This window comes from Vulpes vulpes, chromosome 14, assembly GCF_048418805.1.
Source record: "Vulpes vulpes isolate BD-2025 chromosome 14, VulVul3, whole genome shotgun sequence".
NCBI classification, from domain to species: domain Eukaryota; kingdom Metazoa; phylum Chordata; class Mammalia; order Carnivora; family Canidae; genus Vulpes; species Vulpes vulpes.
In genome coordinates, this window is record NC_132793.1 from 10,441,998 (window position 1) to 10,509,095 (window position 67,098).

Here is a 67,098-nt window from a genome sequence, read left to right on the forward strand (position 1 = left end):
TCCCTCTCTATGTCTCTCAAGAATGAATAAAATCTTTAAAAAAAAAAAGATTTCACATTTATATCTGTCATTTCTCAGGAATATAGACCTGGATGCGACAATCAGCTGGAGAGCGGAGACCCTTTTGACAAGGCATGTATTCTTCAACTTACCACAGATACCGACCAAATCTTTTTTTTTTTTTTTTAAGATTTTATTTATTCATGAGAGACACACAGAGAGAGACAGAGACACAGACAGAGGGAGGAGCAGGCTCCATGCAGGGAGACGTGTGACTCCAGGATCATGCCTCAGGCTGAAGACAAGCGCTCCACTGCTGAGCCATCCAGGGATCCCCCCAAATCTTTCCTTTTAATTTTGTATATAGAGGTTAGGCAGACTACCTGTCATTTTAAGAAAATATTGTTTAGTAAGTAAACATAAAAACACCTACATTTTGTGCTATTATGAAATACTGGTATAAAATAGATTAAATCAAAATAGAAAAGGCAAACTGAAGGGGAGAGATGGGGAGCTGTTTGGTGGTGTAACGTTTCAGCCATGCAGGATAGGGGGTTCTGGGATGTGTTACACAGCATGTGCATGTGGTTGACAGTACGTACTGTACACTTGGAAGTTAATGAGAGGGTGAAAGCTGTGTGTTTTGCCACCATAAATAGAATCAATATTAATTGATGTTAATCACTGCATTAACCCAAGTGAAAAAAAACAGGACAAAATAACGCAGAAAAAGGACTTGATGAATTCAGCAAAAACTTACCAAACTATAAAAAGAAGGAAACTTCTTTAATATGATAAAGGGTAGCTACAGTAAAGTAACAAGTAATATTGGTCAAACAGTCAAAGTTTTTCACCTGAGATCATGAAGGAGATAAAAATGCTCACTATTCCACTTTAATTCAATACCGTATTTGGCATCCTTGGCCAGTAAGAAAGTAAAAGAACAAACTGGATAAGGAAAAAAGGACAAGGGAGAGCAGGAGGTTGGGGCTCAGGCTTGAAGATTCCAAAGCAAGCCAAATCACAGTAAGACAGAGTACAATCACTGCAAGAAAAAAAAATTTTTTTAAGCCAGCAATTTATGAGAAACTGACAGAATGCTAAGGTGGTTTCCTTTACCTTACTAGAAATGTCTTTGATATTAATTTGAAGTATTCAATAGAATGACCCTTTCCCATATAATTAAACTAATTTACATTTTTAGACATTTCTGTAGAATATATGTTATCATTTGAAGTAGAGAGAAGACCCAGTGTCTTAGTAAATAAACTGTCCTTAAGTATATGATCTGTGATCAATTCAGGAAGACTAAGTTTACTACAACTTGCCAAGCATAGACGATTTAACATATTTTTTGAGGGGCACCTGGGTGGCTTAATTGGTTAAGTGTCTGCCTTTGACTCAGGTTGTGATCCCGGGGTGCTGGGATCGAGTCCCACATCAGGCTCCCTGCTCCATGGGAATCCTACTTCTGCCTCTCTGTCTTTCATGGATAAACAAAATCTTTTAAAAAAAAAAGTATTTTTTGTTGGGAGAGGTGGAGAAAAAAAGCAGAACAGAGAAATGATCTGTCCAAACACAAAATCCTGTCACTTAACATTAAAATTCACATGTTCACAAAAACAAAAAAAATAAAAAATAAAATAAAATTCACATGTTCAAAACAGCTTCCAAATGCTGAAAACACAAGCCACTTCTCAGAAACTGTATTAAAACCCATTAATAACTACAACATTCAATACATTACAACAAAAAAGCCCCTTATAAAAAGGAGTCCATGTATTCAGTTATTGGACAATCCCAGTCTCTCTTCCACGCATTCCTGGAAAAAAAATACGAACAAATGTATCTTTTGGGTATCACAGGGCAATCAATCCACATCTTGCTCAGGTCAGGCTCTACCATCCACTTCAGTACTGAGGAAACGTTCCATCGATTTTGGCAGCCCAGGCCATGAGGCCACCCACAACATCCTGAACTGTTAAAGATTCTAACTCCTGGACTGCTGTCAAAGACTGCAGGATCTTCACGGCTTTCTGGGAGTCATTGCCCAGTTTGCAAATCACATAAACTGGGAAAGCTGCCCCTGCCTGTGCGCCCTGCTTCCCTTCCCGGATTGCTTCTCCTAAGAGTTTCAGGCTCTCCGCGTTCCTCCGCTCCAAGTGTTTCAAAGGAATGTGCAGGGCATGAGGCAAACGACAGATGTCCACCTCCACTTGAGGTCTGACGTCCAGCAGCAGGTGGGGTGAGCCTGAGTCCAGAAGTCGCTTATAGTCGGCGACCGAAACTCGCTCCTCTGGGCTCAGCAACTGCAGGGAGCGGCACTTATCGGTGGCCGAGGAGCCGCAGAAGGCTTCGTAGTCCTGCAGGGCAGTCACAGTGGGCCGCTCGCCGCAAGCCGCACAGTCAAGCCTGCGGCTCCGAAGCTGAATACAGCGAAATTGGCCCCTGAGGGCATCAAAGATTAACAGGCTGCGACTGTAAGACGGACCCAGACCTGCTGCGATCTTCAAAACTTCCAGCGCCTGCAGGCAGCCCAGGACCCCAGTTACGACACCGAGCACCCCGCCATCCGCGCAGTTGGTCACAGTCTCCGCTGGGGGTGGCTGGGGGAACACGCAGCGATAGCAAGGGCCGCCGTCGTAGTGGTACACCGTGATTTGGCCCTCGAAGCGCAGGGCGCTAGCGGACACGAGAGGCCGGCCGGCTAGCACACATGCGTCATTGACCAGATAGCGAGTGGGCACGTTGTCAGAACAGTCGGCCACCACGTCATAGCGGCGGACTAGGTCTAGCGCCGTGGCCGGCGTCAGCGCTTGAGCATAGGGCACGCACTCTACCGCGGAATTGAGGCGGCGCAGCGAGGCAGCGGCCGAAAAGGCCTTAGCCTGACCGGCCAGCGCCTCGCCGTGCAGCACCTGCCGGGCCAAGTTGCTCATTTCTACTACGTCGTAGTCCACAAGGCCAAGGCGGCCTACGCCGGCCGCGGCCAGGTACTGCGCCAGCGGGCAGCCGAGCCCACCGCAGCCCACGACGAGCACCGACGCGGCGGCCAGGCGCAGCTGTCCGTGCACTCCCAGCTCCGGGAGCACCAGCTGCCGGCTATAACGCAAAATCTCCTCCCGAGACAGAGCGGCCTTCGGCGGCAGGGGTGACACCGGAACCAGCCGCTCTGGCGCCTGCTCCGCCAAAAGAGCCGCCGCCAGTCTCTGCTTCAAGGAACTCAGCTCCTCCTCACGCCGGGCAACTTCTGCCTGCAGAGCGAGCACCTCCTCCCTGGAAGCCATGGCGCCACTCCCGGAAGCCGTCCTGAAAGGCATTTCCGGTTCCGGCTTGCCGTCTCCTAGCGACTGGAATAAACTAAAGCGTGGCCACGGAGTTTGGGGGGAAAGTGAGAAGTAGACATGAACCTCACGAAGAAACGCTCAGATTCAACATTAATGTTTCACGGTTCCTGAATATTTCCAATGGAACCACGAAGAGAGCTTTAGGAGAACTAGAACCCTTCCCCCTAAACACACACACATAGCCCGTCCCCCCCCCCCTTTCCGGATTTGGTACGGTCCGACCCGTCCCCTTCCCGCGCCGCGTTGACGTCATTCCGCTTCCGGCGACTCGCGCAGTTCCGCGATGGCCTCCGAGGAAGCGAGCGGTAGCCTTCGTAGGTCTCGGCGGGAGCCGGAGGGGCGCGCCCCGCGACAGGACAAGTATTCGGTGCTGTTGCCTACCTACAACGAGCGCGAGAACCTACCGCTCATCGTGTGGCTGCTGGTGAAAAGCTTCTCCGAGAGGTAGCGTGCCCGGCCTCCCTCCCCGAGGAGTGAGATGAGCTGGCTTCGCCGGCCCGGGTGTCGGCGGTTGGCTGCGCGAGGCGGCTCTGCGCGGCCTGCCTTCGGCTCTCGAGGGAAGCCCTGGAGAGGAGGCCACCCTTGGGGCGAGCAGACGCGGATGCTTCTGGGGTTGTCTCGGGGTCTCATGCCTGCCCTTGGGTGTTGTGAGACACCCCGTTTGTTGTACACTCCCGTCCCCCCTCCCCCTTCCCCCGTGTGCTTTCTCTTGTTTTCCTTTTTTTTTTTTTTTTTTTTTTGATCGGGTTGGGCACCCTTTGGTTTGCAGCGAGGTTGAAAGCTTGACCTCCCTCTTTTACTTCTAGGTGGTCAGGATGCGGCAGGAGCCGGGAGTCTAAATGAGCACGCTCACTCCCGCCCCCGTGCCGAGTGCTTATGTAAGCATGAGGTTTGATCTCTGTGGGTTAGGGAGCTGCTGCTGCTGCTGCTGCTGCTGCTGGGCTGGGCAACTTCGTTGGTCACTCGTGGATGTCTGATAACGGTCGTTAGAAACTGGAGCTTTTAGAGTTTGAATTTGAAAGCGTTATACGATATATTTTTTTAAAAAAAATTTTTTTTTTCCCCAGAAAAATCCTGGTATTGGTAGAGAAGTAACTTGTTTTAGGGTTGCACCAGCGGGATCATGGGTGGGACGGATGGATCTCTGAAGGCCTTTCCATTATCAACACGGACCAACTTAGGAAATTAACTTTTGAAAATGAGACCATATTCCACATGACTGTGTTGTAGTGTAACCGGGTCATCCCTGGACGCAGATTATTTCTAGGACTTTTTTGTTTTCCCCTTGTTGACGTTTGCTTTACAAATGAAAACAGGGGCTTTGTTCACACGGTATTTTCCAGCATTTAGATAAGGGCTCAACACATAGTGGGGGCTTACTTATTAGAAGAATGTTGCAACAAATAACACCCATACTTTTACTAGTGTACTGGGGATAAAGTCTTCAGGATAGAATTGCTGGGTCAACAGATGTGCTTAAAATTGACAGTTATTGGGATCCCTGGGTGGCTCAGCGGTTTAGCACTTGCCTTCCGCCCAGGGCGTGATCCTGAAGACCTGGGATCGAGTCCCACACCGGGCTCCCTGCATGGAGCCTGCTTCTCCCTCTGCCTGTGTCTCTGCCCCCCCTCCCCCCGCCCTGTGTCTCTCATGAATAAATAAGTAAAATCTTAAAAAAAAATTGACAGTTATTATGCAATTGCTTACCCCCCCCCCCCCCAAAAAAAGGTTGTACCGACTTAGGACTGTCATTGGAAGAGTGCCTGTTTCCCCACCAACCAGTCAACCTGAGCTTTAGTAAACTTAACGTTTTTGGAAATGCTACTCTCCAAACATTGCTGTTTTGACTATAATTATTTCATTGGCATAATTATCTCAATGTGCCTGGCTCCTCATAGTTTTTTTTTTTTTTATAATTCATACCTTTTCTCCTTTTTTAAATTATCTTTTTATTTTGGTTTCTATAAGCACTTTCCACAGAGAAATTGTCATATCGTCAATCTTGTTCAGTGTGTCTTCTGAGTCTCACATATTTTTTGCCTTAATCAGAGATGTTTAATGAAGGAAACGATTTTCATTTCAGATGAAGTCAAATTCCTTTAACTACCTTATCCTCAGGTGGTCTGGGCACCTTGAAGTGAGAGAAAGTATAATTTGCTAACAAATGACTTCATTTGTTTATGAAATTTAGCTCTTTCAACATATCAACTAGAGTCAACATCTTACATATTTCTGCTTGTAAAGCAATTGCCCAAAATAAAGCCCCTCGAGCAACTGAAGTCCTGGTATTTACTCTTAACCCATAGGCTGGGTTTGAGTTTAGCTTTCTTCCTAGTTTGTTAGGGCTTTTTTTTTTTTTTTTTTTTTTTTTTATTATTTATGTATTATAGTCACAGAGAGAGAGAGGCAGAGACACAGGCAGAGGGAGAAGCAGGCTCCATGCACCGGGAGCCCGATGTGGGACTCGATCCCGGGTCTCCAGGATCGCGCCCTGGGCCAAAGGCAGGCGCCAAACCGCTGCGCCACCCAGGGATCCCTGTTAGGGCTTTTTTAAAGCATTTAACTGTGGAATGTGTTTTCTGGTCAGTTTTCTTACATGTTTTTAGTATAGACCAAGAGGAAACAGTGTTGCAGGAGTTTTGCCGCGCTTCCTATAGTTTCCCCGTAAGTTTCCCAATACAGTAATAAAAAAAAAAATCTTCTAAAACAGGGTAGGGGAAAAAATAGTGATCACATGTACAACCAAGAATTGTGTTAGCTTGTTTTTAGAATAGAAACTATAACATAAAGTGAATGGAAAGCCCAGAGAGAGATGTTTATTTTGAAGCACATTGAAATCTTATGTAATTCTGTGTTTTTGTATTTAATAGTGTGAGATAATGGGTACAGCTATAATGGTGTAAAAGATTGACACCATTTTATTTTTTTAAGATTTTATTTATTTATTCGTGAAAGACAGAGAGAGGCTGAGACACAGGCAGAGGGGGAAGCAGGCTCCATGCAAGGAGCCTGATGCAGGAATCTGTCCTAAGACCCTGGGATTACGACCTGAGCCAAAGACAGATGCTCAACTGCTGAGCCACCCAGACATCCCTATGTCACCATTTTAAAGAGGTTTTTTTTTTAATGGGTGAAATGAAATCATATTTGTTCCTCATTATGTTATTTAAATCTATTTGGGATTAAGTTTAAGAGAATATTCACTTAGCTCAATCAACTTGAGATATCTTCTAAATGTACTTTTGAAATATTTTTTATAACTAAGATTTGATATTAAGGTTATACAATCCTATTTCTAAAGTTTGTAAGTAAAACTTTGTGATATCATATATATAATTGCTCTGATTTTTTAAACTAAAGAGTATATTTTCTGAGAATTTTTTTAATATCTCAGGACTTCATCATAGCATTTTTCAGCAACATGCTGAGTTTGGAGGTGAAATACTGAATGCTTGACATTTATTTCATTTGGTAATTGAAGTTTTCCTTAGTGATTACTCTGACAAATTCCCCTTATGCTCGTAAGAATAAAGAATTAGTAATTTAAAAATATTTTTTAATTTGAGAATGTTGTCTCCAAACAATACAAACTTTCACTTTTTTTAATTTTAGTGGAATCAATTATGAAATTATAATCATAGATGATGGAAGCCCAGATGGAACAAGGGACGTTGCTGAACAGCTGGAGAAGATCTATGGGTCAGACAAAATTGTAAGTCGTGAACATTTTTTTTATATCACTTGTGTTTGTCTAGGGGAAAGATGAGAAATGACAATGCTTAAATTCAATCTATTTTTTTTGGAAACTGAAACAATAGAAAGCATTTTATACACTTGGAATTCAGATGCATTTTCATTGTGCTTATTAAAGTTTTATATGCCTTTGGTTGTTGGGTCAGTAGTAATTTTACAGCAAAGTAGTCAACCTTTGTTTTTTTGTTTTTAAAGATTTTATTTATTTATTCATGAAAGACACACAGAGAGAGAGAGGCAGAGACACAGGCAGAGGGAGAAGCAGGCTCCATGCAGGAAGCCGGATGTGGGACTCGAGCCCGGTACTGTGGGATCACACCCTGAGCCAAAGGCAGACGCTCAACTGCTGAGCCACCCAGGTGCCCCAAGTCAACCTTTAAATAAACTTTTTATAACTTACTCTGCAGATAAGTTTCCTTGAAGGGCAAAATTAAAGCATGATACTGAATTGATAAGGAATGTTACTGAACTAGATTGCAATTAGTAATGCATGTCTTGATCTTTCTGGCTCCCTTTTTCGGAACTATAAAACCTTGTTAGCTGGGAAGGGTGATTGTTTTCATGTGGAATTTGGCATTCCTATTTTTCAGAGCACTTGCCATCTTTCTTTTTATCTGTAGAACAGTTTGACCAGAGTGGATTGACTTTCTAAGTCTTAAATTTTAGATTTTCCCACAGTACTTTAAAGGATGTTGTTTTTCTACTGGAGTAACTTAGATGTAGAATTCATTTTATAATGGCTTTATAATTTTTGTTTTTGATCACTGGTTTATTTTTATAATGGTTTGTATTTATAAGTGTTTGAATATACTTGTGAGGTCAGCTTTTAGATAATTCTTGGGCCAAAAGCATTCAATTAAGTCCAGATTTAATTAGAAAACACATTCTAGGCATTGGGTATTTTACACATAGAGTTTTTCAGTCTTGGCACTATTGACATTTGGGACCTAATTCTTTGCCTTGGATGGGGGGTAGGGGCTGTAATAGGACATTTATTTATTTTTTATTATTTTTTAAAAAGAGATTCATGAGAGAAAGAGAGAAAGGCAGAGACACAGGCCAAGGGAGAAGTAGGCTCCCTGTGAGGAGCCTGCTGTGGGACTCAATCAGGACCCCAGGATCACACTCTGAGCTGAAGGCAGACATTTAACCACTGAGCCACCCAGGCATCCCTGTAATTGACATTTAAATCATCCCTGGACTCTACCCACTAGATGCCATTAGCAGCCCTTCTCCCCAAGGTGGCAACCAAAATGTCTCTTGAGTAGCATCAAATGACCCCTTTTGGGCAAAATTGTCCCTTCCTCCCAAAAGAGAACCATCAGTATAGACATAAGCAAAAATCTCTTGGAGAACCTTTATTGATATTTGCATTTTAAGAAAAGGCAATTAAGCATTATAAAAAGCTTTCACTGGGTACACATGTTCTTACTTAATCCTGACAGTGAAATAATTTTTGTTCAGTTGGATGAGGTGGTGGTCAGTAGGAACAGTTTAAAGGAAAGATGTTGACTCTCATACACATGGTAAATCTCTTCTATGCTAGTTATTCTTTCCATATCACACATGGGTAACTCAAAGATCTATCACACCTCCAATTGTCTGAATATCTCCTGATGTACAGGAGGAGATTAAAAATTGACAGATTTTCAGCCTTCTAGTAGTAACAGGTTCATTTTTTGGTTAACAGTTCCCCAGTTTTTCTTTAGAGACTGTGAACCAATGGACTAAATCACATTTGTTATTATGTAGAATACTCTGAGTTATATGTTGTTATTTAATCTGGGAGCATCAACCTGACAGTATTTTGAATACTTTTGTCAGAGAAACTTCATTCAGCCTTGAGTTGTAATTGATTGGTTGATCTTAGGGTATGTCTACTAAATTGAGCTTTTTAAATTCTAAAACAATGTGGCCCTCAAAAAGTTCCATTTTTCCCATCAACCCCATAAAATTCAAAATAATGAGGAAAAAAATTGTATCAGGATTAGGATTTTCCTGTATTACCAGGGAAATCCCGTTCCTTCATTATTTTATTACTGACTTTTGAATCATTTAAACTAGAAAATTATTCCCCCCAACAATATCAAGCCATGCTGTGGATGGTGCTTACTTGCTTTTAGGTGATGTGTGTGTTTAGTTGGGAGAGGAGATGGAGAAAAATTATTGAAGATTTCTTAGAATATCAAAATATTCAGCATGGATGCTTTGTTCATTAGTCTTTCAAACTGGTTAAAATGAATATTTCAGAAAACAAAGTTGTTTTTTCCCTTTAACCTAAACTGAGATGAGAGTTTGTCACTTTCCAAGGTTACACAGCTAACCGTGAAGATGGGACCCTAGAAAAATTGAAGGTACATATCCTGTATTGTTAACCAGGGTTACTGGGCAGGAGGGTCTGAGATTAGGCTTCAGCCTTTCCTTGTTGAGCGCATCTGTTACATTTGATTTAGGTCATCTGTTTCAGCCTCCAACTTGAGATTAATTTAAGTCACCTATGTTATTTCATAGTTTAGTATTTTTACAAATTGTTATTTTAACAAAATATATGTTCATTAATTTAAAATGTCTAATACAACTGCGGGATTGAAAGATTGATTTCTGTTGTTTATCCCTAAGTACCAAAATATTATCTAACAGAAAGATCAGTACCTTAATGTACAAAAACAGCCTTTCTTAGCTGAAGATTTGTTTTTCTTTTCATTCTTCTTTATTTCAACTTTTTGAATTTGAGAGTGTGGTCCACTCAAATATTGTGTGATCCTAGGTTTTCTAAAGTGTCATCAAGATTTTTTATGACAAGAATTTTATACAAAATAATTTTTTTGTTAAACAAATTATAGCATCACATGAAGTATTTCATAAGCAGTTGTGGTAAGCATTCTTCAAAGTATGTCTTGTGCATACTTTCCGTGAGCTCACAATGGTTCTCCTTATGGTGCATTTCACTACTTTATGCCGTCCTCATTAACCTGAAGGGGTGGAAAAGGGAGGGGATGAAACTAAGGATTGGAAAGTAAAGCAGTGAAACAATGGGAACTTTTTATTGCATAATAAATGGAAAACTACATTCTTGTTATAAAATGAAAAAGTTACTGATAGAACTGAAGTTGCCTTTGATGAGCATTTTTGTGATCTACCTCCTAGCCCCTTCTCCAGGGGAGACCCCAGTCAGCAAGTTGGTGTGGGTTGCCTCAAACCTTTGTGCATGTATGTATGTGTGTCTCCATTTGTAGAACTAGGCAATGTAGTGTTTTTTGTTTTTAAATATAAATGCAATCTGCCTCTATCATTCTGTTGATTTTTAATTGTAGCTGAGAGATTTTTTTTTTTTTAATTTATTTATGATAGTCACACAGAGAGAGAGAGAGAGGCAGAGACACAGGCAGAGGGAGAAGCAGGCTCCATGCACCGGGAGCCCAACGTGGGATTTGATCCCGGGTCTCCAGGATTGCGCCCTGGGCCAAAGGCAGACGCCAAACCGCTGCGCCACCCAGGGATCCCAAGATTTTTTATCACTAAATTATCTCATTCTTTTAACTCTTCCATAATACTCTATCATATACAACATGATTTATATTTTATAAAAACTTGAGAGGCGGACACTTGACGGGATGAGCACTGGGTGTTTTTCTGTATGTTGGTAAATTGAACACCAATAAAAATTAATTTAAAAAAAAAAAAACTTGAGAAAAAATTTTTCTAGTAGGAAAAATCTAAGAAAAGGATTATAGAAAATCTAAGGTGAACTTTAATGGATTTGTTTTTTTCAAGGCAGATACCAGGTCAATATTTTGTCAGTAACTATCAATCAAAATCAAAACCTAACATAACTTTTTTTATTTTGTTCACTGAATGTCTAGTTTTCTATATAAGAGCTAATTGAGCAGGAGTGTATTTTATCTGCGTTCCTCCCCAAGACCTACAGGAGTTTGCATGAAGTTAAAAAAAAGAAATTAACTGGTTGAATTGAACAGAAAATACTTTGTTTAGAGATTTGCAGTCTGAGGTAGCCCTCTTATACCCTGGCATACGCAGAAGGGGACAAGATAGGCTCGGGAGTGAGTTTGTTTGAGCCCCGTACCTCAGAAACTTAGAGTCAAAATCTTAGCATTCTACTTTTTCATAAATTTCCAGACAAAAGAAAAAAGCTAAACAAGTAAGTCAAGATTTATATATGAAGCAAAATAATAATAATAATAATAATAATAATAATAATAATAGAGTAAGTGATTGACAAACAGTAAGAAAAGAAAAATTTTAGTTTTCTTTTTGGGCATTTAATTCTTAAAGTCATGTCATTGAGCCAGTAGAGAATGTAATGAGGTCTCCAAGCATAAAGTCAGGATAAGTTGATGCAGTGATGGCAGCCATTTAAAATCATAATAGGAATTCAAAGAAATAAGTGTGCATACTCTTGCATCCAGTGATTCCGCTTTTATCATGCCAATTACAGAAATAACAGGATTTCTGCAAAAGGATATATGTACAAGTATCTTTATTATAGCAATATTTGTTTTTGTTTTTGTTTTTTTTAATTTATTTATTCATGAGAGACACACACAGAGAGAGAGAGAGAGAGAGAGAGAGAGGCAGAGACACAGGCAGAGGGAGAAGCAGGCTCCATGCAGGAAGCCCGACGTGGGACTCCATCCCGGGTCTCCAGGATCAGGCCCTGGGCTGAAGGCGGTGCTAAACCACTGAGCCACCCGGGCTGCCCTATAGCAATATTTGTAATAGCAAATACCTGGAACCAACCTGACTACCATTAAATAATGACCATATATTGTCTGCCTTGTAACCTTAAGCCAAAGAAAAAAGAAATCAACATAAATAAATAAAATCACAACAGGAATTGAGAAAACAAACGTAGCTATCAAGTACTCCAAGAAGTTATAGGATAAATGAGTTAACGGGATGCCTGGGTGGCTCAGTGGTTGAGTGTCGGCCTTTGGCTCGGGGCGTGATCCCGGGGTTCCAGAATGAGTCCCACATCAGGCTCCCTGCATGAAGCCTGCTTCTCCCTCTGCCTCTCTCATGAATAAATAAATAAAATCTAAAAGAAAAAAAAAAGAACAAATGAGTTAAATCCTTGGTTTTCTTGGGGGAAAGAATCAACAGATATTCAAAATGATAAATCAAGTAATAGACATAACATTGTTTATATACTATTTTCTGGTGGATAGCTCCAGAAAAAATGTTCAGCATATGACCTGCAGGATTAAAGTGAAAGAATGTTGTTTTTCCAAGCTGTTAAACTATTTGATTTGTTACTAAACATTTTTTTGCTTTGGCAAAAAATGTTAAGCATACTTGGCTGTAAGGTCTAATAAATGCACCTATATTTTAATTTAAAGGAATAAACACCTATAATAAAGTTTTTTTTGTTGTTTTCTTGGGTTTTTTTGTTTTAGTATTTGTGTTAAAATGCCATTTCTTATTCTTGCAGCTTCTGAGACCACGGGAGAAAAAGTTAGGCCTAGGTAAGTAGAACCTCTTACCCCTCATACCTGCTCCTTGCCTTGGTAAGATTTTCCAGTGTGTATTTTCCTAATTTGGAACAAGGCCAAAATACAGTGACCTCCTGTGATGGTTTTTAATGATCTTAATGACATCTAAATAGTTTCACTGGAGTTGCCTGTATCAGTCAAGGTCCACTTGGGAAAACGGAAACCACTGTCAGTCTTTCAGTACAGGGAATTTAATACGAAGAATCTGGTTACATAGGTGAAGGAATGCTGAGAAGCCAAATGGAACAGTGAGGCTACTCACTAGTAATAGCCAGAGGTTGCTTCCATCCTAAGAATGGAGCAACAGTTGGAAGAGATGGTGTTTTTGGAGCCCAGGAACCTAGGCTGTTTAGAAGGGGGTACAATGATGAAGTGGGGGATCCCTGGCAGGAGCTAGAGCCATGGAGGATATCCAGTCATTGCTGGGAGGCAGGGTAAGGAGCATGGGGGCACATTTACACTTTTCCTTTTCTCTCTCCTAGAAACTATCCCCTCCTGCCTCCCAAAACTATCCAGTTGAGCCAATTGAAGAGACCACCTGGGAACTGTATTTCCATCAATGTAGAGCAGATTAGGGAAGGGCCAGAGAAGGTATCTGAGTGCAGATGTTTTGAACCAGCACACCACTTTAGCCATTAATCTTTGAAAATTTCTTTATAAGTTGCAAAAAGTTATTCTTTATTTTTAAAAACTTTTCTAGTTTTTAAACAGGGTTATAGAAAGTCTCAGATGAACTAAGTCATTCTGAGATGAATATGTCAGTGCCTTGATTTCTGTTGTTGGTTACAGTTACTTATGTTGAGAAGTGGTATAATTTCACTGAAAAATTGGAAGCACAGTTCTTAAAAATTGAGTATTTGCTGTCTTGAAGACCATCAGTTCTCATGTATCATCAAGTGTTCTGAATATCTGAACCCAGAGGTTCTTTGAGATTGAAATTATCTGGGACCTGCCATGAAAGCAACCAAGAATTCCTGACCAGTCAGTGGAAATCCAAAAAGCTGTGATCCTCGCTTTTTCCAAAAGAAATTAGAAGAGTTCAGCCTTGTTATAAGATACTGTGGTGGTTTGGAACTAGAGAATGCAGGAAGCCCCAAATCCCCACTTATCCTTATCTGCCAGGTCCCTGGGGAACTTTTAGGCAAGGAGGTGGCTAAGTAATTGCAGGCTGCGCCTTTGACCCCAAATACCAGGCCAGGGCTCTAGTGACACTCAGTGGGTAGCTTTTGTGGAAATCGGCCAAGAGTGATGGGAAAAGCAGAAGCAGGGAAATACTTGTTGGCTGGGCATCCAAGCATCAGAAGGTGATGCTTGGGACTAAGGTGAGGTTGGAGATGAAAGAATGGAACAGAGAAGTGTATTTAATAGAGAATAAATAAAGATTTAATTATAGTTTAGTATCGCCTTTAAGGAACTAATGATGCTTTTCAGATGCTTAATTTCTTCCCTGTTCAGGTATATATTTAAGCATTTCTGACAGTTTTCTTTAATATATTCATTTTTAGGAACTGCGTATATTCACGGAATGAAACATGCCACAGGAAACTACGTAATTATTATGGATGCTGATCTCTCACATCATGTAAGTGGTATCTTTCTTTATTAGTTATTCATGATAGTCTAAGCCTGCTTTACTCATCTAATGTTTATTTTTTCTAAATTTCAGCCAAAATTTATTCCTGAATTCATTAGGTAGGTATTTTTAATATTTGAAAGAATTATAATTCAAATCATTTATGTTAATTTGGGACTTATTTTCATTTTTTACTAATTAAAAATGCACATGCTATTTTAAGTTTGCTGTCGGAAATGAAACCAACATGTAGATCTGAGGCTCATAACTAGAGATATGTGACTAAATGAAATATTTTCGGGATAGTCAATAGATAATTCCTTTATTATCTAATCTAAATTCTCCCAGACTACAGGAAAAGATGGCAGGTGACTTCCCTATTAAGGGAAATTTAGCCCTGTATCATAACGGTAAAACACCATGAACAAATAGGGTTTATTCCAAGAATGCCAGAATGGTTCATCATTAAGAATTCATCCATATAACTTATTTGTCACATTAACAAAGCAGTGTGGTTAAGTCTATAGATATTAAAAGGTAATTCAATAATTGTACTTGCCACTTCTAATAAAACCTTGAAAATAGAAATAAAAGGAAACCACCTCAATTTGATAAAGACAGCCCAGTCCTAACAGCCATCTTACTAAACGATGAAATGTTGAATCGTTAATAAACGCATCAAGGTAGACATACCAGCTGTCATTATATATTATGTAGACATTTTAAGTGATGTGAGAACAAGAATTTAGTGTAAACCTTAATAAAGCATACAAAATTGTATTTTGCAAGCAATATAGTTGTATTAGAAAATCCAAGACAACTTGAAACCACTCAGAATAAGAATTTAGAAACTGTTCTATATTGAACTAAATATACTAAAACAATTAGGTAATGTTACTCTCTTATTTCAATTACTTCAGCAAGATCTCATTAACAGATGGGAAGAAACTCATTCTTTTCCTTGCCCATTAAACCGCTATGTAATCTGGCCCTTGCCTCCCTTTCTGAGCTCATCATTGTGCTCTTCCCCTCCACTCGCTGCTTCAGGCATACTCCTTCCATTGCTGTGTCACACAGGGTGCTATGTTTTTTTGCCTTAAAATGCTCTTACCCTGGGATCCCTGGGTGGCTCAGAGGTTTTAGCGCCTGCCTTTGGCCCAGGGCATGATCCTGGGCTCCCGGGATTGAGTCCCGCGTCAGGCTCCCAGCGTGAAGCCTGCTTCTCCCTCTGCCTGTCTCTGCCTCTCTCTCTCTCTCTCTCTCTCTCTCTCTCTCTCTCTCTCTCTCTCCCTCTCCCTCCCCCCACCTCTATGTCTATCATGAACAAATAAATAAATCTTTTAAAAATAATAAATAAATAAAATACCCTTACCCTGCTCCTTAATAGCCAGCTACTTCTCATCCTTTGATCTCTGCATAAAGTCACCTCAGAGACATCTTCTCTGCCTGTATAATCTAATTCCCAAGAGCCCCTTTGACCTGAGAAGGAAATGGAACCAGGGGAATAGAAAATGTGTGGAAGATACAAAGAGGCCATATGTAGAAGAAAGACCAATGGCTAATAAACCTAAGGGAAGACACCCTGGGATGTTGTCAGGGAAACACGAAGCGAGATAACTGTGGCTGTATTTTATAACCTGTTAGTTTATCATAATTACAAACTTAAAGAGCAGCGCATCTAGCATAGATAAAATGGCAGGAAATGGACACACACAACTATTGCTGGAGGAAGCATGAGTTGCTACAACCTTTTTGGAAAGTAATTTCTGGTGATAACTGTTCAAAATATTTGGAACATTTGTTTCCACTTTGGGTTGTATAAGCACCAGGATAAATATTTGTAAGAATGTTGCCACACGCTATTCATTGTGGTTGTGGTATTGGGGGGTGAGGAGACCCACCATGAAAACAACCATACAAGTATATGGGTCCAGTGTTCTCTGGGATATTTTTACAGCTATTAGAAAGAATGTCTTTGTGGACCTATAGGATATCCATGATTCCATTATGTATATTGTTAACTGACAAAAGGTAGAAATGTACCTTTTGGGGTTCCAGTTTTGTTAAACATCCAGAATCCCTGGGGTTTATATGTGTCTTCATTTCTCTGGAAGGGGAAAGGTATGGCGAGTTACCAGGCTGTTTTAGCACTGTTTACTTAATGGGGCCAAGAACAGAATGGAGGGGGATTACGTTTTAGGATGGTTTCACATGGTGCAATCAGCAAATACGACTGTTTTTTAGTTTTAGGAATTAATAAAGGAAAACAGGTTTGAAAATCTTACTTTGAAAGATTTTTCGGTGATATAGTTCATCTGTTTTCTTGGCATTGTTTTTCTTGGCAAATCTTAAAAGTTCTTCTTGTGTAGCTCAAGAAAATAACTATTGAAAGGTCAATAGCTTTTTCTAATTGACAGCTAATTTATTTTTTTTCAACAGGAAGCAGAAGGAGGGTAATTTTGACATTGTCTCTGGAACTCGCTACAAAGGAAATGGAGGTGTATACGGCTGGGATTTGAAAAGAAAAATAATCAGGTATATACACATGCTGCGGTTTCTATAGTTTTTATTGTAACTATTGGAAATTCGTTTTTGATGGGCATTTGAATTACATTACCATGCTCCCTTGGGATTTCTGAGATCAGATAGTAAACTTCCAATATGGACTCCCAGATAGCTCCTTATGTACAATTTTCCCCATGATTCAAGTATTTTATATTGGATATTTTTCACTAAGGAAAAATCAGCATAAATCTTTGAACCTTTGTTAGAAATGGACTAATTAAGCAAAATTAATTTTACTGGATCTTCAGCTTTAAGTGAACCTATTTGTATTTTCAGACTAAATAAGTGGTCTTTTTTATATTTATGTGCACACATTGTGTGTGTGTGTGTGTGTATAATCATTTATAAATGAGACACTTTATGATTTCAACTTTCACTAAGCAGCATAAAGTAGGGAGGCTTCGAGGTTAGACCTGGATTAAAATCCTGACTGTCATTTAATTCCTGTGTCACCTAGCATAATATATTGTACCTTTTCTGGCTTTATTTCCCTCAACATAAAATGAAAATGGAAACAGAAAACAGTTTCAGTTTCTATTATTATATTACAAACTATGTTAAAGTTTAGTGACTTAAAACAAGTATTATTTCTCTCAAGTCTGTGGCTTGGCTAGTGGCTCTGCGGGTTTCACCTGGGCTCGTCCATGCAGCTTCTTCAGCTGGAGGGTCAGCTGAGCTGGAAGATTCAAAATGTCCTCATTCACATATCTAGTAGTTGGAGCTGGTTGTTGTCTGGGGCATCTCAGTTCTCTTGCACCTTCTGGAAAGCTAGACCAGCTTCTTTACATGGCATCCTAAGGGCAGCATCTAAGAGTACCAAGGCTGCAGCAGCAAGACCTCTTGAGTCTTAGGCTCCAGGGCTAACAGTATTATTGTTTTGGCCAAGGCAAGCCCATAATCAAGGGATGGGGAAAGGAGAATTGAAAGACCCACAAAGAATTTCTGACCATATTTAACCTATAGCACCTTTTTGTAGTTGTTGGGAAGATGAGATCTATTTTAGCCTATAGCCTATATATATATTAGACATAGGGATCTATGTCGCTTACTACCTAATATATGACAGCATACCTTTATATGTATTCTTACTAGTATTAGTGCTTTTTATTACTCTTTTCATTCTTATTGAAGATCCTGTTAATCTCAGTTCTGACTGTTTTAACTGTGGAACCTTGGGCAAGTCTTTTAAGACCTGTAAGAGTCTCAATCTTCAGTGAAATGAAGGGGTTGGATAAAACAGTGGTTTTTAATCCTGCTGAATATTGGAATCACATAGAGAGAAAGTCATACACGACTGTTCCTTGTCATTTTCCCATTCTCATGCACACACTGTAGACTGGATCTGTCCCATTTTCATTCACACACTGTGTGAATGGATCTCCATGGGTGGGGCAAAACAGTATTTTTCACAGGCTCTCTGTATGATTTTGTTTGTTGTGCAGCCAATGTTGAGGCCAACAAGTGAGTGATCTCTCAGGCCCTCTGAATTTGGTCATTGCAGCTCTTATTTAAAATTAGGGAGTCCCAGTCAGAGACCCTTTACAATTTTTAGTTGTATTGAGTAGCGTTTGTCATTAGTTGTTAATGTCTACTCTGACTTAGAGTATATACTCCTGAGAAAGATTATGTAATTGCTTGCCCACAAACTCATTTGTATAGACTAGAATTTGAATCCAAGCCTGTTTGACTCTTGCTGCATTTTAATGTTAAAAACCCCAATTTAAAAATACATTCACTTGATAGAGGTACAAATATATATGTATACGTACACCTATATACACATATGCTCACTTTCCTTTGACTAAACCCATTTTGAGGGGTAAGCTGTATCCTAGAATTATTGTTATTGGAAGCAACTTGAAAGGGAAAATGTTTTTGTTAGCCATTATCTCAGCTATATCCCTAACCATGTTATCTGTATAGAAATAATCTTAACTAGGGAGGCCATTGGTAGTTACCTAGGCTTTGGAGAGAAGCTCTTCTTTCCAGTCTGCCCCAGAAAACTTTTTTTTCTGAATTAGAGCTCACTAAAATACCTGTAATACGAAAGTCACTTTTTCCAAGAGTATTTCAGATCTTTTTGAAAGGTTAATAATAGCTATTAGTAATAGCTTGAAATTGATACTTAGTTGTGTTTGAAGTACATATGCTGTCATTGTTATAGACTGGATGTCTTCTAAAATGTATGTGTTAAAATACTTTACCTTCAAAGTGTTGGTATTTGAGGGTGGGGTCTTTGGGAAGTAATTAAATTTAGTGACCGTGGGGCACTCATAGTGGGATTATTGCCCTTTCAAGAAGAGACCAGAGAGCTTGGCTTCTGTTGCCCTCCTCCCCACTGTGAGCACATTGCGGGGAGGGCAGCCTCTGTAAGCCAGGAAGAGGGTTTTCACCAGAAACCAGGTCAGCTACACCTTCATCTTGGACTTCCTAGCCCTCAGGACTGAGAGAAAGAAATATCTGTTGTGTTAGCTACCCAGTCTCTAGTATTTTGTTATAGTGGCCCAAGTAGACTGAAACAGTCTCAGAATGAACCTTTGTTCAATTTCCAGAGAGTGCCAGAAACCAAAACCCTTTCGACTTACATACCTTCTTTTTTTTTAAAAAAGTGCCATTTTTATGCAGACTGACCTGTTGCCTGATTGAAACCCATGATCCTTTGTGCTTATTAGAATCTGAAAAGGAGACTCCAAATCCCTGATCCCTTTTGCTGTCTGAGAGATGTTCATAATTCTAAATGAGGACTGTTGGCAAACATTCAAGTTGAATTAAAAATCTGTTATCTTTCTTACCTAAAGCTTAAAAGAATGATTGTTTTATAGGTGCTCTCTAAAGTCCAAAGGATAAGAGTCCCTATTTTCTCAAAAATAAGAATATCAGATCTTTTACTGACTAAACTTTGTCTTCTATAAAATTGACATTTTTGTGAAATAGTGTTGCATGTATGAATTAGTGTAGCAGTTTTAGCACTTTGATCTTCAACGTGTTTCTCTTTGTTTCGAAAATTATTTCATAAAGAAAATCTAATTGTTTTATTTAAAACAGCCGCGGGGCCAATTTTTTAACTCAGATTTTGCTCAGACCAGGAGCATCTGATTTAACAGGAAGCTTCAGGTACAGTAAAAATTTGTGGTTTTATATTTTCTATTATTTCCAACTTCTTGCCTAAATTTCTTCATATACAATGGCTTATTTTTAGAAACGCTTTTCATTTCTACCCTATTTTTGTTTTGGAACACACAGAAAAAGGCAGACTGAAGTTCCTTAAAAGTTGCTAATGAGGACTGAGCATCTTCTTAAGGAAAAATGTACTTTCTAAAGAGCATCAAAGACAGGGCTTAGGTTAGTATGCTTGTTAACATTCACATTGGTGCTCAGCCCTTAGCAGGGGACCCAGGGAACCAAGGTGGCTACCCATTGCTTATTCAGAACATTGCTATCACTGGTAATATGCTCCAAACAACAGCACCTCTTCCAGCAATTTTCTGCAATTTCTATGAATATTTATAGCACTGTCCGCAGAGTTTAAAATGTTAATGTTTTGGGTGTTTTCAGTTACCTTGATCTCCAAATGTTTTTTGTTTTTTAAGATTTTATTTATTTATTCAGGAGAGACACAGAAAGGCAAATATGTAGGCTGAGGGAGAAGCAGGCTCCCTGTGGGGAGCCCGATGTGAGACTCAGTCCCAGGACCCTGGGATCACGACCTGAGCCAAAGGCAGACACTCAACCACTGAGCCACCCGGATACTCCTCTATATGTTTTTAATTTTAAAAAGAAATTCTTGTTTAATTGGAACAAAGCCTCCTTCCAGGTTGGGGGGAGGGTAATTTATCTCTGAAACTGTATGTTGCCTGTCCAAACTTCATGCATTAGTTGATAATTTATATTACTTGGCATTTGCTTTTTTCCATTAAGTAATGTTAATTCTTTTGTCCTTTGTTAAAATTGACTAGGTTAAGATAGGAACCTAGGGGGAATCCCTGGGTGGCTCAGTGGTTTAGCGCCTGCCCTTGGCCCAGGGCGTGATCCTGGAGTCTTGGGATTGAGTCCTGCGTCGGGCTCCCTGCATCGAGCCTGCTTCTCCCTCTGCCTGTGTCTCTGCCCCTCTCTCTCTCTCTCTCTCAAATAAATAAATTAAATAAATCTTAAAAAAAAAAAAAAAAGATAGGAACCTAGGCATTGCAGGATTGAGGCAATCCTGGGAGGATACAGCTGTTACCATTTGAGGTCACAGTTAGACACCTGTCATGGGCAGATGTGCCGCCCCACTTTAGATGGGCTGCAGGCCAAACATAGCCCATCAGATTTACAAAGAGAGAGCAGCTGGGAAGTCCTGTGGGTGAACCCAGTCACTTTCTTCAGGAGCTCCCTGTTATTAAGTCCCCTAAAGGGACTTTGTTTATCCCAGGTTAATTTATTGAGTAGATCTTGGGAAATAGAAACTGCTCAGACATTTATGTGGAAACACCTGTTAATTACTGGGTTTGCTCTTGTCATCTCCTTTATATTGTTGATTAATCATCATCTATCAACTCTATTGTTACAATATTTGAAACCGGTTTTCTTCAGTCAACTTTAAAAATAAATTTTAAAATTTAAAGCTAAAACCAGTGGGTGGTTCTGCTTCAAATTATTCACTTTACTGTATTTTTACAATTTCTGGTAGTATGGTAGAAAAAAAATTTCCTAAAAGATACTAAAAATTCATTTTCAAAATTATTCTAAATTATTTACTAAATATTTCATGACTGTTCCGGTTCAGGACAAATGTATCATAATCATAAGCCGTGACAGTTTTTCTATATACAAATGACTAATGAAAGTTTTAGGTTTATAAATAACCAGTGAACTTTCAAAAAGTCAAGATACCTATAAACAAGTATATATCTAGGTGTTCACGTATATTTTAATTTCTCACAGGTTATATCGAAAAGAAGTTCTACAGAAATTGATAGAAAAATGTGTTTCTAAAGGCTACGTCTTCCAGATGGAGATGATTGTTCGGGCAAGACAGTTGAATTATACTATTGGCGAGGTAGGCAAACTGATGGTAAATAGTATGTTGTATTCCTAATAAAGAAACAGGTTTAGACTTCTAGTAAAAAGTTTAACTTGCATGACTATTAAATATATGAAGTGTTCCAGTTGTTTAGAATATCCATGCACCAAAGGGTGAAAAGTCACTTTCAAATTAAGTACATTTGACCTACCGAGATTTAAAACATTAATAAGAAGGCACCATTCCCTTTTAAAGAACTAAAAGTTGCTGGTACCTTCTGCATCTTGCTTGCCCTTTCTTCTGACCACTCAGCATTGTGGGATGAATGTGTTTGCTCCTTTTCTTTTTCCCATAGCCAGGAGCCACTCAAATCATGAATCCATTTGCCATTTTCTATGAGTAAATGAAGAGGACAGGAATTATGGGGACAGGAAGTGGTCAGTAATATTTCCAGCTAGCTAGTGAGCTCTTAGGAAAGGCTCTCCTCCTTTAACCCTGATGCCTTACTCATAGCAAGAAAATAACTAGAATGTCATATGTCTCCTGTGGAAGTGTTAAGATTTGTAACTTAACACTAAAACATAGTGACAGATTTAATGGACTACTGAAAAAATTAAGTGAAAGGCCATTTTACTTTTGGAGTATAATTTTTTCTCAAAATACAGGTTAAAACTTTGTCAACAGCTTAATATTCAGGATCATTGCTTTTCATATGGGTGTAGATTTGGTTCATAAGACTTATTTTTAGGTAATGAAATGTTTAAAGATTTGGAGGTACAGTTTGCTGTAAGAATCATGTAATTCTGAACCAACTTGAAGGACTTACTATCATAAGACAAATCTTATTTGTATTGTATTGTCGTATGCATGCTGTGCTTTCTTGTATTTTTGAAGACTGACTTAACGTATATATATATATATTTTTTTTACTAGGTTCCAATATCATTTGTGGATCGAGTTTATGGTGAATCCAAGTTGGGAGGAAATGAAATAGTCTCTTTCTTGAAAGGATTATTGACTCTCTTTGCTACTACATAAAAGAAAGTTATTCATTATACTTATCATGTTGAGTTCATTTAAACATAAAAGAAGCCTGGTTGCTGATTTTTATAAAATGTACTCTTAGAGCATAAATCATAAGGTAAGGTAAATTTCATACGAATCTTTTTTTCTGAGGAAACTCCATTTTATATGTCAAATTAAATTAGAAAAGTGAGCAGTGTTTTCAATTTTCATTTACATTTTGCTGTATTATTAAGACTTGTAAATAAATGTATTGGGTTTTTCAGAAAATACTGAGCTTTCATTAGAGTATGTGAGCGCAGAATTTCTTACATGGTAAAGACTTTGAAGTATATTAAAAAACTGGATTCATAGCTCATTGTAATAGATACCAGAAGTAAGAAGAATGTTAATTATATTCATGAAATATATATGGCTGTTTCTGTATATATGAAGAAGTAGACCCCTCTGCCCTTTCTTTAAAAATGTATCTCAAATTTCTTAAACTAGATAAAACAATATGTTTAGGCCACAATTTCATCTGTCAAAGCAAGCTTATTTAAAATACATATTGTGAATTGGAAACTTGACATCCGTTGATTGCATAGCTACTTTTTTTTCTATCTTCAGCAGTACCTTCTATCAGTAGGAAAAAATATTGATGACATTGAGGCATCAGTAGTCTTGATGACTTCAATACTTAGCTGCTATAGTATTTTTAAACATCTTACTAAGCTTTAAGTGTTCCACCAGTGAGTGCACTGTTAAGTTGTTCATTAAAGCCAGCACACATGTTCTGTTTATCTACCTTCTCTAAGCTAAATGTTTCAAAAAAAAATTTTAACTGTAGCATAGCTTAGGGAACACATGGTATCTTTTAAATTTGTGGGAAGGCATACTTTGAGCAAATAAGCTTAAGAGCAGGTTGACGTTCCTTTGCAAGGAAGAGACATCTCTAAGTTATTTAATAAGCATATTTATTGAACAGTATTCCTAATTACATTTTCCTGGCTTAATTTGACTGCTAAAGAAATTTAAAGTCTGATTTTTCAATTGCATTTCTAACAGATCGTAATCAGAAATTAATATCAGACTATAAAACCTTTGGTGTCATTTTGAACATTACCTACTCCCATAGTTGAATCCATGGGACACATTCCAAAAGGGCCTCTACTATTCTATGTCCCTTTTACAAAGAGCTGTTTAGCTATCCAGCACACCAGGGGCCCACCTTCCTTGGGGAAGTGACATCTCTCATCATTAATAACTAGAAAATTCATCACTGTTTAATGTAGAATTAACCTAATGTAATAGAAATACAATACTCTTTTCTGTTGAGTGTTAAGATTCTCCTCTTTTTCATCTAAACCCAAAGATTTTATTGTCAAGTATATGGAGCAGAGATTAACTACCTCAGAGAACTCATTATAAATTATTGCCTTCTCAGACCTCACTAGAGTAGATAGCTATCTTATGCCTTTTTAATCTTTTAATCTTACTCCCATAGTCACAACACTGTCACTACTAGAATTTATAGTAAAGAAAGTATTTAAGCAGTGAAGACTTTTATCATGTAGAAGTTATTTAGAAAAGAATCTGGACTATTTAGATGCATTTCTGTAAGACATCTGATGATTTAAACACTAAAATCTCAAACATTTATATGTGAACCTAGCATCTCTTTTTACTTTGTAAATTAGTCCAAGGATAAAATCCAGATGTTTTCCCTTTGTATTATCACTGTATGAACTCTATACCTAAGGAAAACTAAACTTGAGATAAATGGTTTTGCTGATTTCATAGTAGATTTTGCCTGTCTTCTGTAACATGTAATTAGATTCTTCATCTTTGTTTCTCTAAATCAAATGCTTGTGCCACCCTCTCTCACACACACACACACACACCCCCCCTTTTTTTTTTTAACTTTTCCAGCTCTTGTTTTCCTTTGAAATACTGATTTGGCTTTTAAAGATTTATCTTATCACAATTTCAGAAACTAATGGAATTCTGTATTGGTTCAAATGGCTTGTTTAAACCTGCTAAGTGAAGTCTTAGACATTGAGCTATATGTAACCACAGTCTGTACTATTTTCAGTTTAGTCAGAATCTTTGAGATGTTAAGTACTGTTTGAAACTGTTTTAACTTGAAATTTAGAGAAACGGCCAAAGATCAGTGTATTTACAGAGCACACCTTAGGAAAACAGGCTTGGTTAATCCTTCATGATGGTGTTCCTTACTCTTCAGTATGTTTAGCCAATGACATACTCTTAGATACAGTCTACTCCAAAAGGTGGGTTCAAAGATGTTGAGACAGCGCGTTGGTTGGGATTGACCTAAATTTACACGAGCTGTCCATGTGCTGTCTTGTGACGTCCACATTGTGGTAACGCTAGAATGACTGTCCTTGGGACCACAGTTGAAGTGTAGTTTTTGAGCATCTTCTGGAGGCCCATCAGCAGCACCTTTCTCCTCTTCAGGCTTCACCGGCCCAGAGGCCCCAAACGCTAGGCTCCCATTTGTTTTCTTCAGGCCAAAGAGAAGAGCCCATCTTTGACTTGGAAGAGTCAGCCCCTGTCCACTAGGTAACCCACCCGCCGGGAAGGAACCGGGGCTCCGTGGGCTCGTGTCCCATCTCCAGTCGGTGTGTGAAGCACGAGGCCCTCACACCTCTTTTAAGGCAGGAGGCATCGCGCTCGAGCGGCCAGGTGCCCCTGCCCTTCCCGCTGCTGCCCGGCCCGGCCCGTGAGAGCGCAGGCCTCCCAGCACGTGGAGCCGCCGGGCTGCCCACACGCCCCCTCCCGCCAGATGTAGTCCAGGCCCAGCTGGGCCCGCGCAGGGATCCCCGGCACGGCCACCTGACTGAGTGCAGGGCGTGCTGCGGCCCGCTGCTGGTGCCTCCGCCGCCGGCGCTGCGGCCAGAGGAAGGCGCCCGCCGTGCACACGGGCCTGGAAGCGCACTGCGGCCATTATCCGCGGCGCCTCCTAGTGGGTCAATGGCAAATCCTCTTGGTTCTCGCGAGAGCTCCCCCTCAGTGGGGATTATATAATTTCCCTTAGGTGGGGGTGCTGGTGCCACCCTCCCTCCCAAAAAGTTAGGTGCAAGCCCAGGTGGGAGTGAGAGAGTGGTCCCTGGGGGACAAGGGGGGAAGGGGTGCTGTCCCCCCCTGCCCCCCCTACTTAGCTGGACAATGAGTCCTCTTATGCTAATGAGGTATTTACGTCACTTCCGCTCTTTCTCGGCCGCCATTTTGGCTAGGGCAGGTTCGGGGACTCGCTCCGAGGCGCTTGTATTGTCTGCTGAGGGGAGACGCGGGATCAGCCCCCTCCCCCGCCCGTTGCCGCCGCCGCCTCCGCCGGCCCGGTCTCCCCTCCGCCGCCCGCCGGGATCCATGAGCTGAACTCCCGCCCCCCCCCCCCGGCCGCCGCCATCTTGTGCCCCCTCCCCCTCCCGCGGGCAGCGCTAAGGGGGATTTTGGCGTCTCCTCAGACACAGCTCCCTCTCTCGGTCCCCGCTGCTGAGGAGCGAGAGGAGCGCGGCCGCCGCCGCCCGCCCGCCCGCGCCGGTGAAGCCGCCTCTCCCACACCCTCCGTCTCCTCCCTCCGCCCCTCCTTTGTCTGCACCGCTCGACGACGCTGCCGCCGCCGCCCGCGCGGGGACTGGAGGGAGCCGCTCGCGCCGCCGCCGCCGCCCGCCGCTCTGCTGCGCCCGCCGCGCCCCCCGGCAGCAGCCGCGGCCGCGGCGCGAGCCGGAGCCCGCCGAGCCAGCGCGCGACGAGGCCCCGGGCGCGCCCTCGCCGCCGCCGCCGCCGCCGCCACCGCCACCGCCGTGCCGCCGCCATCCGCCCGCCGCCGCCGCCGCCGCCGCCGCCCGGCCCCCGAGCACGCCGGCCCCGCGCGCGCCTCGAGGCCGAGTCAAGGTAAGCCCGCGGCCGCCGCGCGCCCACCCCGCGGCCCGGCCCCGCTCCCGCCCCCGGCCCCGGCCCGGCCCCGGCCCGGCCCCGCTCCCGCCGAGCCGGCCCCGCGGGCGCATTGTTGTGCCGACTGCCTGCGCTCCGGCCACACACGCTCCTCTGCACGCTCCGGTGCTGACGGAGCGCCCGCCCCGCCGCGGACCGCTACCCGGGCTCCGCTCCGGGGGCCAGGCGCCTCCTCCTGCAGCCCGACCCCCTCCCCGCCCCGCGAGCCCGCCGAGGCCGGCAGCCAGCCCGGCCCCGGAGCCTGTGCCGCTGATGGCATCTCCCTCCACCCCGCCCCCAGCGAGCGCCGAGCTGCTCCCATCCCTGGAACTGAGCCCTTCCTCCCGAAAGGAGCCCCCCACGCACACCCCCGGTGCCTGGGACGAGCCCGCTGCCACCTCTGCCCACCCTCGGCTGGGGGAGGGGGGACACTGGGGGGCGGGGAGCGTGCATGGCACGGAGTGGAAAGTCTTTGCCTCCGCCGTGCAGCCCTTCCTCCCCAGCACGCCAGCTCCCCTCCTGTCCTAGCCACGGAGTCCACCACCACCCCCTTTCCCCAGGCGCAGCTGCCTGGTCAGCACGACCTCTTAGGAACATTCTGAGCCCCAACTTTGCAATGAGACGGTAAAAAAAAAAAAAAAAAAGGAAATCCAGAAAGCTGCGAGAAGATTTTTTTTTTTTTTTAAATGCAATGAATGGGGAGGAGTTCTTTGAGCACCCTTTTATTCACCTCTCTTTCCTCTGGGCTGCCTGCCTGCCCTCCCCTCCCCCTCAACCTGGATGCCCGTCTGCTGGAAAAGGCGCGATTGCTTCTCTTCCTCTTCTGCCCAAGATCAGGCGCTAAGGTCTAATATCCTTTTTAGCCACACATGGACCCACACTAAGTCTTCTTGATGTTCTTGCATTCACCCAATTCCTCTGGGCAGTTCTTGCTATAACCCCATTTCTCAGACAAAGGCTTAGGAGGGAAAAAGAACCAAACTGTTTCCTGTGTTTGCCATTTTAATGCTGTCCATCCCCACACACCCAATTCCTATCCCTGATGCTTCTCGTACCAGTGTCTTGAACCTTCAAAATGAAAAAAAAACAAAAACAAAAACAAAAAACAGAAATCTCCTGAGTGGCTTGATACAGTTTCTTTATAAATCTGCATTGTTGCTTCTGGTTTATGGCCATGAAGAAAATACCAGCCCCCACCCAAAATGCACCGCAGCCAAGTCGGCTAAAGGCGATGAGTGTTGGAGTCAGTAGGGGGCGCATTCCCTGCACTGGGTAAGGCTGCAGAGGGGGGAAGGGCCCCAGAGCTAGAACAGGATGTGCTTCACAGCGCCTTCTACAGACCATGGGAAAATGGACCCAGCAAGACACACTCTCGCACTCTTAGTTGGTGAGCTGACAGCAACATGGCGAAGGATTAAGGGAGTCAAGAGCGGTGATTTTATTTCTTTTAAAGAACCCACCCTGCATTTTAAAAGTTCTCTCTTTTTACTTTTTCAAAACTGTTGACCCTCAGGCAATCCACATTTGTTCTTGGCACATCACTGGTACACAGATTTTCTATTCTCTGGAATTATGGAATTCTTCCACCTTAAGCTTTGAATGAGTCACCATGTCTTTCCAAGGTCAGATGGTAAAGGGGAAAGTGTAAAACCTGAGAGTAATGCATTGGTTTGGGGGTATTGCTGATTGCCTCCTTTCTTCGTGGCCCAAATCTTTCCAACTCTTTGAGAGTTAAAAATCATTCTTGAAGGATGTTGTTAGAATGTTAGTGGGGTAGTAATTCTCATAAGCATGTAGATGGGTGTCATGATTTGCAAAGCCTTGTTGGTAAACATCAAACCCGTGTTGAATTCTTCATTGTCAAACTCAACAGAGTTGATTGTAAAATTTTGTTGCCTTCCAACTTTGGACTTGTAATTGCCGCCATTCATTATCTCAGTAGCCAACCACCAACCACCTTTGCAAAAGTGTTGACACCGGTCTTCTGTGAGCACCCACCTTCTTAGGGTGTGTTGATTTCTATAGATTTTACTCCTCTTGTTATTTCCATAGGTGTGAGATGCACAATGCGAAACCTAGGCCCCAGCTTTTGCACCATGATGCACAGGGTTGTACTTTTTGTACTGAACTGATAGGTGGCCTAGTGGTTATGCCCTGTACTACCATTTTGAGGATCTGGACTCCGTTCCTGCCTTGCTCTTTGGACCACATTGTCAATTCACACCGGTGGGTATATTCATTTTGGAGGGTGGGAACTGCAGCAACAGGGAAGTCAGAGACTTCTTCCTCCTTGGTCACCACCAAAGCCAACACTTCCAAAATTTCAGCCTAGCCACATTCCTCAAGGAACTGGTTAGAGCTGGTTGCAGTCGAGGGTTCTGAACAGAGAAATGACTTAATGGCTTGTTTAAGAGAAAATTTTGAAGTTGCTAATGCTGTTTTAATCATTTGCATTCTGCACTCTTGTGTATAAAGTATGTTAAGTTCTTGATTATTGTTATCTTGATGACCCAGGCTCAAGAGTTGCTATAGTTTCTATAAACCTTACAGATTCTCTGATCAGAACAGGCCCTTCCATGAACCTGTCCTTGTTACCAATGATTGTCAGTGGTTGTTGATAATCAAGGGTACTTTTAAGACTTTCTTGCAAGTATGTTACATAAATAGACCAAGATAAGTTTATGGGGAAACTTACGAATGGGTGTATTCTTTGATACATAGTTAACCAGTTGGTGCTTAAGAGAGTTTTCATGGGACATTTGCTGCCAAGTAACCTTTTGGTGAGTGAAAAGGAAGGAGGCAGCTTGGTTCAGCTATTCTATTGGAGACTTAACTATATTGCTTTTGCAATATTTTAGTAGCCACAAGAATCAGATATTATTAAATCTAATGGTGATATTTATAATTTTTAAATACTGATCAGTATTTGTTAAACAGATATAATTTTGACCTGTACTTGGTCTTTGATAGATAGTTATATGAGTTTTTAAAGGAGTAGTTTGAAAACCACTTCTTATTTGAGGGTATGTTTGAGGTGAGGTTTGTGAAGGTGCTTTTATTTGACTTGGCAAATTACACATAAGATGCAGTGTTAACTGATATCCTTAGTGGTAATAGCCATTCTCCTCCTACGGGAAAACTTGCTATGAGCTCTTAGAAAGCATGTATTCTGTCTGCAGTTTTTCAAGGTTTCCTGGTTTGAGCATTCTAAATTAAATTAAATTTAAAAATAAGTAAATAAATGAATGAATGAATGAATGAATGAATGAATAGGCTATTGGGCTTGAAGGCTGGAATTTAGGTAAACTGAGGGTTTGTTAAAAGCACAGGGTGGGGGAAGGGAGCCTCAATTAACCAGAGGGTGGTGATGGGTATTCTGTTTAATTGAGCTTTAAGTAGAAATTCCTTCTTTACTTAGCCTTTGTTGAAATTTCCTAAAGTTACCATATTAGAGGCTACTGTACATTGAACTAAGCCTTTGATTTTGATTTTTTATAGTCTCTGTTTAGAAAATATAGGAGATTGGGCTTTGAATCTCTAAAAGACCTCTGGCCCTGCCTATCCTGGAAGTCATTGGTTGTAAACATACCCACTGTGAATTTGTTTTGCTTAAATTTCTCTTTTTTTTCCTTAAACCAGAGTGCAGGAAAAGTTCTAATACTATTTATATTAAAAATAAAACGTCACCATGTTGAACAGATTAAGTGTCAAGTAAGTTCTCAATTATTGTTATTTTGATGACCCAATCTCAAGAGTTGCTAAACTTTTAAAAACCTTAAAGATTCTCTGATCAGAATAGGCCTTTTCCTGAACATGTAGTTGCTACTAGATAACCAGCTAATAGGCTTTTACCAAGTAAAATTGATTTTTGCTTCTTGTTACAACATATATGCACTTAATTACTCCAATTTGATTAAATAAGGTGCACTATGTGTTGAATTGTTGGCTTTCCTTGTAACTGTTCACAGAATTTGAAAAACGTCTACTCAACACAATTTTTAGTATTTTGAAATTTTAAATATTCAGCAGTCTTTTGGTTGATTGCATTTATGATGTGCACATGCTGGCTACATGTTTAATGATGGAAATTAAAGAAGATAGAGCTGATCAGTTACAAAAGCTCAAATAGGGATCAGTACTTGAGTAGAGAGAGAGAAAAGAAAAAATTCACAACTTCAGTAATATTTTTGTCTTTTGGGAACTATAACAAAATTGCATAAGTTGTAATAGACCTTGGCAGGTTGATTTCGTCAATTGGTGTGAGTGTGTATATACCCAAAATACAACTTGTTTCTTTTAGAGTTGGAAATAACTGTCATATTATCAAATACAAAATCCGAGCATTAGAGATACAATTGGGAAACAGTACATTTAACTACAGAAAAAGATGTTGGGATTAGACATTGTAATTTTTGGAAAAATAATCTATTAAAATCATAGTGAGATTAATTTAGGTGAAAGTACCCAAAAGGAAATTTTTATAAGAATAGAAGCTAATTTGTAGTTTACACCAACATGCCTGATACTATTGTGTAATAATCTGCATGTTCATCCTGGACTTCCAAGGGGCTTATCGTTAGATTCACAGAGCTTGATGTGTTTCTAGCATCATGCAGACTTTTAGTTTTGTAAGAGCTTGTGGCATTAGGTCTGGAACAAATGTCATATTTTGCTGATGTGCATCACTGTCAGTTATGTATTTTATGTTGATAGTTTGAAAACTTGGCATTTGAAATTGGTGAGAACCAAACCCCCACCCACACTAACTGAATTGATACTTTGAATGTAGAAACTGTTTCTTGTTTACTCATTGGCACTTTCTTCTGCCCTAATGGTTGAGATACTTTACAAAAGAAGGCATCCTTGTTTTGCACACAGTATGAGTGGCCATGGTTCCATCATGACTTCATGATTTTATCTTGTTCTGTTTGCCTGATCCTGTTAATTACAAAGTGAGGGGAAGGATGATTGTGCTCCTTCAGTCTCTTTCCATGTCTTAGTACTCTTCAGACCTGTGTTTTGGTTGTGACCTACCTTTGATATCTGGCAGTTAATGAGTCGGCTTAAATGAGAGTCTATATTCTGCTTCACTGGAAGAAGGCTATCCTCACATATTATCAGGCTTCTCAAATTGGGATATATGGATATCAACTTGATTATGTTGTGATGCATGAGTCTATTATTAGGAAGTCACACTTCCTAATAGTGTGCCAACTATATACAGGAACTGATGTGATTTGAGGGCACACATTTCCTAATCAGTGTAAAATGTAAAGTTCTTTTCACTATTTCAGTTCTTGGTTCTCTGGTCTCCATGTATGCATTCACTTGTCCTCTGCCTGTAATTCTTTCTATTTCAGACTCACAAGCTTCCTTGCTTTTATTGATGCGTGGCTTAGTTCTAAGATAGCAGCTAGAGAAATAATGAAATTTCTAGAAATAAAGGTACTAAGGAAGACTGCCCTGAACATGTACTGCAGTTTAAGAGTTAAGGTTTAAGTCAAAAGCATGCGCGTAATCTGTAGGAGTCTCATGCATTGTTTGACCATCATCACTTGGAATTAAAAATAAATCCCTACACATCCTAATTCACTGTCCAGTAAGGGTATAGATTTGTAACTGAGTCACTCAGCTGTGGGTTGTTTCTGTTTATGTGTCACTTGTCATATGACTTGCTTGATGTCTTGAAGAAGGGTGAACTGTGAGTGTAAAGGCCTCTTTGCTGGCCTTTAGGGTAATATTAATGGCGTGCCCATTTTATTTGCCAAGCATTTTATAAAACCTGAGGTTCTCAGTTCTCAGGATTTTCCTTGTTTCACAAGTGGGGAAATCAAGGCACTGCAATGTGCTTAGTTGAAGTGAGCCACAGAATGAATGTGTCCATGCCAGGCCTGTCTTAGAACACAGGCTTTATAGGGTTCCCAAGTTTTGTTTTGTTTTTGTTTTTGTCTCCTGAAGGCTCACAGGAATGCTTCATAACTGGGTAGCGCTCCTCTTTGCTTGTGTGTCAGTGAATATACCCAAGGATCCTATATAGGCTTGACAAGAGAGGCTGGCCATACCCCCAGCAAGAGAGTACCAGCGATAATTGTGCTGGGGGTGACTAGTTGAAGCAGCACATGTCTGGTTTGAAGTTGCCTGTACAAGGATCTAAAAAGAAAGTTTGTTTACGGTCCTGTTGCTTTTCCCAATGTTTTGGTTTAGGGCAGCCTTGTTCTTTCTCTCCTCTGAACAGTTATTTTTGCTTAGATAATTACTGGCTTTTGGCCCTTCTGCCTTTCCTTTTTTCTGAACTCCTCTGCTCCATTTCAGAATTTGTGGAAGCCTGTGCTTCCCTTAAAACTCGCACCTTTTTCTGGTGGGAACTGGCAACAATTGATAACCTGTATGAGTGGTTTCTTTTGAAATCCAGTATATCTGAAGAAACTTCACTCTAGTGAAAATATGGAAGAGTCATTAAAATTTTAAATTGGGCATTGTCAATGTGTCAACATTTAGAATTCTTGCTCTTGTGAAAGGGTGAACTGGAACTGGGAAGTGGAACTATGCAGTCGGCTCAAAGTCCTGATTCAGTCAGGTAGGCCTAAAAACAACACCAAGAAAAACTTCTGCAGAAAGCGTAAGGGTCGAGCCACCAAGTGGCAAAGGCCTGCTACACAAATAATGCTTCTGCTACAAAGAAATCTTTGCCCTTTAGGCCTTGACTCCTAGGAGATGGCTCAGAAAAACTTGAGGTGATTCAAATAAATTATTCTGTTATTCATGAATGAGGAGAAAAGTACTTTTCCCTTACTCTGGGAAAATTATTTCTGAGTAGTTTTGATAGAGCATGAAAATTTTCTCATTAAAGAATTTAAAATAACCTACTTTTGTCTTAGGCCATTTATATGAGCAGACCAGTGACATGCTCCTGGATTGACTATAAGTGGATGTGTCTGGATGTCTGCTTAGGCCTACTTGTGAATTGATTTCTTATGTTCACATTTCTCTTCAGCCAGGCTGTCCACCTGTATTGACAGCAACAGCGCTCAGCTGTGGAGTTCTTCTGTAGGCAGCAAGGTATTGCAGTCATTCCCCATGGTGTGATTCTGCCTTGCCTGGAATTCTATTTAAAATGGAATAAATTAAAAAAAATAAAAATAAAAATAAAATGGAATAAATTGACGGACACTGAGGGGGGCACTTGACGGGATGAGCACTGGGTGTTATAATTGAACACCAATAAAAAATAAATTTATTATTTAAAAAAAAAAAGAAAAAGAAAATGTAATAAATTGGGGCGCCTAGATGGCTCAGTGGTTGAGCATCTGCCTTTGGCTTAGGTCAAGATCCTGGGGTCCTGGGATCAAGTCCCCGTTTCTCCCCTCTGCCTGTGTCTCTGCACCTCATGAATAAATAGATAAAATCTTTAAAAATAGGGCAACCCAGGTGGCTCAGTGGTTTAGCGCACCCTTCAGTCCAGGGCGTGATCCTGGCTCCCTGCAAGGGACCCTGCTTCTCCCCCTGCCTGTCTCTGCCCCGCCCCCCACGAATAAATAAATGAAATCTTTTTTTTAAAATAAATAAAATGGAGTAAATTGGGAAATTCTCCCCATCTCATACTCCATACAGCTAGATAAAGGTATTAGAGATATTCTCAACTTTTTTTTTTTTTTTTTTTTGATAAGCTGTGAGGCATCTTTCTCCCTTTTAAATAAAATTCTTCCTGAGGGACGCCTGGGTGGCTCAGCAGTTAAGTGTCTGCCTTTGGCTCAGGGCGTGATCCTGGAGTCCCAGGATCAATTCTCACATCAGGCTTCCTGCATGGAGCCTGCTTCTCCCTCTGCCTGTGTCTGCTTCTCTCTGTGTTCTCTCATGAATGAATAAATAAAATCTTTAAAAAAAAATTTTTGTGAACTTCAATATTTCAATCAATAGTTAGGGAGCAAACCTTCAGTTGCTCAACTTTCATTTTATCCTTCCAGTTCCGTCTTCTCTTCCATCCATGTATTGTGTCATAGTCTCGGCACATTCTCAAAACACCCTGAAAGTCGTTGGTTCCATTGGTGTTCTGGGTGGTCACAGTTAGGATTCTCATCTAAAATCTAAATACTCCCAAGTAACAGGATAAACCAAAACATAATAGTTTCCAGTTGTAGGCAACTAGTCTTTTAGTCTGAAAGTCTTCTTAAAAGAGAAGTGGGGGATCCCTGGGTGGCTCAGCGGTTTAGCGCCTCCCTTCGGCCCAGGGCATTCATTGTCCTGGAGTCCCAGGATTGAGTCCCACATCAGGCTCCCTGCGTGGAGCCTGCTTCTCCCTCTGCCTGTGTCTCTGCCTCTCTCGTGTGTCTCTCATGAATAAATAAATGAAATCTTAAAAAAAAGAGAAGTGACCCACATAGTTTTTTAAAAAATAAATATGCAAAACCTAGGTCATACCTTTATGTTTTTATGTGACTGTAAGTCACCTAGGTTTATTGTGGGTACTTGCAGATGTTTTAAATGCCACAGAGTTTGTAAAGTTAAGAATATGCTAACTCTTTAACATGACCCTCTCACACAAAGTATCATGTGAAAACACTGTTATGTGTGTAAATGTGCATTTTGATGTATCTAGGGACAGATACATGGCAACCACATCTGATTCTCAGGAATAGTCCCACATTTTTGAAAAGATATGCCACAGTGTGAGCTCATGATTTTCGAAGTGACTATTCCAGAATCTGATCTGGTTTAAGACAATAATGATAACTACTTTAAGTGTTAACAGGCATCATCTCATTTAATCCTTCTGGCACTTGAACAATGGAGTAGTGTCCTGGTTATACCATAAGGAAACAGACCTCCAGAGGTTGAGTAACATTTTTAAGTTCACAAAGCTAGTAAGTGGCAGAGTAAGGATTAAGTAATGATACAGATCAGCCCAACTCTCGAACTTTTTTTTTTTTTTTTTTTAAGATTTTTATTTGACAGAGCAAGCATAAGCAGGGGAGGGGCAAAGGAAGAGGGAGAAGCAGGCTCCCTGCTGAGCTGGGAGCCAGACGTTAAGGCTCAATCCCAGAACCCTGGGATCATACATGACCTGCGCCGAAGCAGACACACTAAACCAGCTGAGCCACCCGGGCTCCCCTGGAGCTATATTCTTAATACCTATGTCGTACCATCTTTCTTTTGAGCAGAGGAAAGCTTTACTGTGTTGTCACCCTACTTGTTCCCGAAATTTGAAGTTGTGAGGTAAAAATTTTACATGTGTCTGATAGGTCAGCTAAATTTTTATTTATGAAAACAATATAGTTTTACTGGGAAACAAATGTTGATGTAGGCTATAGACTTCATCCTTGAACTTCATCTTCTTTTTGCCATCACTTCAGTATCTTATTAACTTACACCTAAGGCTCTGGTGATTTTTTTTTTTAGACCTTTCAGATCCTGTAAGTCTGAGATGGGTGTAAGCACCCTCAGGTGATTCTGAGGGTTGCCTAGGTCTGGTATTTTACTCTGCATAGACTTCCTCTAGGCTTTTTGTAATGGATCCTGCCAAGTGGGCCAGATTAATTCTCTTAAAGCTCCATTGGAATTATATCCTTTCTCTGCCTCAGTGTCTGCCGCACCTCCTCAGTGGCTACCAGACACAGCAACAGACTCTAGTTTCACACTCAAGGCTTCTATCCTATCTCCAACCTACCTTCCCAACCCTGTCATTCGTTATTACTCAGAAGTTTGACATAGCAGCCATTCTGGACTCTCTACAGTAGTTCCTAGAATTTGCTGTCCCAAATCTGGAACTGTGCCGACAAGGTAGTTTGTTTGAGGGTTTTTGTGTTTTTTTGTGTTTTTTGTTTTGTTTTGTTTTGTTTGGTGTTTTGTTTTGTTTTGTTTGCAGTGAATGCAGGTCCTTAACTAACCTGGTGGCCCCCAGCTTAGCATCTACTTTCACCTTCTCCTGAGTTCCCCTCCTGAGAATGAATTTTCCCTCTTATGAAACGTTAGAGCATTTAATTTGTGACACACCTGACACTTGGCCTCTTTTCCTATAGATATTTATGGGGTATCATCTCTGTAAGTCCTTTCTAGGCAGGAGCTGTTTGTTCATTCTACATGTATTGAGTGTCTGCTCCATGTCAGCCACACAGTAGATTCTTGATCTCTAGCAGGGGGAAGAAAAAAAAACAAGAATTCTTTTTTTCAAAGAATAGATTTTCTTTGCTTTGAATAGTGAGATGGCACCCTTGTCTTCCTACATATTTTAAGGGTTCATAAGTCCATCAGTTGAGCTCAGGAAAATCAACTGAAAATCCACTGAAAAAAATGATTCATAGTGGTTGTAATTTATAGACATAAATAACTCTTTATCAATTATAATTTTAGGTCATACTTTTCTAAATCTGAAATCACCTGTGATGAGCATTTACAGCAAATTTTAAGTCACAATGTAACTGTAACTTTGGAGATTGATAATGTGAATGGGGATGCTTATTTCCCATTAGATTCTTGGTTTGATATTAATGAGCCACAGCACGTGAAAGAAAAAGTTTGCTAAATCTCAATTTTCGTTATTGTGTTATCTTTGAAAAGGCTTCCTAATTTATTTTTCCTAGGACCTCTCCCTTTTTGCAGTTCTATCCTTTTAACTGTTTGAAAGAAACTTAAAGTTATTTAAAAATTTAATACATGAATATTCTTTGGAAATCCTTTTTTGTACTGCTACGTGCTCTAGAATCATTCCGCTTTAGCAAAACTAAAAAAAAAAAGTTGAACTTATTAAAGTAACTCCAACTGGATTAAATCTATTAGTTAAGGCAGAGTGAATTGGAGCCTTTGACATTGACAGAAGTGATATATTCCTCTATTCCTAGCCCCTGGGAGTAGAGCAAATTTGCCAGGAAAGTGAGTTCTGAGATTTTTTTTTTAAATAACAGTTTGGGAGCCATTAATAATGTCATTCATAGAGTCATTCATTTAATATTGTCCAAACTGGTCTGGAAATTTGTAAAGGTCCTTTATAAAGTTCCTATATTACATCCAGAACTTGCTCTAGAGGATCTGTCCTGTTCAAAGCAATCTTAACAGATGCTTAATATTTATAGTTTTGGCAGAGACTCATCAATGATAAATGACTTTTAAGTGTAAAGTTCTTTTTTTGTTAAATATCCTCACATTGTCATGTAACCATTACCACTATCCATCTCCAGAATTTTTTTCATCTTACAAATTTGAACCGTATATCCATTAAACACCAAGTCCCCATTCTCCTCTCCACCCAGCCCTTGGCAACCACCTTCTTCTTTCTGTCTGAATTTCGGTATCTCATATTTGTCCTTTTGTGACCAGCTTATTTCCATTAGCATAATATCTTCAGTTTCCACTGGCCACATTTTAACATTTAATTTCATTTAATGTTAACATTTAATTTAAAGATGAAATTAATTTTAATGTATTTTTAATCTGGTACATCCAAAGTATTGTTTCAACATGTTAGTATTTTTGAAAATGTATTAATAAGATAATTTGCATTTTTTAATTCTAAGCCCTGCAAATCCCAAGTATATTTTACATGGGGAAAAAAAGCTTATCTCAAACGGGCAAAGGACTTGAATAGACCTTTCTCCAAAGAGGACATACAAGTGGCCAATAAGCAAATGAAAAGATACTCAGTATTACTAATCATTAGGGAAATGCACATCACACCTACAATGAAATATAGTACCTCATACGTATTAAGATAGCTATTATAAAAAAACATTAGCAAGTGTTGGTGAGGATGGGGAGAAACACGAAGCGTTGGCGTTGTGCACAGTTGGGTATGTAAATGGTAGAAGTGCTGTGGAAACAGAATTACCGTGTGAAGAGATACTTGTACACCCATGTTCATAGCAGTATTCACCATAGCTAAAAGGTGAAAGCAACCCAAGTGTCCCATCATCTGCAAAATGTGTATATATGTAGCATGGAATATTATTCAGCCTTAGAATAACAGATAAGCAAAATATGGTGCATATATAGTATAGAATGTTATTCAGCCTTTAAAAGGAGAATTTTTTTTTAAGATTTTATTTATTCATGAGAGGCAGGCTCCTATGGGGAGCCCCATGTGGGACTCGATCACACCCTGAGCCAAAGGCAGATGCTCAACCACTGAACCACCCAGGCGTCCCAAGAGGAGGAGAATTCTGACATAGGCTCCAACATGAATAAACCTTGAGGACATGATGCTAAGTAAAATAAGCCAGTCACAAAAAGACCAGTACTTTGTGATTCCATTTACATGAAGTACTTAGAGTAGTCAGAGTCCTGGAGACAGAATTCTGGTTGCCTAGTGCAGAAGGGAAGGGAGAAATGGGGAGTTACTGTTTAATTAGAAAATTTCAGTTCTGCAACATGAAAAAAGTTCTGGAGATGGGTACATGGTGGTGGTGATGGTAGCATGATATTATGATGAAGTACCGCTGAACTACTGTATACTTAAAAATTGTCAAAGGTGGTAAATCTTATATTATGTATATTTTACCACAATATAAATAAACTAATTAATTTAAAAGTTTATCTCCATTCAGTTCAGACTAGCCACATTTTACCTGATGAATAGTTGTTTGTGGCTAGCATCTACCTTTTTGGAAGGAAGACACTTAAAAATTAAAAACTTTTCAGGCAGCATTGGTTTTTCTGCTGCATGACTAAATGCTGAGATACATAAGATTCATTTCCTTTTAAAAGAAAAATTGCATGTGCATAAAAATCTGGAAGGATAAGTATACCCAGTGCTAACTCTTGTCTTTATAATTATTTGTATTCCTTGCCTTTATATTTGTTCTATTAGGTCCAGTTGCCTTTTTCTTTTGTAACAGCTTTACTGGGATGTAATTCATATATCATACAGTTCACCCCCTTTAAAGTGTACAATTTAATGTTTTTTTAGTGTATTCATAGAGTTGTGCAGCTATCACTATGATCAGTTTTAGAGTATTTTCATCAACCCACAAAGAACCCAGTCCCTATGAGCAGTTGCCCTCTACTGTCCCCCAATTCCTCTAGCCTTTGGCAGCTTTATTCTTTCTATCTCTGTAGATTTGCCTGTTCTTCACCTTTTATATAAATAGAATCATATAGTAAGTAGCCTTTTGTGACTTTCACTGAGTATAATTTTTCATGGTTCATCCATGTTGGAGCATATATCAGTACTTCTTTTTTACTTCTTTTACTTTTTTTTAGTAGCTGAATCCTATTTCACTGTATGAATATACCACATTTTATTTGTCCATTTAATAGTTCATGGAAATTTGGGTTGTTTCTCCTTGGGTATTAATGACTACTGGGAGACCATTCATATACAGGTTTTTCTGGTGTTTTTATTGTTTAAAGATTGTTTTTATTTTATTTTTATTTTCTTAGATTTTATTTATTTTTTTTTTAATTTTATTTATTTATTCATATAGACACAGGGAGAGAGGGGCAGAGGAACAGGCAGAGGGAGAAGCAGGCTCCATGCAGGGAGCCCGACGTGGGACTCGATCAGGGTCCCCAGGATCACACCCCAGGCTGCAGGTGGTGCTAAACCGCTGCACCACTGGGGCTGCCCTATTTATTTATTATGAGAGACACCGCGAGAGAGAAGCAGAGACACGGGCAGAGGGAGAAGCAGGGTCCATGCAGGGTGCCCAGTGTGAGATTCCATCCAGGGACTCCAGGATCACTCCCTGAGCCAGAAGGTAGATGCTTAACTGCTGAGCCACCCAGGTGTCTCAAGATTGTATTTATTTTAGAGAGGGTGAGAGGCAGAGAGAGATGGAGAGATCTCAAGCTGACTCTAAGCTGAGGGCAGAGCCCATCTCGGGGTTCAGTCTCACAACCCCGAGATCACAACCAAAATCAAGAGTCAGACACTTAACTGTGAGCCACTCATACCCTTTGTGTACAGGTTTTGTGTGGATGTATGTTTTCATTTCCCAGTTGCTTTTGTAATAAAAACGAATAGAACTTTATTTGCAAAAAGGAGCCTGAGAGGTAGTTGAAAGCAGATTAGCATCCTGCCTAACCCTGCTCTCCAGAAAAAGAACAATCACCAAGGCCTCTGCTTTCCCAAGCAATTTTTGGAATAGCATGGTTTGAGTATTAATAATGGGAATTGATAAAGGAGAAACAGAATACATCTGTTTTTGAAAAGCTGTCATTTTATTTTAGGGATGCCAAGGTTGTAGTTTTCATTTTGCAAAGGACACAATTTGGGTATTTTTCTGATGTGACTATCTAATGACTGCTGGCATCCAGGTGATGATAAGAGCACTTTTGGGCAAGTGGTTTCAGAGCTAAGTTGTTTCAGTTCTTCTCTGGATCTGACGGGACCATCTGACCTGAGATGTCTGTGTATTCTTAATCTCTGTTTTATCACCTGAGCTCATTTGGTTGAACTTGTTTAAGTTCATCTCAACCTTGAGTATGCAGTTCTGGCACTTTCAGATATATATATTTAACATGCTTTTGTTTACCTTTGTCTGAGATCAGAGAGCTTCATCCACGAGGGTGATGAGTAGAGCACTACATCCTAGATCTGGAGATGACCTTGAGACCCAGGTCTGTCACTGACAAGCTGATCACCCTTTAGCCAGTTGCTTCACCTCAGTTGCTCATCTGTAAAATGAGAAGAGTTTAGATTAGGCAATCCTTAGGTTCTTCCACTGATACACAGTGCTACATTTTGGAATCAAAATGTTTATGCACTTTTAATTAACATATTAAAGACTTGATAGTTATTTCTCTTCTAACCAGACATGGATTCAGTACAGAAAATTTTTGTTCTCACCAACTGAACCACCTAATACTGAAAACGCAGCACATATTAAAAAAAAAAAAAATCTTGGTTGATGTCATGTGTAAAGTGGCTGCCACCAATACAGTGCACCTTTTAGGAGCATTAATTTAAAAATAATATCCAGGTCATGGCTGACTGGCTCAGTCAGTGAAGCATGTGACTTGTGATCTCTGGGTCATGAGTTCAAGCCCCATGTTGGGCATAAGGATTACTTTAAAAAATAAAAACTTTAAGGGCATTTGCGTGGCTCAGTCAGTTAAGTCCTTGACTCTTGATTTTAGCGTAGGTCATGATCTCAGGGTCTAGGATTGAGTGTGCAGCATTGGGCCCCATATCAGGTACAGCACCTGCTTGGGATTCTCTCTCTCCCTTCCCCCATTCGCCCATGCTCTCTCCTTTTCTCTCTAAACATAATAATAAAATTTTTTTTAAAAATCATACTCAGAACTAGGGAAGTATTGCCCTGCTTGTCACATCTGGAATAAGTTTATTCAGGGCACCAAAGAGTGACAGAGGAGCGCATCCACTGGAGATTGGCTCCTGTGATAACAGAAGTAAAGGTGCACATCTACTGGAGATCAGCTCCTGTGATAACAGAAGTAAAGGTGAAAAGAATTGAGCATGGTACTTAGAGAAGGGGAAAAGACTTAAGAGGTAATGAGGAAGGTCCTTAAAAAAATGAAAGGCTGCTCTGTGGCTAGGGAATTAGATTTCTGTGGCTGAAGTCAGGACTAGGCTTGTGAACAAGCAGCCTAGAGGGGTTTGTGCTCCTCTCAGTGGAGGTGGTCAGGCAGAGGGATAGTCTTAAAGCAGGGCTGCTTGTGGCCGGGAGTCCCGCATTGTTTGTAGACAGTGGCCAACAGAGTATTCCTATGACCAAGCATTGTAGTACTTAATGCTTTATTTAGGTAAGTGCGCGCATTTTGCCTTTCGTAAATGACAATCTAATTACCCCCCCCCCAAACAGTATGATAGCTTAAGGAATTTAATCACTATTGGTTAAAAACCTGAAGAAAACCAAAGTCTTTTTTTCTAGAGGCAGTTTTGTATTTGACACAATTATATCCATTGGGATTTTTTATCATTAGGGAATAGTAAAAGTCAATGCAGTTAGTAGATAAGAATAGGAGAAAACAGAAGTTGGTTACATTTCCTGCCTGTTTCTTGTCTCTGTTGACAGTGTTCTAGTATGATTAACCTAAGCAAAATAATTGGTGTACAGTATTCACATTTAGCTTTCAGTACAGTGTGTCTTCATTTGCAAAGTATTTTTCCTGATGATCCTCCTGGACTTTCCAAGCCCCCTTTTTAGCCTCAACACTACAGCACGTTTTCCATTAATTTAAGGAGAAAGGAGCCTAAACTTTCTTTTCTTACCACTGTCATACTGCCCAGTTTTATCTGCTAATCCAGAAGGGCATTTTGCGCCTGGATTGTCAGTTTCTTGTTCTGTGGTGTTTGGGAATTAGAGAGGAGGAGGGGGATCCCTGGGTGGCTCAGCAATTTAGCCTCTGCCTTCGGCCCAGGGCATGATCCTGGAGTCTGGGATCAAGTCCCACGTCAGGCTGCCTACATGGAGCCTGCCTCTCCCTCCCCCCCTACCCCTGTCTCTCTCTCACGAATAAATAAATAAAATCTTTAAAAAAAAAAAAAAAAAAGACAATTAGAGCTGCCTTTCTATGAAGAACCTCTGGCATCTGCAAGATCTTTTGCCTTTTGCCCTTTGCCCAAGCTTAATAGGAAATTGAAAGATTAGCTGCTTCTGTTCAGGACTGTCATTTTTTGTTTTGTTGTTGTTTTTAAGTATTGAGAAGGATGATTGCTTCCAGACCAAATGTAGACTCTGAGCTCTCAACATGCTCACTCATTGGAGGGTTGTTCTAGAAAGCCTTTACAGGGTTTATTTTTCAAAATACAAACATACAAACCTTTTTACAACAGGTTTAATTTAAATGTCGGACTTATTGACACCCATAAAAGCAAATAAGGGGTCTCTGTTCACTGCTTCTGATCTCAGAATAGTCAGGAAAGATAAGCACTTCCTGATTATAAAAAGAAAGTGTTTTACAATGACCACAGTTTTACTCAGTGATATTGACAGGTATTAAATATGTTGCTGAGGGGGTGGTAGGAGGAAAAGTGAGCACATAAATATGGAAATGATATTTTCTTTCTGCCTAGTTTTTATTTTAATGGGTCCTAAATGTTTCCACGGAGACATCACAAAATCTGTTGGAAAAAAAAAGTACCATCGTGGGTAGCATGAAGATGTATAAGAATCTTAAAATGTCCATGCCTCCTAAAAAATACATATATTTTTTTAGTTAGTGGTTTTAAGAAACTTCAACTATAGCTAACTCTTAAACCCCAGTGCAGATTATAAGATCTGTATAAATATTTGTATCTGTGTAACATTAGAATACTTTTTTTTTGTTTAATACTTTGTTTTCTTAATTCAATATCAAGGGTCTGAATTTCATCTTACCTGTTAATTTGGATTGATGTTACCAAAAATGAAACTGTTTATATTGTAGTAGTTTGAATGTCTTCTTAATTTTTATTAACTTAGAAAATACAGCTGTTATTTTTCTTCACTAGTAATGGCATTATTTCCAACCTTTGATCCCACCCCCACCCGCAATAAAGTTTTTTTCTCAGACACGTGTTTTTATTTACAGTTTAGTGTAGACATGTTTAAAAGACAACCCCAAAGTATAAACTGTATTCTTTTTTTTTTTTTTTTTTTTAAGATTTTATTTATTCATGAGAGACCCAGAGAGAGAGAGAAGCAGGCTCCATGCAGGGAGCCCGATGTGGGACCCAATCCCAGGACTCCAGGATCACGCACACCCTGGGCCAAAGGCAGACCTCTGAGCCACCCAGGGATCCCCTATAAACTGTATTCTAATCCTTAGGTTTACTATGGGGTTCTGATAACCATATTCTGATCAGACTGTGATTTTACTAGGGGGAGATTTTCAATAAACTTTTGGGATTCTGCTATAGCCATCAAAAGTTCCTGCTTTGGTTGATTGTTCACTAGGTCCCAATTCTACATTTCAGAAGACTGTCACCTTGGCATAAATTTGCATTAGAAACTTAGACAAGTAACTATTTCAAGGGGATACTTAGGAACAGAGAACTTATCCTTTTTCCTCTTTGTATTGCAACCTCTGAGCCCCTCCACTTTTTATCTTTTTTATAATTCAGCTAAGATTTGTTTAGAAACAAGGGTTTCCTCTTTAAAAGGGGGTTGGTGGGTGTTGAAAACCATTGATTTAGCCTAAGCAGCTTATGTTTAGGTGTCACCAGGAAGAGGTAACCATTCCTGTCTAGCTTTCAATGCAGTGTTAGAAATATTTTCTGATACAGTTGATACATTAGTTGTCACTCTGGTGTATGTTCAGATTTTCCAAGATAAGAAAAAGTTACAGTTATACTTGCAGGTGATGGAAATTAGATCATGCTATCATATTTACTTCTGTATTTTCTGGCATGTTAAATTAGTACCATATGTTCTTATTAAGAACTTGGGAAACCTAAGAATGCACATAAAAATATGAAGAATTATATCTTGAAAAATGACATGTTACATCCACACTTTGCAATAGCTTAAAATATAATCTGAAAAAGTTTGATCTGGAAGCTTTTTTTTCTCCTGGCTTGTTTGATTAACTGTGCCTGGTCAAAGGTTTAAGGTTGGGTTTTACGGGATTTTTTGTTTTTTGATTTAACTTTCTGTGGGCAGAGTTAGGTTTTTCTGCTTTTTTCCTACCCCTAAAAACAGACTAAATGATACCATTTTGATCTGGTAGCTTTGCAAGGGACCTTATCACAAACATAGGTAAGCCTCATGGGCTCTTGGTACCTCAGGTCCTGTAAACCTTGCCTTGAACCACTAAACTAGCACTGTCTGCTATTGGGTTCCCCTTGTCTTCCTGACCCAGAATAGCCTGAATACACCACTTGACTTGATTCAAGCCTTTTGGCAATGATTATAATTTTTTTAAGATTTTTTTTATTTATTAATAGAGACACAGAGAGAGGCAGAGACACAGGCAGAGGGAGAAGCAGGCTCCATGCAGGGAGCCCGATGCGGGACTCGATCCCAGGTCTCCTGTATCACACCCTGGGCTGCAGGCGGCGCTAAACCGCTGTGCCACCGGGGCTGCCCTATAAATGATTATAATTATGTTTTCTCAGATAATGACTTCTTTGCCTAAGTGAGGTTCCCGGTCATTGAGGTTCTGTCATCCTTCCCCTGAACAGATCCAGCCTATAGATATTTCCTTCCTGAGACAGGCTCACTCTGCCTCGTTTATGCTTTTGGTATGTGACGTAAAGGAGTAGTTTTGGTTTTGGTGTTTGGAGAGAAAAGAGAAATGTGTGTTTGATCGTTTTTCTATATGTTTTCAGTTCATCTGTAGCCTAGGGCTACAGATCTACAGATTTTCATTTCTGCCGTCTGACTCTTGCTTTCTAAGAAAGCATATGAGTAGGAGTTTGGCCAGGATTATTAGTAAAACTTTAGTATTTTGGACCCAATCAGTAGATGTGGGTATAATTTGCAAAGATCAATAGGAAGGAATGTAACTGAATCATTCAGCAGTGAATTTAAATCATTCTCAAAATGTATATTTTAAGCCTAGTTCATCAGGTGGCATATGCTTACCCAAACGCTACTTATTTTCAGTTTTTAATAAAATACTTGAAAATGTTAACTCTGTTATTAATAGGTCATTGAGCTTTGCCCCACATCCTTTAATGGTTCAATGTTTCGTTCATTCTTTCGTTCTTAGACAGAGAGGGAGTGGGGGAGGGGCAGAGTGAGGTTGAGAACCTTAAGCAGGCTCTGCACAGTGCACAAGCCTGCTTGGGATCCTCTTCCTCTGCCCCTCCTCCCACACCTGTCTCCTTGTCTCCCCCCCCTTAACAACAACAACAAAAAACGGTATTTCAACAAAAAATACTGCGTTTGACTCTCTTCAAATTATGTGCCCATTTTTGTTTCTGATTAATAAAACCAAGCATCTTTCAGAATAACTATGTTTTCCTAGCAAACTGGTACTCTTCCTACTAGACCTAATTCACAAGTGTAATTACTTGGTTTAAAGCCCTCCATCTTTTCTCTTGTTCTTCCTCTTCTGTGTCCCACTGCCCGGTGAGTCTACTTAAGATTTTTGGTTGCAAAGAACATGAACCAAAGCTTAAGCAAAAGTGGTCAGGTCCTGAGTCCTCTTCAGCGTCGCCCTCAGCCTTGTTTGGGGTATACATCCAGTGTCTGTAGAGGTGGAATACTCTAATTGGTGGGCCTGAGTCTCACATCTTCTGCTCTAGTGGAAGAAAGACCTCCTAATAACACATCGTTTGCACCAATGATGGCTCCAAGAGGCAGTTTGGCAGGCAAAAAACATCCATCTTTATTCCAGTGTGCTCTGGGTCCTGTCCCTTAGACACGATGGACTGTTGGAGGCAAAAACTGTGTCCTATTCATCAGCACACTGACAAAGTATAGGTTCTCCAAAAATGACTGAATAGGTGAACAGTGGTTCCATCCTATTAAATTGGGTATTCTCCCCCTTATTTTGCCATGAGCTGAAAGGTCTATGGTTTGACTGAAGGGAGCTCTCCTTGGGATATTGGGATAAGGGTGCTGACCTAGTGAAAATGGCCATCCTGATAGCCAAGGAGGCTCAGAAAAAGGACTAGTCACCTGGGGACAAATCTGGAGAGAAAGTAATAAGCCCATCTCTAGATAATTTTTGATGTTCTTGTTGAGGCATCTTCCTCCCTAAGAGTGATTATTGTAAATATTTTGTTTTTAGCTCATTCTCTTCAAAAGGAAACAGCCCTTAATCCATCCTAGATGGTTGATTTCCTATTTACTCTGTTCCTGTACCACAGTTAGTCACTTACAGTTTGGGCCCCTTGTGTAGGTTTCTCATTCAAAGGATTTTTGAGGGGTGCAGAGGAGGCCAGGAGTAATTCTTGTAAAAGTTTTTAAGTATAAATCAAATAGATAACATTGATGAACCCTGAAGCCACCTATTGATACGAAGTTGTTCCTTAACAGCAACAATAAACAACAACAGAAGGTCCTTGAGTTCTTTAATCTTGTTATCCATGATAATCCTAACATTCACAGAATCTTTTGGAGATGTTCTTTCAAGGAATCTTTTGCTTGTTGCAGACCTAGAAAAGCTTGACATTGTCACAGTGGCCCCTTTTAGAAGGGGAGCTCCATGACTAGAGGGTAGGAGTGGGAGGGAGCCTTCTTTGCTTATATTCTTACACTGTGTACCTGTTTTGTAAAGAATGCTTTACTTAAAAAAACAAGAGTCTTTGTAAATGCTTTTGATGATGCTAACACATATGAATGAATGTGTTATTCTAGCTCCAGATGGACAGAATCTTGTTAAGTGACCTCCATAAGTAATACATAGAGGATACCTCCATCTGGGGAGGAGGGCAGATAGAATTCCCCAAATTCATTTCCAATACCAGTAATCTTAACTCAGAGTATTCTACATCTTTCAGTATAAACTTTAACTTAGGTTCCTCCTATTGCCAATCACAAAAAAAAATTTTTTTTGTACAGCATTTTCTGCTATTCACTATTTATATGTCTGTTTAATTCAGCCTAAGTAAACTTGAGATTTACCCTATGGCTGAAATACCACGTTTTATAAATTACAAGTTTCTTGTAACTGAGCTCCTTTATGAGCATACTCACTTTTTCAGAATGCAGGTGTATAAATTGGGTACCTACCATGCAGTGAGGTGCTTCAGCTGGAGGTCTTAAAACAGCTTGATTAGCCATGAGTGGTGGGCACTTAACAATGCGTGATGTATTGTTCGTTAGGAGAATGCGTTTTCCTTTATCCTCAGCTGCAGTTTAACTCCCCGGGTGTTTTCTGTATAGACTGGTAGCTTCAGTGGCGGTGACATTTCCAAATCATTGTGTATTTGTTTTTGCTGAGATGTTGAGCTGCTTATACCCAGGAGGCGGGGAAAACGAGTAATGGCTGCCTTCTGGGCTCATCTCAGAAGTGAAGGACAGACTTGGGAAGTTCCAAAAGAAATGCTGGACTTGGGCCCACAGAGAGTTTATGAAATGAATGGAGAAACAAGATGTCTCTTCTCAGATTTGGGCGTTTGTGGGCATCTGTTTTGATGCCTGGTCTCAGAATTAGCCTGTAACATTTTGTGTATTTCTGAAACATTGATATCAGGTGGTTCTCTCTAAATGACCTGGTTGTGGGAATAGTTTTATTAAGCAATTGACTAAAAATTTTCAAAAAGATGGTTTAAAACAATTTAGCAATAGAATTTCCACAAGAAGTAATGGATTTAGCTTTGAATTGCATATTAATTTGTAACCAAAGTGACTTCTGAGTCCACTATTAAGTAATATGCAGATTGCTGGATGGCAGAGTGTGTGGAGGACACACAAGTCGTGCTTCTTAGCTGCTGAGGATGGGAAAGCTGATCAGTGTATTTTAGTGAAATGTGTTTCTTTTTTGGCTTCAGTTATACTTTGTACTTCATGTAGAGTATTTTGAAACTTCTAAGTTCTGATGACATACCCAAATTCAGAATTTGTAGGAGTTGTTTGTTTGGGTAGGCTTCACTCTTCTCCATTTTTCATAGTTAATATTGATTTTTGGATTAGAATAATAAATGAGGTAACATGATACTGTATTACATTTGGATTAGTTGATTATGGTTGTACTTAAAAATGGTAGTGCTGTTATAGAGTAACACCAGATTTGCATGTATTAAACTTTAATTCCTGTTGCTTTGGCTTTTGGGTTTGCCTCTGGTTTTGGTTTTTGGAACTATTTTATATCCCACAAAATTATTTGGATTATTACATTGATGATAAATTCTTACCATATTTTATAGGAAACATTTATGGTCACATGGAAGCCATACAAATAACTAATTTTATTTTTTGTTTTTTAAGGAACTTGGGGAAGTGGATCTAAATTTCTGCTTTAATGTATTAGGTCATTTAAATAATTTTTCAGTCCCTTCACACATACATATAAGCTTTTCATTTTTCAAGAGGATCCCCTAAAGTCTGTAACACAGTTATCATCTGCCCTGATGCTGAGTACCTTTGTCCAGGTGTGGTGCTGGCTGGGGGGTGAGCTGCACAACCATTGAGACCATTAGTGTCTTTAGTTTGGAATAGTATTTGGAAGCATTGAAAGATATTTAAGAATGTTATAGCAGTGTGCAGGACAGTTCCCAGAAAACAAAAACTTCTTTTCCCTGGCACTCAAAATTAATATGGTAATGATGCTGAAACGGTGAAAATTTTTCTGTTTTCAGAGGCTCAACATCACAAGGAGAAAAGCACTCACACTTGATTTTTAAGATAATCGGTTGGTATTTTTAACCTAATTCTCAACTTTAAAAAAAAAAAAAAACAGTTTGATGATGAACTTAAATTCTAATTAGAAATGTGCCAGATTAGACTCATAGTTGATCTATAACATAAAATGTCCTGTTAAAAATAGAAAAGATCAGAGAGCACTTACTTTGCCTGCCTGCTTTAAGTAATCAGAACATATTAGATAAGGATATATACTCACCTTCTTTGTCTGCGGGCCAAGGTTTGTGGTCCTACCATCAGTGGAACTAGGAAATATTACAAGTTGTACGTGTTTTGACTTGACTTAAATTTTTTTTTCCAATAGAAACTATGTTCCAACTTCCTGTCAACAATCTTGGCAGTTTAAGAAAAGCCCGGAAAACTGTGAAAAAAATACTTAGTGACATTGGGTTGGAATACTGTAAAGAACACATAGAAGTAAGTAGCATGCCATTTTTTAATTTTAACATGACTCAGCTTCTGATCCATTACTTTGTGTCAGCAGTCGGGATGGTTAATTCTTAGTTGTGATTCTGAATTGTAACTGCAGCATTAGCTTCACCAGAGCTTTCTCAGTTGGCTTTAACTTGTTTCCTTCTCCCTAAAATGGGCTTTTTCATCTTTGCATCATGAAGCAAAAGCAGTTCCACTGGTGAGGATGTAACTAGGTGCTTTAAAATTGTTTCTAAATTCAGATCTTTAGAACAACCCCTGGGGGGAGATATAGGAATTCTTATCTCCAATTTACAATGAAGAACTGGTAAAGATAGAGGTCCACCTCACAGCTGAGCTTATGGCAGGGTCTGTCTGCAGGAGTCCAGAGCCTGTTCTCATTCTGATGTGCCTGAGTGTTCTGGTTCACCTTCTGATTGTTGAGGCATGGTAGTTTGGGTGCTTGTTGTCTCTTTCCTTAGGATTTGAGCATTTTGTTGGCCCTTTTGACCCATCATACATATTATCTTCCCCTTGTGTAACAGTTTGGACTTTTGCAAACTGTTTTTCTAACTTTTTTTTCTATGAGCTTTTTAACAGCCCTGTGGGATAGCCAATGTACTAGTCTCCTCCTTTTCCAGATCTCATTGCTCCAGGTCTTGTGGTTTAGTTGGTCAAAGCCTCCGGTTGAAATATTTAAAGCTGTTTTCCCCACTAGCCTTTAAGTTACAACTGTCAGGGACCATAACCATACTTGTCCATCCATGTATAACCAGCACCTTGTACAGTGCTGGGTACATAATAGGCATTCATGAAATGTTTGGATGGAATTGAGAGTTAAAAAGCAATTTCCTTCATGTAACAGGTTTTCTGTTCCTGATTCCCATGAATAATACTGGGGGAGTGGGGGGGGTATATCGTGAAGACTGAAGCTTCTCAAAAGTGGGCTTCTCTAGTTTTGTTGTCCCCAGTGTGGAAGTCCAGCCCCTCAAATTCAGGTGGATCTACCCAGTGAAACAGTCCATCCACTTCCACTTTGCACTCAGTGGAGTAATCTGCACAAGAATAAATAATGAAAATGATAAGGTATCTTTTCTATCCTGCATTTGATGTGTTCCTCCCATTACACCCTCTGGAATTTATAAATACTTGATTTTCCCACACTGAACTGTGAACCTTTTAGAAGCCAAGGGGAATTTTCTCCTAAGACTTTGTATCTTCCTGGCCTGGAGAAAAACGGACCATAAAATTTTTACATAAGTATAAATTTAACATAATACTACTGAACTCTCTTCGAATAGCTTTCTTTCTTCCTTTTGTGGGCTCAGAAATCCCAAGTTTTCTTCCCCATCCATTTCTACCCCCTTTTCCCCTGAGAAACAGAATATCATCACATCCATGCTGCTCTGAGCAAATGTTGCTAGCTTATACTCCATTCTAATACTATAACTGATGAGTTACAACACTCTAATGAAAGGAGCTTTGGTATTAATATGTGGCTGAATTTTTTTTTTACTTAATTAGAACTTCCAGTGGTTTCCTTGGAAACCTGGCTGACCATTAGGGGAATGTTTGGTTGTTAGAAAATGTCGAATGCGACTTCCATATGCCTTTTTGTATTTCCTAAGAGCCTTATCATCCTAGTTTAGTTCTTGCTGGGGTTGGTTCTTCTGTCTCCCCAGCTATAGCTGAGAGATGGGATTTATAAGTAAGATTGGGCTAGAGTTGATATCACTGTGTTTTTGTAAACTTCTTTCACTGTTTTCTAGGATTTTAAACAGTTTGAACCTAATGACTTTTATTTGAAAAACACTACATGGGAGGATGTAGGACTATGGGACCCTTCACTTACAAAAAATCAGGTAAGTAGCACCAAGGACTTCCCCAAGTGGCAACATCCTTGGTGCACTGCACTCCCTTTTTAGCTCTAAGCCTTACATAGTGATGCATTGATTTGTGGGCAGCAGCCTAGTATGGAAAATGTCAAAATTATTTCATATTTTCCTAAGTGGCAGGGAAAACTGGGAAGAATTTGTCTTTTTTGTCATTGGACCAGAAATTAAGTCAAAAACAAACAGGAAATTTTGTTACTTAAATGTTCTAAGGTCCTACTGTATATCAACACTATGTCAGCAGTACTTTGGCTCTTCTATTTCTAAAATGTCCCCTCCAACATTCTGTTCATCCAAGCTATCCATCATTTTTTGTGTCTGTCACAGTTTGTGTTATTTCTGGAGAGGGTGTTTTTTTCTGTGTTGGTGTCATCCAACCTCTCTGGGGCAGGGGCTCTGGGGTTGCTAAGCCAGCACATAGGGAAGGGGATGGGTACCTTTGTCTGATAGAGGTGTAACTTAAGTTTTTACAATTTGGGATTAAAAACACTGTTAGGTAGTCCAAGGCACCAGTGATAGCAAGTGTCAGCAGGTGAAGATGTGACAGAAAAAAGGTGGTACAGGTGGGATTTCTTGTTCCACAGGGTGAAATGATTGTCACTGCAGACTTTACCATTACCTAGTTCTGTAGTGGTTGTAGTTCTATAGTTATTGATATGTTTATTGGAATATACTAAGGCAGGGATTTTAAACTTTTAAACTCTGCCTCAGACATTTGAGAGTATAGGGCAGCCCTGGTGGCTCAGCAGTTTGGCACCACTTTCGGCCCAGGTTGTGATTCTGGAGACCTGGGATCGAGTCCCACATTGGGCTCCCTACATGGAGCCTGCTTCTCCCTCTGCCTGTGTCTCTGCCTCTCTCTGCGCCTGTCTCTCATGAATAAATAATAAAATCTTTAAAAAAAAATAATAATAAATTTGAGTATAGTTATATGGTTTTTTTCCTGTCTGTACCCCAGAAAAAATTACATTAACCAGAAGTCTTCAAATGTAAAGGCTTTCCAGTGGGATGTGTCACTTAATTCGGTTTTATGAATCCCAAAGTTTCACATTCTAACACTAAATAAGGATTGAGCTTTAAGGAGACGTGGAGTATTTTATTTTGCGTCAAGCCAGTTATCTGAAGCAAAGTAGGTTTCTAGGAAGGAAAGATAATCTCTTGCCCAGCTTGTGTTTCACCAGTCTTCAAAGGACAAACTGCACAAGTGCTAATGAGCATAATTTTGGAAGTTACTCTTTGATATCAGTATATTCTGCAATACTTTATTGGCTTTTTAACACCATGCACTCCTTATAGTCTATAGGAAATTTTTATATAACTTCTTAATTTGAATCAAAGCAGCTGTCACTTCATTAGTTCTTTTGAAGCTGCTCTTACTTGAGAAGAGAGAGCATGGCTTATAAAAGAAAGCCGACTTTTCAAATCGGTAGCTTTTTGATTAGTAATGAAATCTAAATACTACACTGTACTTCGATCAGAGGGAAAAAGTGTTTTGAGATTTTTGAAGATTTTGCATGATGGAAAGGATAAAAGGTGCATCTTGGTACCTTACTGCCTAATTGCACTACAGCCCTCTGGGCCCTGCGTTTTACTGAATAGTAAATGTGAAACCTTTAGCAACTTACTGTTTCATGGAGTGAGATTGATTTCACAGTGTTTATTCTTGTTGTTTCTAACTGTAAAATGTTTATCTTTGAAACCATTTGTCTTTGGCTTCTCTAAAACCAATCAGCAAACGTGACCTTGATCTTTTCTAAACACTGAGGGGAAACTTAGAGTTGAGGTTTTTATTTATACTCTGGAACCGAAACAGCTTTCTCATTTGGGTTTATATTTTATAAATTAATTTTACAAAAGGAAAAAAATTAGATCAATGCATTCCAGGTTGGTTCTAAAAATAGCATTCTATCTCTATTAGAAATAGAGAACATCTGGGGAATAAAATCTAGAACCTGTTACTACCTATCTTAAATGGCATTCTAATGACAGTTTTTGTCTTTTCTTTAGGACTACCGGACGAAACCTTTTTGCTGCAGTGCTTGTCCATTTTCTTCAAAATTCTTCTCTGCCTACAAAAGTCATTTCCGGAATGTCCATAGTGAAGACTTTGAAAATAGGATTCTCCTTAATTGCCCCTACTGTACCTTCAATGCAGACAAAAAGACTTTGGAAACACACATTAAAATATTTCACGCTCCAAACGCCAGCGCACCAAGTAGCAGCCTCAGCACTTTCAAAGATAAAAGCAAAAATGATGGCCTTAAACCTAAGCAGGCTGACAGTGTAGAACAAGCTGTTTATTACTGTAAGAAGTGCACTTACCGAGATCCTCTTTATGAAATCGTTAGGAAGCACATTTACAGGGAACATTTTCAGCACGTGGCAGCGCCTTACATAGCAAAGGCAGGTGAGAAGTCGCTCAACGGTGCAGTCCCTTTAGGTTCAAATGCCCGGGAAGAGAGTAGTATTCACTGCAAGAGATGCCTTTTCATGCCAAAGTCCTATGAAGCTTTGGTACAACATGTCATCGAAGACCATGAACGCATAGGCTATCAGGTCACTGCCATGATTGGGCACACAAATGTGGTGGTTCCCCGATCCAAACCCTTGATGCTAATTGCTCCCAAACCTCAAGATAAGAAGGGCATGGGACTCCAATCAAGAATTGGTTCCCTTGCTTCTGGAAATGTCCGGTCTTTGCCATCACAGCAGATGGTAAATCGACTCTCAATACCAAAGCCTAACTTAAATTCTACAGGAGTCAACATGATGTCCAATGTTCACCTACAGCAGAATAACTATGGAGTCAAATCTGTAGGCCAGGGCTATGGCGTTGGTCAGTCAATGAGACTGGGGCTAGGTGGCAATGCACCAGTTTCCATCCCTCAGCAGTCTCAATCTGTGAAGCAGTTACTTCCAAGTGGAAATGGAAGATCTTATGGGCTTGGGTCAGAGCAAAGGTCCCAGGCACCAGCAAGATACTCCCTGCAGTCTGCTAATGCCTCTTCTCTCTCATCAGGCCAGTTAAAGTCTCCCTCCCTCTCCCAGTCACAGGCATCCAGAGTATTAGGTCAGTCCAGTTCCAAACCTACTGCAGCTGCCACGGGCCCTCCCCCAGCCAATACTTCCTCAACTCAAAAGTGGAAAATATGTACAATCTGTAATGAGCTTTTTCCTGAAAATGTGTATAGTGTGCACTTCGAAAAAGAACATAAAGCTGAGAAAGTCCCAGCAGTAGCCAACTACATTATGAAAATACACAATTTTACTAGCAAATGCCTCTACTGTAATCGTTATTTGCCCACAGATACCCTGCTCAACCATATGTTAATTCATGGTCTGTCTTGTCCATACTGCCGCTCAACTTTCAATGATGTGGAAAAGATGGCGGCACACATGCGGATGGTTCACATTGATGAAGAGATGGGACCTAAAACAGATTCTACTTTGAGTTTTGATTTGACATTGCAGCAGGGTAGTCACACTAATATCCATCTCCTTGTAACAACATACAACCTAAGGGATGCCCCAGCTGAATCTGTTGCTTACCATGCCCAAAATAACCCTCCGGTCCCTCCAAAGCCACAGCCAAAAGTTCAGGAAAAGGCAGATATCCCTGTTAAAAGTTCACCTCAAGCTGCAGTGCCCTATAAAAAAGATGTTGGGAAAACCCTTTGCCCTCTTTGCTTTTCAATCCTTAAAGGACCCATATCTGATGCACTTGCACATCACCTACGAGAGAGGCACCAAGTTATTCAGACGGTTCATCCCGTGGAAAAAAAGCTCACCTACAAATGCATCCATTGCCTTGGTGTATACACCAGCAACATGACCGCCTCGACTATCACTCTGCATCTAGTTCACTGCAGGGGTGTTGGAAAGACCCAGAATGGCCAGGATAAGACAAATGCACCCTCTCGGCTTAATCAGTCACCGGGCCTGGCACCTGTCAAACGCACTTATGAGCAAGTGGAATTTCCCTTGCTGAAAAAGCGAAAGTTAGATGATGATAGCGATTCACCCAGCTTCTTTGAAGAGAAGCCTGAGGAGCCTGTTGTTTTAGCTTTAGACCCCAAGGGTCATGAAGATGATTCCTATGAAGCCAGGAAAAGCTTCCTAACAAAGTATTTCAACAAACAGCCCTATCCCACCAGGAGAGAAATTGAGAAGCTAGCTGCCAGTTTGTGGTTGTGGAAGAGTGATATTGCTTCCCATTTTAGTAACAAGAGGAAGAAGTGTGTCCGAGACTGTGAAAAGTATAAGCCTGGTGTGTTACTGGGCTTCAACATGAAAGAACTCAATAAAGTTAAGCACGAGATGGATTTTGATGCTGAGTGGCTGTTTGAGAATCATGACGAGAAGGATTCCAGAGTCAATGCTAGTAAAACTGCCGACAAAAAGCTCAGCCTTGGGAAGGAAGAGGACAGCTCCTCAGACAGTTTTGAAAATTTGGAAGAAGAATCCAATGGAAGTGGTAGCCCTTTTGACCCTGTGTTTGAAGTTGAGCCTAAAATCCCTAATGATAACCCAGAGGAACACCTACCGAAGGTCATTTCTGAGGATGCTTTAGAATCTGAGGAGAAGCTAGACCAAAAAGAGGAGGATGGTTCAAAATATGAAACTATTCATTTGACTGAGGAACCAACCAAACTAATGCACGATGCTTCTGACAGTGAGGTTGACCAAGACGATGTTGTTGAGTGGAAAGATGGTGCTTCTCCATCTGAGAGTGGCCCTGGTTCCCAACAGGTGTCAGACTTTGAGGACAACACATGTGAAATGAAAGCAGGAACCTGGTCTGATGAGTCTTCCCAGAGTGAAGATGCAAGAAGCAGTAAGCCAGCTGCCAAAAAAAAGGCTACCATGCAAGGTGACAGAGAGCAGTTGAAATGGAAGAATAGTTCCTATGGAAAAGTTGAAGGGTTTTGGTCCAAGGACCAGTCACAGTGGAAGAACGCATCTGAAAGTGATGAGCGCTTATCCAACCCACAGATTGAGTGGCAGAGTAGCACAATGGACAGTGAGGATGGGGAGCAGTTTGACAGCATGACTGACGGGGTCGCTGAGCCCATGCATGGCAGCCTGACCGGAGTGAAACTGAGCAGCCAGCAGGCGTAAGTGCCAGCTCCTCTGGCCTTGGGGACCGCTTCGCGCTGCCGCCTGGAACTCGGCGCCCCCTGCGGCGGGACTGCAAAGCTCTGTTCTAACTGGTACTGCCTCTTGAGCACTGCGTCATCAGGCTGTGGGGAGGTGTGGCCGCTGCTAACCCCAGTGGTTATTTCTGAGTCTATGACACATGATTGGCTGATCTCGCTTCAGAACTTGCTGTGACAGACAGAGTAAATAAATGTGAAAAACCAATAAGCTGGTGGCTCACGAACGCACATGAGGAAAAGCAAAGGTTTATTTTATCTGCCTTCTCAACATTTCTTTCCCTCTGTAAAATGTCTGGTGGGATGTTCTTGGGAGGCGTTATCCTGATTCACAAGGTAGTATAGGGCCAACATACAAGCTACCAGTCCAATGTGTATAGTAGACTTTGGGGAAAATCAATTTTTTTTCATGTATTCATTCTGAATAGTTGAAATGTATATTTGTACAGTCTTTTAGACCTATTCAAGTGATGCCTATGATATTGTTATTGTGTACCCATCCTAGATTTGTTTCTTTTTTTAGTGTTGCCCTTGCTGTGTAATAAACGCTATATCTAGTTTACCTAGCAAAAGCTTGAAACTGCGCTAGTATGGACTTTTGGACAGACTTAGTTTTTGCACATAACCTTGTACAATCTTGCAACAGAGGCCAGCCACATAAGATATATATCTGGACTCTCTTGTATCATAGAATTTTTCTTGTTCTGAATATCCTTGACATTACAGCTGACAGAAACAAAAACTGGTATTTCAGATCTGTTTTCTGAAATCTTTTAAGCTAAAAATCACATGCAAGAATTGACTTTGCAGCTACTAATTTTGACACCTTTTAGACCTGTATGAAAGTGTGTTGTGTTGAAGCAGCAAACCAATGAGTGCTGCATTTTGAATATTTAGTTTTATCTTTAGTTAAACACCACCCGGTGTATTCATTTATACCATCTAATATGAGACACACTGTTGTAGTATGTATAATTTTGTGATCTTTATTTCCCTTTGTATTCATTTTAAGCATCTAAATAAATTGCTGTATTGTGCTTAATGTAAATATTTGCTTTATTACACATTACAGTCCTATGTGTCCATTAGGTCTTGTGCCAGCAGATGCCATGGCTCACTTTCAGCAGAGGCGGAAGCCACGGCCACCAAGGAAACTTACAGAGAAGACAAGCAAGATGTGCCATTGGCATTAAGAATGCTTTCTCTCAAGGCACCTGTTACAAATTCTTTTGGTTTTGTTTTGTCATTTTCCTTTTTAACTGCAAAAATAAACATCCTTGAGTTTTTCAGTTCCCCTTTTGTTAAGGAGTGGAGCCTGCTTATATATGTAAATGTGTCAATGATAAAAGGATGTAAACAAATTGGCATTAATTTGCAAGCAGAATATTAATGCCCTGGCGTTCTTTCTTCTAAAGGAAGTAAATGTTAGTTTTCACCTTATAACGGGCACAGTTGTACTAAACAGGCAACTACTCTCTGCTTTTGTTGTAATTCTCTTGACCATCTTGCCATTAAAAAGGCTTTGGAGATCACACACTTTAAAGGGCTGTTAAGATGGAAGGAGCTAGAATATTTACTACCTGGGTTCCCAAGAGCAGCTCAGACTAAAGATTGGAAGGGTACAAGGAGGCAGTATTAAGCCCCATTTTTTCTTAATTACAAAACCCATGGACACCTCCAATCCATGCAGAGGGCAGAAGCCTAGCAAGCACTTCTCGGGGACATTGGTCTAAATAAAGAGTTCTTAAGTGGCTGGCTTCCATAATTTCTAAGACTCCTTCCAAAAGACAGCTATAACATTAACAAGACCAAAGAAAGTTGACCAACCTCCTTCTAAAATGTTAATGTCCTGCTTCTCAAAAACTACAGGAGTAAGTACAATAGCCCAGAACCTTTAGGGCAGTCGGGGGCTAGCATGGAGTTATTTTAAGTCTGTTCTACAAGAGATTATAAATTCTATAGATAACAAGCTAATGATATTTAAGACAGGGTGTCCACAACTAAGATGCCACAGATTATCAAATCAGAAGAACTGGCACTGAGAAAGCTGGTCTCTTAAAAGATAGTAATAGCAGCTGACTTGAAGCCCTCTCCACCCCTGGTTTCAAATAGTCTGCCTAACAAATGAACAGGGAAGAACGAAGCCTGGGTTTGTGAGGCCTACGTGAAGTTCTAAAGAGACGCATAGAATAAGGGAGGGAATAAGTTCCTGGTTGGACACTTGAGCAGAGACAGATGAACATGCTTCCTCACTAAGGTGGTGGGAACGGGCATTCTTGACATTCAAAAAAGAATTTAGCCACCTAAGAATTGGAAATAAAGAAGATCCCCAACTAACGATGTTGCAGAAGCCCTAAAAGTGTTTCAATAAAAGCCATTTTAAAAGAATGTTGTTGCTACTGTTTGCTTTTGGAAAAATCTGGAAATAAAAGCCGTGGCAATCTGCCACCTTCTAATTAGGGAATGTAACCGTAGACTGAACAATTCTGTAAATTTTCTTCCCAGGGAACTTTATGTCCTGACTTTCTTGTGGCCCTGAGTTTCAGCCTGACTAGCAGCATGATTTCTCTCCCTTTTCAGCACATTGAGGCACTTCTCCCATCCTTGGTCTCCATCAAATAGCTCTTTGTCTTCTCAAGGTGTAAGCAGAAAAGGATCTACCCCTTTGATTGCCCCATAGTTGTGTATCCAATCCCAACGCCTGCCCATTTGTAAAGACGGATACTTTTTTCAGAAGAGAACAAAACAAGCGCCAGATTTGAAAATGATCTTTCAGAGATTGGGGGATGCCCCAAGTGAACCACCACTGGAAGCCATTAAACTTGCTTTTGTCAAGTGAGCACTGCTATGGTGGTTTCCCTACCTCAACCCCAGACTGCCAGTATCAAACCCTCAAGATGGAGACCCCAAAATCCTAAGGGATTCTATGCCACGGAAGCTTGAGAATCACTTAGTTTGCATGATGGATAATACTAATGATATCAAGTAGAATATATTAAATACAGACTCACAGAGCATCAGGTCAGCCTTTTGCCCCTTCCTCAGGCAATGGTCTTTTCTATCCATTGTGATCCTTATTTCTAACCTACCCTGTTGCTCACTGGGTTGGCACCAACTGCAAACATGTTTCACCGAAGTGTTGAGCCCCCAGAAGACGAAATAAAGGGAAGAGGTTGCTTGCACCGTTCTGAAATGGCATTCCAACATACCAGTGGTCAGTTGGCCACCACGAGGTGTGCTGTAGACAAAGCTTGATAAACTCTTGGTGGTGTATCCACTTAGAGGATCCCTCATTTTCTGTCAATCACTACTAGGTTAGCTTAAAACCGATCCAAACTTGCACCAAAGGGGGGGTCTCCATTTGCATCCTGCTACTTCCCATCAACATACTCCATACTCCAAATAACTTTTAACATTCACTAGGACTTGAATCTAAGTGGAATTGCAAATTAGGTGGGAGTTGTGTTCCAAAAAATCAGCATATAAGATGAAAGTTGCATGTGCTGGAAATCATCCAGTCCTGATTTCAAAGTGCTCCAAATAAGAGGACGGAGGAAGGAAGGTCTGGAAGGCCCATAGTCCCTTCCAGGGCAGATGATCTATGAAGGGAATCAAGGGCAGAATCTTCACTACAGCTATTTAAATGAGTTGTTGCAGCTGTGTGTTTTTCAGGATACAATGTTCTTGCATCGGTGATGCAGACCAAGCGCCACCGCCTGTCCCGCTCACCATCAGGCCTTAGAGGTGTGATGCCATTTGAACCTCAGCGGGCTTTTGCAAGAGTCTTGCTGGACATTTATTAAGGTCTCATTATAGAGGCAAAATGGATATCCTAGTAAGCCAACTGTTCACCTTTTGGAAACTGATAAAGCAAGAGTAAAAACAAAAGGGCTTTCCCAATGTAGTCGTAAGCTCCGTGGTGGCTGGGACTTGGACTAGACCAGTGTGACCACTCCACTGTACGGACGGTGCATGTGAGGCCACCATACCAGAGAGCCTAGGGATCAATGGTCCTGGCCCTGCACGACTTGCTGGTGGCTGCCTCTGCCGGCAGGACTAGCTAAATGGGGTTTCCCGGGAAGAGGGATCCAAGAGAGGCTCAAACACAGAGCCCTGTCCTCCGAGGACCCCTCCTCCTTCAGGCCAGGGGCATGACCACACCTTTCCTAGGAGCTCAGTACATTGCCAGTCTTGACTCAAGTACTTTCCAGACCTCCCTGAAGTGTTCCTGGGACTAGTTGTAGGGTACTAAATTCCAAGATAATTTGAATTCTCAAATAGTCCTGCCCTAGCGCCCCAGTACCCACCCACCTATAACCAAAACCAAAAATCCTGTGAAGGGAATATCAGCTCCAGGTTTGAGAAGCTAACTTGTCCCCACATCCCAGCTGACTCGGACCCAGGACATCTGAGTCCACAGACACTAGCATTCCCACTGCACCACAAAGCCTTGATCTTGGCTAAAAACTAGCCTCATAAAGGCTTTCTCTGCTATGAATGCAGACACATGAGCCTCGTCTATAAACCAGTACATCATGCTTTCCCTGGCGCAGCATCTCCCTCACTACTCACTCACACTGTCATCTTGGTCATCTGCAGAACAACTGCCCTTTCCTTTTAAAAAGGAAAACTTGGGGGAAGCCTGGGTGGCTCAGCGGTTTAGCACTTGCTTTTGGCCTAGGGCGTGATCCTGGAGACCCAGGATCGAGTTCCATGTCGGGCTCCCTGCATGGGGCCTGCTTCTCCCTCTGCCTGTGTCTCTGCCTCTCTGTATGTGTGTGTCTCTCATGAATAAATAAAATCTTTTAAAAAAATAAATAAAAATGAAAACTTGGTCTCTGCAAGAAAGGATAACCAGGATTTGCCACTAATAAAGACGTCCATAAAAATACAAAACATTAGACTAAAACTTTGCCACCTGTTACTGCTCGCTGAGGGCTCTGGCTCTGTTTGTTAAGAAGGAAAATCAGAGGGATTCAAGGCAAACCAGTACCAAAATGAAACTTCTTCCTTGGCCCAGGCAAGACAAAGAATCGGGGGAGCCTCATGTCTTGGGGTGACTTATGTTGCCTAATGCATGCCGAGGGGCACTGAAGAGCCCAGAGGGGCTCTGGCTCAAAGTGCTTCCCAGAAAGCCTTTACCCATCAGTGATGGCCTAACTCTCCGTCCCCAGCTGCAGACTCCTTTCTTATGAGACGGGACTCTCACTGGCAGGGAACAGGAAGGCCACCTCAGGGCACTGGATAAAGGGGACACACAGGTAATGACTATGCTCAGTGGTGTGGGCAGGGGCTCAGGTCCTCTCTCCTTCCCTCCTGCCCCCCACATGGCCACCGTCGTCCTAGGCAGGCACCCTGGTGTCCGTAGGGTGCTTCCCTCACTATCGAGCAGGAGGCCTGACCTTGGAGCCAAATGGACCTTTCCAGAGCTTATCTCTGTGGCTGGTGGGCCTCGGTCAGAGCTGTCTCCTCGAGTCCCTGGGAGCCAGCATGACTGATTGACTCAGATCAGTCAGCACCCATCTCTGCAGCTGGGATGAACTCAGTTCAACACAAACCAGAAACCAACTCAAACCCAATGCCACAACCACACTCAGGAAGGTGGGAGGTGGACGTGGAGCCCCCGTGCCTTTCCATCGAAAGCTCTCGTGCAGAATGTAAAACCAAAGGTGTGGTTGCTGCAAGGCAGGTAGTCAGTCGCTGCAGGTCTCCTGACTGCTCTTCCCCCAAAGCTCCAACGCAGATTGAAAGCCCCGGGGGGCTCCAGGAGGCGCCCCCCCACCCCAGGGCTTCTGATGTGCGTGGTCCCGGGCTGGTCCAGCTGACTCCCCTGTGCGGCCCAGCCCGAGAAGCCCTGTTTTAAAGACACACACGTGAACGGGGCCTGCAGCCCAGGCCTCCCCGGAGTTACACGCTTGCTGCCTGCGGCTTCCAGTGTAACACCATTTATTCGCTTTCTCTGCGTTCAACAAACACCAGCTGCACAGCCTAAGAACCCTCATCTCTACACTCATAGAAGTGACCTGTGTGTAGGAACCAACTTGTTTAAATTGTTTTTAAATTATCCCTACACCCAATATGGGGCTCGAACTCACAACCCTGAGATCAAGAGTCACACACTCCACCCACTGAGCCAGCCAGGCGCCCCCACCTTTTTAAAGTAACTTCCACACCCAAAGTGAGGCTCGAACTCATGTCCTTGAGACCAACAACCAGATACCCCACCCACTGAGCAGGCCAGGTGGCCCTGCAGAAACCCGTGTGACACATGCAAGCAAACACCTGGGCTTCTGGGTTCACGGTGGGGGCAGTGAGGACACCGTGGGCCGAAAGGGACAGCCCTCGGTCCCCGGGTGCGGCACCCACCTCGCTCTCCGGGCGCCGCCGGGTCGGCTCCCTCTCCTCCGCCTCGGGCCTGGCTCTGTGTGTCCCCGATGGGCCCCCCAACGCCTTCCTCAGGCCGCGCCCGCGTGTCGCCAGCGGGGAACCCCGGCCACAAGTCCCAGCCGCAAGTCCCAGCCGCGGAGGTGGGGTGGCCTCGGAGCCACGGCCACCGCCCGGCCGCTCGCAAGCCCGAGCTGTGTCCAGCTGGCGACCTGGTAGGAGCCTGGCGGCCTTGGAGGCCACGGCCAGCCCGCGGGCCCCAGAGGGAATTCTGGGAAAGCTGCCCCCAGGCAGAAGTGCTCTGAGCGCTTCCAAAGCCAACGAGGTTGTGCTCTTGACCGTAAGACAAAGTGGGCGAGCACATCTGGAAGCCTCCCAGCGCCCGGCCGCCTTCCAGGGCCCCTCCGCCAGCCCCTGGCATCAGAGGTTTTGCCTCAGCCTCTCTCTGCCTCCACTAGGCAGCGTTGGTTTTTTTTCTTTTTAAGTAACTCCTACACCCACATGGGGCTTGAACTCACGACCCGAGATCAGGAGTTGCATGCTTTACTGAGCCAGCCAGGTGCCCCCAGCACGCAGCTTTTTAAGCAGTTTTCTCAGGCCTCATTCAAGCTGTGGACCAACTGGAAACAATAAAGCTTCTGTAGAAGAGAAAAAAAAAAAAAAGATTAAGTGGGATTTTGCTTTAAGATGGGGGAGATAGGGCAGCCTGGGTGGCTCAGCGGTTTAAGCACCTGCCTTCGTCCCAGAGTGTGATCCTGGGGTCCCAGGATCGAGTCCCATGTCAGGCTCCCTGCATGGAGCCTGCTTCTCCCTCTGCCTGTGTCTCTGCTTCTCTCTCTCTCTCATGATAAATAAATAAAATCTTAAAAAAAAAAAAAAAAGATGGGGAGATAAATGCCCTGATGCCTCCAGCTGCCTAGGTCAACAATCATCCCCAGAGAGCCGGTAACCCTAGCAGTAGACACCTTTGGGGGTGTCTACCCAGCCTCTAACCTGCTCTCTGAGAACTCTGCTTTACGCCCCAAGAAGGAGAGCTTTTATCACGAACGGCTGTTCAATTTTTGGCAGATGCTTTTTCTCTGCATCCATGGAAAGGACTGTGTGGGTTTTGACCTTTATTAATACGGTGTGTCGTATCGATTGATTTTCAGATGTTAAACCGACCTTGCATTCCTGGGAGAGATCCCACTTGGTCACGGTGTATAATCCGTTTTCTACCTCGCTGGGTTCAGTCTGCTAATATTTTGGTTGAGAACTTTTGCATCTATATTCGCGACAGATATTGCTCTCTAGTTTTCTTAGGTCTTCGTCTGGCTCGGCATCAGTCACTTCCAAAAGGAGGGCCGTGGAAAGCACACATTTTCTATAGTAAGATCGCGTCCCCTTGTCCCCAAGTTGCTGGGAACTGGGCACAGAGAGGCTTGCCACCCGGCCAGTTGCTTGAACTACAGCGGCTGCGCAGCTGTCGCTTCCCGCAGCTGCATTTCTTCACAGACCCCATATCCTTGGAGCAAATTCTCCATGGTCCAAGGGCCTCTGGTTCTAAGGCTCTCCAATGCTAATACCCACAGGGGCCAGGAGATAAAATATATTAGCGAAACAACTTGGATACAAGAGCAACGTGGAAGAGCAGGCCCCTCTGAAGTGACCCGGCTTTTGCTCATTGTTTCTGGCAACAACGTGAGCCCACGAGTGCCAGATACTCCAGTTCTGGAAGAGAGGCTGGACATCCAGTTCTTTCTGTGGACTGATTTTTAATTGCTGGCAACAGATTTTAATTAATATTTTTTGTTTATTATTATATTTTAAAGAGTTCTTTATTTATTCATGAGAGACACAGAGGGAGAAGGCAGGTCCCTGCAGGGAGCCCGATGTGGGACTCGATCCTGGATCCCATGAGCTGAAGGCAGACACTCAACCGCTGAGCCACCCAGGCGTCCCTAGTTAATTTTTTTTTTAATAAGTAAACACCCAAATATCCAAATATATATAAAAACCCAAACCCTGAAACATGGAAAGTCTACTTCTCACCCAAGACAGATATTCCCTGTTCTCAAATTTTTGTTTATCCTTCCAGGGAATGTTAATGCCTTTCTCACACAGATGGTAGCGTATCATGTGTTTTTCTCTGCACCTTGGCTTTCATATCTCGGTGACATTTCCATACCAACTCATAAAGAACTCCTAATCCATTTTTACAATTTCATAGGATTCCATCCGTCTGTGTGCGTGTGGATGTACTAGAACCAAACCAATCCCATTATTGATGGACACTTAGGTGCCTTCCATTCTTGGGCTATTTCAACATGTGAAGACTAATTATGTGCTTTTATCATTTCTCTCCTGTGGGTGTCTATTGGGAGGCGGGATCCCTAGAGGTGGAATTACGAGGTCCCGGGGCATACACATTTCTAATTCAGATGGGTACTGCCCACCGACCTCCACGAGCATGGTATCTCACCAGCCATGCTTGAAAATGTTTGTTCTTCACAATTTTCACTGACAGGGACACCTGGGTGGCTCAGCGGTTGAGCATCTGCCTTTGGCTCAGGGCGTGATCCTGGGGTCCCGGGATCGAGTCCCAGGTCGGGCTCCCTCTGAGGAGCCTGTTTCTCCCTCTGCCTGTGTCTCTGCCTCTCTCTGTGTGTCTCTCATGAATAAGTGAAATCTTTTTTTTTTTTAATAAGTGAAATCTTTAAAAAAAAAAAATTTCACTGACAGTGTCATCAAAAACATTTCGTGTTTGCCAGCCTAAAATACTGAAAACGGAAGAATTTCTATATTCTTTCATACTTACCGGTAGAGATTATCTTTTCATGTGTTTAAAATGCCTTTTACATTTTCTTTTCTGTGAGATGCCTGTTCATATCCTTTGCCCATTTTTCTACTTTTTCTCTTATTGTAGGAGCTGTTTATATGTTAGGGAGATTATCCCTTTATAAAATATATTTATATATATATGTATATATGTATATATACATATATTTTTCCCAAATTGTCACTTGTCGTTTTGGTCATTCGTCTTTTGAATTTGCTTTAGATTTCTTGTTTTTTTGGATTTTTTTTTTTTTTGGTTTAGTTTTCAATTTGTTTTTGCCATGCAAAGGATTAACATTTTTTTTATATAATCAAATTTATCTTTAAGGCTTCTGGATGTTGAATGATTCTCCAACGTTTCTGCCTTCTTATATAAATTCATTTTATACATCTAACTCATCCTTAATCCATTTGGAATTTTGGAAATGTTCCTGGTGTACAGAGTGAGGTATGGAACTCGCTTTATTTTTTCCAGATGGTTACCCAGTTGTCTCAACACGAAAACATTTTTAAACAGTTCAGGGTAAACCACACATTTCTGCCAAC

General features: G+C 41.3%; 3 protein-coding genes across 7 annotated transcripts; 2 read left to right on the forward strand and 1 right to left on the reverse strand.

Moving 5' to 3' along the window:
- Positions 1 to 767: 767 nt before the first annotated feature.
- MOCS3 (molybdenum cofactor synthesis 3) lies at positions 768 to 3,320 on the reverse strand. The gene has a single exon (XM_026014728.2). It carries the CDS (start codon positions 3,318 to 3,320, stop codon positions 1,911 to 1,913), a length of 1,410 nt encoding a protein of 469 aa, XP_025870513.1. The 3' UTR covers positions 768 to 1,910.
- Positions 3,321 to 3,521: 201 nt separating this feature from the next.
- Positions 3,522 to 24,552, forward strand: DPM1 (dolichyl-phosphate mannosyltransferase subunit 1, catalytic). Of its 2 annotated transcripts, XM_026014666.2 has the most exons (9): positions 3,522 to 3,791; positions 6,960 to 7,059; positions 12,550 to 12,583; positions 14,116 to 14,192; positions 14,277 to 14,302; positions 16,623 to 16,718; positions 19,794 to 19,862; positions 21,672 to 21,786; positions 22,684 to 24,552. In XM_026014666.2, exons 1-9 carry the CDS (start codon positions 3,631 to 3,633, stop codon positions 22,786 to 22,788), a joined length of 783 nt encoding a protein of 260 aa, XP_025870451.2. In that variant the 5' UTR covers positions 3,522 to 3,630; the 3' UTR covers positions 22,789 to 24,552. The 2 variants fall into 2 exon arrangements, 1 of the variants encoding a protein (XP_025870451.2); XR_011996864.1 differs by lacking the exon at positions 14,277 to 14,302 and having other exon boundaries at positions 3,601 to 3,791.
- A 1,989-nt stretch (positions 24,553 to 26,541) lies between these two features.
- ADNP (activity dependent neuroprotector homeobox) lies at positions 26,542 to 59,739 on the forward strand. 4 transcript variants are annotated; one of them, XM_072735572.1, is made up of 6 exons: positions 26,583 to 26,670; positions 28,762 to 28,935; positions 30,349 to 30,420; positions 50,200 to 50,312; positions 52,076 to 52,168; positions 54,206 to 59,739. In XM_072735572.1, the coding sequence occupies exons 4-6, from the start codon at positions 50,205 to 50,207 to the stop codon at positions 57,314 to 57,316; spliced, it is 3,312 nt and encodes a 1,103-aa protein (XP_072591673.1). In that variant the 5' UTR covers positions 26,583 to 26,670; positions 28,762 to 28,935; positions 30,349 to 30,420; positions 50,200 to 50,204; the 3' UTR covers positions 57,317 to 59,739. The 4 variants fall into 4 exon arrangements, with proteins under 4 accessions (XP_072591671.1, XP_072591672.1, XP_072591673.1 ...); XM_072735571.1 differs by lacking the exon at positions 30,349 to 30,420 and having other exon boundaries at positions 26,576 to 26,670; XM_072735570.1 differs by lacking the exons at positions 28,762 to 28,935; positions 30,349 to 30,420 and having other exon boundaries at positions 26,542 to 26,670.
- The last annotated feature ends 7,359 nt before the right edge of the window (positions 59,740 to 67,098 follow it).

Bases quoted from the DNA above. Each gene is read 5' to 3' on its own strand.
- DPM1 (XM_026014666.2), top strand. From the start codon at position 3,631: ATGGCCTCCGAGGAAGCGAGCGGTAGCCTTCGTAGGTCTCGGCGGGAG. The intron at 14,303-16,622 runs GTAGGTATTTTT...TTTTTTCAACAG, and splicing joins TTTATTCCTGAATTCATTAG to GAAGCAGAAGGAGGGTAATT. The intron at 16,719-19,793 runs GTATATACACAT...TATTTAAAACAG, and splicing joins TTGAAAAGAAAAATAATCAG to CCGCGGGGCCAATTTTTTAA.
- MOCS3 (XM_026014728.2), bottom strand. From the start codon at position 3,320: ATGCCTTTCAGGACGGCTTCCGGGAGTGGCGCCATGGCTTCCAGGGAG.
- ADNP (XM_072735570.1), top strand. From the start codon at position 50,205: ATGTTCCAACTTCCTGTCAACAATCTTGGCAGTTTAAGAAAAGCCCGG. The intron at 50,313-52,075 runs GTAAGTAGCATG...ACTGTTTTCTAG, and splicing joins ACTGTAAAGAACACATAGAA to GATTTTAAACAGTTTGAACC. The intron at 52,169-54,205 runs GTAAGTAGCACC...TCTTTTCTTTAG, and splicing joins CTTCACTTACAAAAAATCAG to GACTACCGGACGAAACCTTT.